At 48.2% G+C, this 69,275-nt stretch overlaps 2 protein-coding genes across 2 annotated transcripts; one reads left to right on the top strand and one right to left on the bottom strand.

The window, feature by feature from the left end:
- Window positions 1-10,034: 10,034 nt before the first annotated feature.
- Window positions 10,035-17,595, top strand: LOC142005561 (glutamine amidotransferase-like class 1 domain-containing protein 3, mitochondrial). Its single transcript, XM_074982875.1, has 4 exons — window positions 10,035-10,208; window positions 13,150-13,321; window positions 15,298-15,502; window positions 17,024-17,595. The coding sequence occupies exons 1-4, from the start codon at window positions 10,101-10,103 to the stop codon at window positions 17,214-17,216; spliced, it is 678 nt and encodes a 225-aa protein (XP_074838976.1). The 5' UTR covers window positions 10,035-10,100; the 3' UTR covers window positions 17,217-17,595.
- A 5,940-nt stretch (window positions 17,596-23,535) lies between these two features.
- On the bottom strand, window positions 23,536-36,884 carry ACOD1 (aconitate decarboxylase 1). Its single transcript, XM_074977040.1, has 6 exons — window positions 36,873-36,884; window positions 32,990-33,151; window positions 31,273-31,275; window positions 30,698-30,787; window positions 27,685-27,890; window positions 23,536-24,505 (listed from the first exon to the last, which is right to left on the bottom strand). Exons 1-6 carry the CDS (start codon window positions 36,882-36,884, stop codon window positions 23,536-23,538), a joined length of 1,443 nt encoding a protein of 480 aa, XP_074833141.1.
- Window positions 36,885-69,275: the final 32,391 nt, after the last annotated feature.

The following is a 69,275-nucleotide window of genomic DNA, read 5'->3' as shown; positions in this document are numbered from 1 at the left end:
GCTTAGGTCCCACTTGCCTACCTGGCTTGGACCCAGTTGCATCCTCCATGCCACCAGGGTGGTGCTGGTGAGGGGCAGACGGACAGCGAGGGGCAGCATTTCAAAATAGCTCTTTTCTCCTGATCCATGCTGGGAAAGTGCATCATGGTTAAAGAGTACCGTAAAACATTGGGTATGAAGTCTGCACCTAGTACAGATAAGGAAGAGCAATTGAACTTAAAACCCTTAAGATTAAACACAACCAGGTAACGTGTCTTTACACAACTTAGCCTTGTCTACACCAGTTGCAGTTATGATAAGGATAATTAAGATATTTCTAACTGCATGATTCCCTTTGAAACAGCCCCCAAAGATGTTTATGGAGGGAGCTAGAGTAATATTGGGGAAAATGGGGACTCACAAAGGACTTCATATCAGCTTATGAATGTGAATTCTTATATATACACTTTTATGAAAAATACAGCAGGAACAAATTTGGGAAAACCAAAGGGCAGAATGGATTTCATAGAATCATAGGGCTGGAAGGGACCTCAGGAGGTCATCTAGTCAAGCTCCCTGCTTCAAGCAGGATCAACCCGATCTAAGTCATCCCAGCAAGGACTTTGTCAAGTTGGGACTTAAAAACCTCTAGGGATGGAAAATCCACCACCTCTCTAGGCAACACATTCTAGTGCTTCACCACCTTCCTGGTGAAGTAGTTTTTCCCTAATATCCAACCTATTCCTCTCATTCTGTAACTTCAGACCATTGCTCCCTGTTCTGCTATCTGTCGCCAGTGAGAACAATTTCTCTCCATCCTCTTTGGAGGACCCCTTCAGGAAGTTGAGGGCTGCTATTAAATCACCCCTCAGTCTTCTCTTCTGTAAACTAAATAAGCCCAAATCCCTCAGGCTCTCCTCATAGGTCACATGCTCCAGACCCTTAATCATTTTTGTTGCTTTCCATTGACTCTGCTCCAGCACATCCAGATTCTTTTTATACTGGGGGGCCCAAAACTGGATGCAATGTTCCACATGTGGCCTCACTAGTGCCGAATAGAGGGGAACAACCACTTCTCTAGATCTGCTCGAAATGCTCCTCCCAATGCACCCTAATATGCCGTTAGCCTTTTTGGCTACAAGGGCACACTGTTTACTCATATCCAGCCTTTCATTAACCAGAACCCCTAGGTCCCATTCCACTGTACTGCTGCTTAGCCAGTCAGTTCCCAGCCTATAACAATGCTTGGGAATCTTCTGTCCTAAGTGCAGGACTACACTTCTCCTTATTGAACCACATCAGATTTCTTTTGGCCCAATCCTCTAATTTATCCAGATCACTATGGATCCTATCTCTACCTGCCAACGTATCTGCCTCTCTCCCTAGCTGAAAGTTGTCTGCAAACTTGCTGAGGGTGCAATCCAGTCCCTCATCCAAGTCATTAATAAAGATGTTGAAAAACACCAGCCCCAGAACTGACCCTTGGGGCACTCCTCCTGAAACGGATCGCCATCCAGCTATTGAGCCATTGACTACTACCCGTTGGGCCTGACAGTCAAGTCAGCTTTCTATCCATCTTCTAGTCCATGGATCCAAACCATACTTCCTCAACTTATCAGCAAGCATGTTGTGGGACACAGTATCAAAAGCTATGTTGAAGTCAAGGTATATCACATTCACTGACTTCCCCATGTCCACAGAGACTTATACCTCATCACAGAAGTTAATCAGATTGGTCAGGCATGACGTGCCCTCGGTGAATCCATGTTGACTACTCTCGATCATTTTCTCCTCTTCCAAGTGCTCCAAAATGGATTCCTTGAGGATCCCCTCCATTATTTTCCCAGGGATTGAGGTAAGGCTGTCTGGTCTATAGTTCCCTGGATTGTTCTAATTCCTAGCTTTCATAGAGTACATTTATTTGTACTCATCAAAGTGCTTACAAATGAAAACTCCATTTTGCAGATGGGGACGCCGAGGCACAGAGCAGTGAAGTGACATGCTCCAGCTCGTACAATGGATCATTGGCAGGGCTAGAATTTTTTTAAAAACACAATAAAATTAGTGTCCTGATTGAGTCTCAGTTCATTGCTCTGTCTACTATTCGGTACTTCCCTAATGATCCTTAGGTGAGGTGTCAGACTGTGTAACGCTGCTAAAAATGCCTTTGCAAAAACATCTCTGCATGTTAGTTACATTCAGGCACACATTTCAGCATATAAATAGACAATATGCCATCCATTCAGAAAGTTACGTGTAGCTGAACCACATCTGGGCTACATCTACACTAGCCCCTTCCGGAAGGGGCATGATAATGAGCCACATTGGTAGATGCTAATGAGGCACTGCCATGAATATGCAGTGTCTCATTAGCATAATACCAGCCACACGCAGTTCAAAAGTGCCAGTTTCAACTTGTGTGCTGCCAGTGTAGACAGAGGCCTTTTGAAAGGACCTCCCAGACTTTGAAAGCCCCTTTTTCCTAAACCAAATAGGAAGAAGGGGCTTTCGAAGTCTGGGGGGTCCTTTCAAAAGGCCCCGTCTACATGGGCAGTGTACAATTTGAAAGCGACACTTTTGAACATCATGCAGCCAGCATTATGCTAATGAGGCACTGTATATTCATGGTCAACGGGCACAAAACAGACATCAAAACACTCCAGATCCACACACCAGTTAGTCAACATTTTAATGGAATGGGGCATTCAGTCAATGACCTCAAGGTATGTGTGTTACTGAAGAGACATTATCGCACCGTTTTAGAGAGAGAAGTGGACAAGCTGACTTTTATATTCAAATTCGGCATATTAACACATGGTTTAAATCGTGATGGGAACTTTCTGAGTCACTGTAGGGGCTCGTCTGCATACTTGGCTCAGTCTAATTCTTGATCTTCCCCCCCACCCCTCCACTCTCTGATTTGCTCACCTTGATTATCTTTTTCTGATTTGTCCTCCTTGCTTACTGTTTTTGGTTCTCTGTGTCTTAAATATTGAGTCTGTTCTGGTCTGGCTATGGTCTGAAGAAGTGGGTCTGTTCCACGAAAGCTCACCTAATAAACTATTTTGCTAGTCTTTAAAGTGCTACTTGACTGCTTTTTGTTTTTATATTCATGGTAGTGCCTCATTAGCATCTGCCAATGTGGCTTGTTACCATGCCCTTCCACAACTAAGGGGCTAGTGTAGACACGACTGTCATGATTCATCTGATGCGCGGTTTGACAGCTCCTCTCATTTGACACTGCAACAGTGGCCTATGCAGAAATTGTTCAACAGGTGTTAATTCAAAGCTCAGTTGGACTCAGCTACTCTAGCCATATACCAACAGATCTGATTCCATGAACCATGCCGATTACAGCTCATTTTCACTAATAATATTGAAGTACTGTAGAAGAAATAAGGTGCAGCTTACATTTGCTGCTTCCTCTTATTATTCCCAAGTAAATGATTTAATGGAGGGCTGAGACCTCAAGTAGCCAGCTAAAAGAGATGAGCTTGTGACAGACTCTCACTGGGGAAAAAATTTCAAAACTAGAAGAATGGTTCTAAAATATATGTGAGGTTGTAATTATAGGGAAACAATTGCCGTGGTTACATACCCAGCAAAATAGAGGACAAATAGATGCTGAATTGTGATGGCTGTGTAAGGAGAGGAACGAAACAGTTTAATCTTGCCATGGAAATTATAGCAGTTTCAAAGTACATATCTTTCTCTCCAAATGCAAACGAATGGACATCATACCAAATGGACTAAAGGTGAAAAATCCTTTGCAATCTACATACTGCACAGACTACAGTGGGAGAGTATGCCATACACTCTCGCAGAAACTGAGGAACCACCTAATCAGCATCCTGTACAACAAACAGGAGAACATCAAAAAAGAGCTCTCAAATCTGGAGTCTTTCATAAAAAAACAACCTTCAACACAAACTTCCACACCGCTGAACTTTACTAAAATAAGATAGGAGATTTACATTAGACACTTCACTACTCTACAGAGAAAAAAGGACTGCAAGCTGTCTAAACTCCTGCCTGCTACACAGAGCCACAGCAGTGGTACCACTAACTCAGCCAGCAATATCATCAGTTTGTCCAGCTACACGCTCAGCTGAGCAGAAGAGTCCGCTCTTTCTCGGGGACTCTCTTTTTGCCCCACCACCCGCACAAACATACTACAGTTCTGCGGTGATCTGGAAGCCTACTTTCGCCGTCTCAGACTTAAAGAATACTTTCAACACAACACTGACCAGCACACCATTACACAGACACCCTCCCAGCAGCACAAGAAGAATAACTCCACCTGGACTCCTCCTGAGGGTAGAAATAACAGTCTGGACCTATACAGAGAATGCTTCTGCCGACGCGCACAGGCAGAAATTGTGGCGAAACAGCATCGTTTGCCTCACAACCTCAGTCGTGTGGAACGCAGTGCCATCCACAGCCTCAGAAACAACTCTGACATTATAATCAAAGAGGCAGACAAAGGAGGAGCTACTGTCATCATGAACAGGTCTGACTACCAGAAGGAGGCTTCCAGACAACTCTCCAATACCAGATTTTACAGGCTACTTTCCTCAGATCCCACCGAGGAATACACTAAGAAACTACACCATCTGCTCAGGACACTCCCTACACAAGCACAAGAACAGATTTATACCAACACACCTCTAGAGCCCCGTCCGGGGCTATTCTACCTGCTACCCAAGATCCACAAACCTGGAAATCCTGGACGCCCCATCATCTCGGGCATTGGCACTTTCACTGAAGGACTGTCTGGTTATGTGGACTCTCTCCTCAGACCCTATGCCACGAGCACTCCCAGCTATCTCCGAGACACCACTGACTTCCTGAGAAAACTGCAATACATTGATGACCTACCAGAAAACATTATCCTAGCCACCATGGATGTAGAGGCTCTCTATACCAACATCCCACATAAAGATGGAATAAATGCTGTCTGGAACAGTATCCCTGATGCTGCTACAGCACATCTGATGGCTGAGCTCTGTAACTTTATCCTCACACACAACTATTTGAGATTTGGTGACAATATATACCTTCAAATCAACGGTACAGCTATGGGTACCCGCATGGCCCCTCAATATGCCAATATTTTCATGGCTGACTTGGAACAGCGCTTCCTTAGCTCTCGTCCACGAACACCCCGTCTCTGCTTACGCTACATTGATGACATCTTCATCATCTGGACCCATGGGAAGGAGACTCTGGAGGAACTCCACCTGGACTTCAACAACTTTCACCCCAACATCAACCTCAGCCTGGAACAGTCTGCACAGGAGATCCACTTCCTGGACACCACGGTGCTAATACACGATGGCCACATCAATACCATCCTGTACCGTAAGCCCACTGACTGCTACGCCTACCTTCATGCCTCCAGCTTCCATCCCAGACACACCACACGGTCCATTGTCTACAGCCAAGCACTAAGATATAACCGCATTTGCTCCAACCCCTCCGACAGAGACAAACACCTACAGGATCTTTACCAAGCATTCTTGAAACTGCAATACCCACCTGAGGAAGTGAAAAAACAGATCAGCAGAGCCAGACGTGTGCCACGAAGCCTCTTACTACAGGACAAGCCCAAGAGAGAAACCAACAGAACACCACTAGCCATCACCTACAGTCCTCAGCTAAAACCTCTACAGCGCATCATCAGGGATTTACAACCCATCCTGGACAATGATCCCCCACTTTCACAGGCCTTGGGAGGCAGACCAGTCCTTGCCCACAGACAACCTGCCAAGCTGAAGCAAATCCTAACCAGCAACTATACACCGCACCACAGTCACTCTAACTCAGGGACCCCTCCATGCAACAAAACTCGTTGCCAGCTCTGCCCACATATCTACACCAGCAACACCATTACAGGACCTAACCAGATCAGCCACACCATCGTGGGTTCATTCAGCTGCACATCAACCAATATAATTTATGCCATCATGTGCCAGCAATGCCCTTCTGCTATATACATCGGACAAACTGGAGAGTCTCTACATAAAAGAATAAATGCACACAAATCAGATATCAGAAATGGCAATATACAAAAACCCGTAGGAGAGCACTTCAATCTCCCGGGCCACACAGTAGCAGACTTAAAAGTAGCTATCCTACAGCAAAACAATGTCAGGACCAGACTCCAAAGAGAAATTGCTGAGCTACAATTCATCTGCAAATTCGACACCCTCAGCTCAGGCTTAAACAAAGACTGTGAATGGCTGGCTAAATACAAAAGCAGCTTCCCCTTCCTTGGTGTTCACACCTCCAGATCAACTGCTGGTAGTAAGCCTCACCCTTCCTGACTGAGCTAACCTTGTTATCTCCAGCCTTGCTCTGGCTTATTTATACCTGGCCCTGCAGATTTCCATAACCAGCATCTGATGAAGTGAGTCTGTGCTCACGAAAGCTCTTGCTCAAAACCTTTTTGTTAGTCTATAAGGTGCCACAGGACCCTTCGTTGCTATAACAGTGTACTGTGATGCAGAAGTATAAGTGAAGTTGTTGTTCCAGAAGAAATCCTTAGGACAATGATCAAGGAGATATAACATCTGGTAACTCTGGGTGGTTTGTCAAGAGTAGTTGAAATCATCAAGGTTAATCCAGGCATACCCCACTGGTGTTTGCAAAGTCCACTCTACAGACAACTTTTGCCTTAATGAGGACACAGTTTGCAAGTTTCTTCTAGTGTACCTAAGTGCTATGCCCCAATAGTGTTCAACATCTAGAAAGATGTCTCATAGTGCAAGTTAAGGCATTGCTTCAGGAGGACAGGGTTACCTTTACCTTGGAGCCATGTCTCAAAAATAGCCTCTAATTTGACCTGTAACTCTACCACAGGCCCCAAGATGCACTGCAATTTTCAAAACAATACAAATAATGATACAGATTATATAGCACCTAGGAAAACTAGTTAAAATTATTAGAAGTTCTCAGCCTTACCCCACTGTATTGAAAAAAGATTGTACAAGGAGTGCAGAATAAAGAAAGATGGAAGTATTTCTCCTATAGAGCCAAATAAATAGGTATTCCAGAGCTATCCAAGGCTAACAGCCAGTGACATTTCATATTAGCTCAAACTGAACTTAATTTAGGAATCCATTTTTTAGTAGTGGTGCCACAAAAAGTATTTCTAATTAGCATCTAGAAAGCACCTGAGTATGTAACTATTGTAGTAATGTAATTACTGTTCATGCTAATTGTCAAGAAATCCTGTCAGAGAAGCCCCTGGCAGGGTTTCGAGATGCCCCCAGCCTCTGGTGTACTGCAAGGTCTCCTTGGTGACAGGTCATGTTTGATACATCAACAAAGCACAAAGTTTTACCTCAGAAATTTCTTCAGAAAGTGATTTTAACTTAAAATCAATACATAGCCATCCATTTAATCTGAACGGGTAACTTTTGGCGGTAAAAGACTTCTGGAAAAATCCAAAATCTCCGGACGTCTCAGGGGTAGTTCTCTGTCAGGTCCGCACCCGGCCCCCAGACTTATGAATAATTCATGAGCTGGGTGTATAAAAGAAGGCTGCTCACCACAGAGAGGGCCCTTCGGGAAGCCCTTGTCTCATGACTCGGACCTTTTGGTAGCCCCTCAGGGTGAAGCAGCTGAAAAATCACTTTGCACCATCCTGAGGGAGAGTGTGCCACCGGACAGACAAGCTGCACTGAGGGGACCTGGATCGCCGCACCAGGCGTCGCCTGCAGCTCGCAGCTATAACATTGCAGCAAAGCACAACAGTGATGGCGGTATACTGCATCACTTGACACCGCTCCCCGGCAGGGGCCAACCGGGCCAGGGCCGGCCCTCACTCCAAAGAGACGTCTTTACCAGACTGGACAACTCATCAACTAAGCAGCTGTGAGCTAAGGCTACAAAAGAAAGGCTGCTCCAGCTGCGGTATGCTTCCAATATTGATTCTCTTTCTCTTTAGTCCTATTTACAGTTACTGATATTATTGTTAATTATTACTGTTGTTATTGTTAAGTATTAGGTATAGTTATTATTAGAAGTTTATTGTTTAGTGTCTCTTAAAGACCTTTTATTGCTGTTAACTTAGTACAATTATATATACTTACAAATTCGTTATAAGTTACTATAGGTGTCAGGGATTCTTTCTCTATTCTGACTCATAACACTAAGTAGGAAAATCACGTGGTAAGAATTATGTGTAGAATGGAAATTTCATTTGTCTCTAATGTCAGATACCAGCACTTTGGAAGCTCATGGTTAGGGACCGTAAACCACCCTACATCCTGCCTTAATTCTAGGTTTGTAACCAGGAAGAGAATTTTAGAGGCAGATTTTTAAAGGACTTATTTATAAAGCTCACTCCTTCACATGCAAAACCATTCTTTTGCGTATATCAGATAAGTGTCTGATTTATGTCTGAAAGAGTCCTTGCGCATATAGGCCCTAACCTCTTAAAGTTTTCTGTATTTGTAGTCCTACTGAAATCAGTATAAGCATAAATCTGTGCAGAATTAGGGCCATAATATGAACATGGATTATGTGTGCATGAAAACTGGAAGCCCCTTGAAAAACTGTCTAATAATGCATATTTACTGAGCATCAACCACTGTTGGATGCTCATAATTTGTCTCAGAGAACCAGTTTGTGTAATATGACAGAGACTGTGCAGCCCCCCACAATGCTGGCTGCATCTACGCTACAAGATACAATCGAATTTAAAGGATTTAGCTCGATATTAAAACATCACTGTTTTCACTGTAAATACCATTAGCTCAAATTAGTGAGCCCTAATACAGATAACAAAATGTCAATATTACTGGATGGGTATAGCACCAATTTTGAATTTAAAATTTTGATCAAAGGCTAGTGTGGAAGCACCACGTCCTTAATTAGAATTTATTAGCCTCCAGAAGTGTCCCATATGTATCTCTCAAAGCTACGCCATGACCCTCCATATATGGCTGCTTCCTTCTCCACTGCTCTCCATCCAGGTGCACAGGAAGAAGGTCACAGGAAGCCCACAATTTTGTGATTGAGTTAGAATTTGAATTTGAATTCTGCAGTGCCCAGCCCTGCAAATATAAAGGTTCAGAAGCATGGCTGATGGAACCAGACGGAAGCGCACAGGGCTGATAGCACAGCTGCCTGCCGCGATGCCAACATCTGCTGAATTCTGTTACTGGGTGCTCTTAATTCTGGGACAGTGCTTTGCATTTTGGGATTCTAACATAAAACACCCCCAAGCAACCAGGGCTAAGGCATTGTGGGATAGATACCCACAATGCACTGCTCACGCTGTCGAACTTTCATAGGGCAACGGGGATGCGGAAACGATGTACAGAAAAAAATGATGGGTTGAATTTCAAGAAGGCTTGTGGACACTTCAATTCGAATTCATAAGTACAAGGTTAAAATTGAATTTATCTTGAAGCGTAGAAGTGGCCTGTTATGGAACACCTGTTGCACTGCATGAAATGTAGCGGATGTATTCTCTAGATGGTTCTTACTGTGTTCCACGGAACACTGTTGTGCTGTGAACAACTCGCAGGTGGGTCGCAAGCCTTTGCCACCCTTTTTGCTATTTTACACCGGTGGTATTATCTTTTCTGTATGCAAACCCGCTACAAGGTTACTTCTTCATTGCCATGATTCCTGATTAAAGTACTTCTTTTTGGTTTTGCTGCATATGTTGCTGGTGGGTTTGGGTGTTTGGTTTTGGTCGGACAGTTTTTGGAACAAAAGTTTCATAGGTTTTCCTCATAACACCGTTATTGTTGGGTGTTCTGTGGTTGCAAAAAAATTAAGAACCAGTGCGTGGGGGAGCTTTGTGGCTACTTCTCTGCGCGGCCCTTGGCACAGCGGGGCCCTGCTCCTTGCGTGGCGGCGCTGGATGTATCAGGAATACAAGCGAGGGAAACAGAAGCGGGTGAAACGCTTTGCAGGCCTAGTCCCGGCCTATGCCGACATTATGGTTACCCGGTCCCGCGGACTTGACTCCAAATCAACAAATCACGCCCCCGCGCAATGGCTCAGCGCAAGGGCAGCTGGGCGGGAGTTAGAGGTTAAGTCCTTCACTTCCGGCGCCCGCAGTGACTTGCAGCAGGCGCGGAACAGCGCAGCAGGAGCTCGGTATGGGGAAGCGGGTGGCCCTGGTGCTGGCCGGCTGCGGGGTGTTTGATGGCAGCGAGGTGCATGAGGCCTCGGCCGCCCTGGTGCATCTCAGCAGGGGCGGAGCAAAGGTGAGAGCGGAGCCGCGCTAGCGGGGGGAGGTCGGGCTGCAGGCAGCTGCCGCCTCTTTGCGGGGCTTGATTCCCGCCCCCAGCACACGCGGGGGCCCTGGGGGAGCTGCTGCTGCTGCTGCTGCAGAGCGGGTGGGATCCTTCATGTCTTAGTCCGAAGTGAGCGCTGGCTGGGACCTTCCGCACAGGGCCCCAGCCCGGCAGGCTGCAGACGCCGAGCTGCGGTAAGCACGTGACTGCGGTGAAAGGGGGCTCCCCTCCCCCAGCCTGTTAGCCCCCTGCCTCTCCTCATGCCCGACTCCCCAGCCCAACGGGGAAAGAGCGTGAAAAGCAGCGGTGGGCCCGGGTTAAAAGCTCTGATGATCCAAATACCTACTAAGTTTCCCCGTCAAAACAAAAAGCAGCCAAGTAGCACTTTAAAGACTAGCAAAATAGTTTATTAGGCGAGCTGTCGTGGGACAGACCCACTTCTTCAGAAGAAGTGGGTCTGTCCCACGACAGCTCGCCTAATAAACTATTTTGCTAGTCTTTAAAGTGCTACTTGACTGCTTTTTGTTTTGATAGTGTATAGACCAGCACGGCTTCCTCTCTGTTACTAAGTTTCCCCGCCTCTTCAACTTTGGATCTAGCTCCAGATCTCAGTTTTGCTGCTAGCCTGTATCTTGGGATAAATTAGATTTAATGCGAGATGTTAGTGCCATGGCACAAAATTTGGGTCCAGGTCCATTCTCTCTGTTCAAATAACTCAATTTTAGTTGGGCATAATGGTCAATGAAGTGCTGGGCCAGCAACAGCAGGCCAGTACTATCTGTGATCTGGAGAGCAATTTGAGCCTTATTAATGGACTAAGAGCTAGGTATTTGCCAGGGTGGTGCAAAATGCAATAAATGCAACCTGTGAAAGGTGTAAATGGAAGTCTGAAATGCTCTGTAGCAGATATGGAAAAAATCAACAGTGCCACTTTCTTGAGACTTCATTATTTTCATGCTGACTTCTGAAGGCTTGTTAAACAAATAATGGTGTTCTTTTAAAAAAAATTGTTCTTCCTCTCTAATATTTCAACTAAAAGGTAGGTTGCCAGGTGATAATGCAGTTCCATTGTCAGGGAGTTATGACTGATAGTGAGGTAGCAAGCACGTTTTCAGAAATAGAGAAAAAAAGAAAAACAACAAAATGCTCTTTCCAGAAACATTTTTAAAGTTTGCCCTGTCATGACTTTACATTGCCCTATTTAAGGGCTTAACCAAAAGCTTCTGATGTCAACTGGAGCCTTTCCATGGACTTCAGTGGGTGTTGGATCATGCATCTTGTGGATTGAATGTATCAATTAGCTTCTTAAGTACATAAATCCCTTGGTGAATCTGGGCCTAAAATACAGATTTAGGCATCTAAGTCCCAGTTTCAGGCACTAGTGTGATCCACTAGTGTGATCCCTTCTTGGCTGTTGTCTAGCCTCATCATAAAACACAAGTACTCCTGTAGTGCCTTCAAGACTAACAAATAACTAAGTTATTTATTAGGTAATTAGCTTTCATGGGCAAGACCTTGGTTTTTGTGAAGCTACAGACTAACCTCATCAGCTATATTTTCACTGAAAGGTTCCCTGCATGACATGATTTCTGTTTCTGGGCATGTGCACTGTGGCCTCCTGCCAAAACTCCAGTGCAGTCCATGAACGGGGAAGAGGTTGGATGAACACTAGATCATCTGTTTGCCTGCAAAGTCTGATCTGGTATATGTGCTCAGAGGTGCCTACCAGATCTGATCCCATTCAAAATGTGGGGGAAGGAGGAAGTGGCAGTGCTGCTTACCTTATAACTTTAGACTTTTAGATCACTCAGCTAGTATATGCAAGTCCCAGGTTCAGTTCCTTCTTTCCTGTTAGGGAGAAAAGTCAAACAAGGGTCTCCCACCTCTCAGGAAATTGCCTTCACCCCAAGCCAGGTGGTAGTTAAGGGGGAGAGGGGAAAGGTTTCCCTCAGTCTCTCCAGTTGAAACTCAGAGGGGTGGGTGTGTTAGTCTGTGACTTACTTGACTTAAATGCCAAGAAGTCCTTTGGCACCTTATAGACTATCATATTTTGGCAAACTATCTGTTAGTCTATAAGGTGCCACAGGACTTGCTGGTTTTTTTTGAAGACACAAACACGGCTACCTCTCTGTTACTGTTAAATTGTACTCCAGGTGGAGCACAGGTCATTTACAAGTCTCCTCCTCTTTGCTCTGTCTTGGGAAATAACTTCTAGCTGACCCCAGGAGTACTCTGTAGTAGTCTGTAGCTTCACAAAAAAACAAGCACGCCTGTAGCATTTTACAGACTAACACTTTTATTTATTAGGTAATGAGCTTTCACGGGTAAGACCCACTTCATCAGATTGAAGCTGTTTCACTTCAGATAAATGATGAAAATCATTGGAATATGAGGGCTGAATTCTGGCTCCCCCATCTTTAGAGGTGGTTGCTCTCACCAATAGGTTATAGAGGAAGTCTCTCTGACCTGATGACTGCTTTAGCTACTGGGTTAAAAGTTATTAATTGGGATGCATGACCACTTCTCCTCCCAGTCCTTGTGCCATTTGGTGTGGAGTGAGGCAGGCATCTAGCCACCTGTCTCTGGAAGTGGGTTCCCTACTGTGAATCACAGAGAGAGACAGCTTCCTGCAACCCAAAGTTGGGTGCCTAACTCTATGAAAGGTTTGAATACATCCCTGTCCCCTATATCTCACCCACTGATTGATTGATTGTTTTAGGTGTGTCCTCACCCAGCATGCTTGCTTTTGTTGTCTGATTCTTAGAAACATCTCACAAACTAACATTCTTGAGCAATTTGTGCCTAGTTTCTGATGATGTTGAATTGATGTGATCCCTGTAGTTTTCCAGCTGTTTTCTTTGTCTTAATTGTTTGTATATACCACCTATTTTGTTCTTCATCTGTATTTTAGGTAAAGATATTTGCACCCAATATAGAGCAGATGCATGTAATTGATCATTACAGAGGAAGTCCAGTGGAAGAGAAGAGAAATGTGTTAGTTGAAAGTGCTAGGCTAGCAAGAGGCAACATTCAAGATCTGGCTGAACTGGAAGTTGGTGAATTTGATGCAGTCATTTTCCCAGGTGAGTTTTGTTTTAAAAGCAGACAGAAAATGCCCCACTCTCATAAAGTGTAATAACAAGTAATTATTTTAACTTCCTGTAACTATTTTTTTAATAAATCCCTTTAAATAAAGGATTTTTCTGGACTGGTCAAAATTGAGAATATTTCTTATAAACATGGATTTTGTATAGGCGCTCAAAATGCTTTGAAATAACAATTACGTGATGTAGCTCTCTTTGTTAGGTGAGTATTGTTATCCCAATGTGTAGGTGTCAGGATGCTGGGTTTAATGTTTGCATGTGCATCACATGGTTCCTTCCTTCTCCTTAAAAGGCTTGTAAACTACACTTCCCTACCTATGGATAAGAATGGAGCACAGAGCAATGACAGAATTTGTCATTATACAACATTTGTTATGCTTTAGTGACGTTAAAATGATTGCCAGTTGAATGCCATTCCCTCTCTGACATTTTGTGCAGCTCACTGCGTTTTGCTGCTGACACTGGAGCTCTGAGCACTTCATTCATATCTTAAGCTGCTTTGCAAATGTAGATAACTATTTCCATTTTACAAGTGGGGACACCAAGCAACATTGAGCGAGTTGCGTAACCTCTAAGTCCCACTACAAAATCATGTATAAAACTTAAAATACAAACACCTCAACTGGCCATTAGCAGCATTCATTTTTAAATCACAATAGCGTTGTCTGCAGTACAGCCAGGAGAGGGAGCACAAGTATAATACAGTATTAATAAATCCACTTCCCAGGGCTGTGACGAGCTGGTAACATCATGGCTGCAGGTGCACAAGCCAGTTAACAAATTCTGGGTGAAGTTAATGTTCCATTGGAAACCTGCTATGGGTGCTTGGCGGGGAGAGACTATCAAAGGGAAACAAACAATGTATAAACTTACAATTGAAATAATATTCAACTCAGCAAGCAATGGGAATAGGCTGAAAGGAAGAAATTTAAAATACTGTTAAAATTTTAAAATAACATAGTTCTCCCAGCACTATCGTGATTTACTATAGGAATGCCAGTGGGGCTGTGTTCTTTCCACAAGGAGTCAAATATAATTGGGTGATTACAATTGCTAATAACTTTTATTTTGATAATATATACCAGTCTAAATCCAGCAAAAGAAATTGCAGTAAAACTTTAATCTTTCGACCAAAACATGAGGCTTAAATGCAGGGTTGCTTATAATAACACAGCTCCAAAGATGCGGTGCCTCTTTTTCAATAGCAAATTGCTTTATAATTCATAAGAGATACAGCCCAAAGCTCTTAGTACTGCATTGTTTTTTAACAGTAAGTCATGCTGGATTACCTCAATAAAAACTAAAGGTCAGAGAGAGACACATTTTTATACGGGTTTATGTTTTGAACTAAAACTTCCAGAAGAAATTATTGTAGCAGATAAAACACATTGGCTTCATCAGTCTCCATTTTCTTCTGCTAGACATGTCAGATGGCTCATACTACTTGTACCAAAGAAAACCAGCAGGGATTGGGACAGAGTATTCCTACCCATGAAACAGCCTAGCCACAACAAAAATGATTCCCCACCACCCCTGTGAACAACACTAATATTGTCCAATTCTCAGTTCAATGTGTCTCCATTCTTGGTTTTTAGTTACCCCTTGTGTGTTGGTAGGTGTACGTCAAGTGATAACCCGGACTTATCCCAGGAAGTATCAAGCGGACCTGAAGATTAAATTTTTCTCTAACCTCCTGAGCTTTCTTGCCGGGACATGTGTGAATGCTTGCATTCCTGCTGTCTGTGCAATCCAGAATTACCATTGTTGATGTGAATCCATCACTTTTGGCATGCTGAATGGTTACAGGCCACTAATTTCATAAAATGTAGATAGTTTTTAAATCATAGTCTTTGCTTTGGCTAAATAAAGAGGGTACAGCATCTTTCTGGTGTTGTAGCAGCTAGCTCATTGCTCTTCAGACTGTCTTAAATGTGATCTTATGCCTTCTTTTCAAGGTGGATTTGGTGTAGCAAAGAATCTATGTTCCTGGGCAGTGGATGGAAAAAACTGTACTGTCAATGAGCTTGTGAAGTCCACTCTTCAGGCTTTCCATAGTGCTAAGAAACCCATTGGCTTGTGCTGTATATCCCCAGTGCTGGCAGCTAAAGTCTTCCCAGGTTGTGAAGTCACAGTTGGCCATGATAAAAATACAGATGGAAGGTAAGAAAGGGTTAAAGATGCTTATTTTACGTGCACAAAATACCACAGGCCTGTGATGCCAGCATTCCCCAGAGAATACATTAATTGCATTCTTTGTCATGTTTTACACTGTCCGTTTTGTAGAAGTGCACTTCTGGAGTAGGAGGGCAGAATGTGTGAGACTAGTTGGCTTGTTACACATAGCAAGTCATCACTCACCAAGATATACAATAGCCAAGCCCATTACAGGTCTGCTAACATCATCCCCAGTGGTATTAGACAAAACTTAAAAAAAAATAAAAAAATAAAAATGTAGTCTTCAGAGCACAATCGGATTACCAGAGGTGCCTATGGTAAGGAAGCAACTTCCCCTTTGGAGTGGCGTTCCAGATTCGTCCAGTTTTTGTTGTCCATCTGTTAGACGGCCATTGTTGAATTAGATGGACCGTTGGTATGATTTGGTAAGGCGGGGTCTGTGTTTTCAGGGTGCTGGCAGATATCCAAATAACAGCAATAATAATCATATTCCTAGGCCGATGTCATGCCTTTGCCATTCTCCTTGCTCTCATTGTTTTAATGGAATTGCCCTTTCTGGTGGGAGGGATTAGAGGGTATGGGTAGCAGCAGAGAAGGTAACCTAGCAGGAGTTAGTTCTTTTTAGATGCTGTTAACTACTGATGGGATATCTGAATGAAACTCTGTAGAGCCAGTCAAGTGGTGACTGGCAAACCAGCTGTTTCGCCTCTGCCCACCCCTTCCCCAGGCTATCCTTAGAACAAAATTACTTCTTTGCAGATGATGTGGAAGGTCCTCTAGAAGGACCAAGAAGAGGAGCTAAAGTTGTTGGGAATCTAGTCTTTCCTCCTGGCCCCTCAGGAGTTCAGCTTTGAGCACCAAATGTCGTTATGCTTGACATCTCTTGGTACATTTATCTAAACATTGCTAGTTTTTCTGGTTATGCAGATCATGAGTTTGTATTATATATGGCAAAATGTCTTGATTTGGCAAGATCCCAGATGAGTGGTAAATAGGGGTGGGGTGGGGAGGAAATACTTGGCTGAGATCTCTGTAGATATGAAATCTCGTTGTCCAAGAACCCTTCTTCTAATCACTAGAGCGAAGATTTTTGTAATAAAAGTCATGGAGAGGTCACAGACATTAAAGAAACATTCACAGAAGCCATGACTTGTCCAAGACTTACTAAAAATATCTGTTTACAAGATAGTATGTGCACTGCAGGGGTGCCTCTGTGTCTCTGGAGAACCACAACAGCCAGGAACTGTGGGTGTTTGCCTCTAGCAGCCCCCTGAGTTCCAGCAGGCAGGGGTATCTCACAGGTCATTCTCCCCACCTGCCCAGGTGGTAGGGGATCCTACGACTGCACCGCTGCAGCCTGAAGTCACTGAGATCACTGGAAGTCTCATGTTCCTTGACCTCCACAATCTTCACTGGTAGAAGTGGTTCAAATATTTCTGGAACTCTTTCACTGAAGTAGGTTGCCAAATCATATGGCTACTGTGCTTTTTCTTCTCATCTTAACAGGTTTCCTGACGCTGAAACAGCATCTGCTATCGCAGAGCTTGGATGCAAGCACATCTGTAAAGATGTAACCGAATCACATGTGGATGCCACCAACAAAATCGTCACTACTTGTGCTTTCATGTGCAAAGCTCCTTTGCATGAAATCTTTGATGGAATAGGAACAATGGTGGCAGAAGTCCTGAAACTCAGCTGAGCAAACTGACTTTTGCTATCCCCTGCAGTGAGATGACTATCAGTAAATATAAAGCATTTGCCTGTACTTAACTGTATTAATAAAAGAGTTAGCAAGCATCCATCCTTGAAGTGCTAAATGACAATGTCAGCTCTAGAACTTCTATCACTGTTTTTTCTCCCTGTATTTGAAATACAAGCAGCATCTCTTGAGCTTTATTCTGAGCCTAGATGGTTATAGACTGGGGTAGAAATCCTCCTTGCCTAAATGGGTGTCTAATGCCCAAGTACAATAAAATGTGACAGGAGAAAAGGAGAGTGTATTACTCATCTGGTTGAAAGTGTGATTATTTAAATCAGGCAAAAGAACTAAATCATGACACCAAAAAACAAGGAAATAATCTGGACTTTGTGTTTTTATGACTAAACAAGCTCAACACTAATCTTCAGTACATTTGTAACAGATGAAAACCTCTATGTATCTTTCATAACAGAGAGACTAGCAGTTCTCAAACTGGATCAGGACCCTAGAGGTGCTCACAATCCCATTTTAAAGCCAGTGTTAGCAACCCCTTTAGACTTGCTGGGGTCTGTGCCTCACCACCCAGGGCCAGAGCCCAAATCCTATCCTGTAGGGCTAAGTCTAAGCCCTGCTGCTTGGAGCTGAAGCCAGAGGACTTCAGGGGCTGGGTGTCAGGACTTAAGTTACAGGTCACCTACCTGAGAGTGAAGGCTTTGGTTTTTGCCTCCCCAGCCTGGCAAGATGGGGCTCACATTAGGGGGCATTCCACCCAGGATGGTAGGCTCAGGTCTCAATCCCTCTGGCTGGGATTGTGTAGTAATTTTTGTTGTCAGACGGCAGTCAGCATGCAATGAAGCTTGAGAACCCATGACTCATACAAGCCAGTTTCGTGGGCTGATGGAGCACTTGCAGTTTAATACAATTTATTTGGTTGAAAATTACGTTTTATAGATAACTGGACTTTGCTGTTTTTAAATGAAATAATGAAGGATTGAGTTAGAGGGAATACATTTGGTTACAGATCTTTGCACAGACAAATTGCAATGACAGGAGAATTAAACATGGATTCTAAAAATTCAAAACCATCTGTTTTCATCTAAAATGTGGGGGTAGAAGTCAACATTTTTTATAGGCACAGTCCTTTCAAGAGATATTAACTTCAGTAGGTGTGCATCTACACTTGCATTCCTCTTTTGAAAGAGGCATGCAAACAAGGCAAATCAAAAATGCAAATGAGGTATAAATTTGTATATTTGGCACCATTTGCATATTAATTTCAAAAGAGCTTCTTTCGAAAGAAGAAAGCCAGTGTAGACACTGCTCTTTTGAAAGTAAAACCCATCTTCAAAAGAATCCTTCTTCCCATTAAATAAAGGGAAGAAGGATTATTACGAAGACGGGTTTATTTTCGAAAGAGCAGCATCTACACTGGGTTTCTTCTTTTGAAATTAGAATATGCAAATGAGGTACCAACTATGCAAATATACACCTAATTTGCATGTCAATATGCCTCATTTGCATCCCTCTTTCAAAAAACGGATGCAAATGTAGACACACCCTAGAAGTTTACAGGGTGTGGTTTGATGGAACCAATCTACAAAGGTGCTTCAATGTCTTAGGCTCATATTTAGGCTTCGCTGCAATCTATGAAATGGCTGTCAAACCTGCCAGTGCCTAAACTCCTTCAGCTCCTAAGTTTTTAGGTGAAAGTTCCTTTAGCACCCAAGTTTTAGTGTCTGAGTAAGCACCCTGACGAACTGGGTGTTTGGACACCTATCTTTAGCTTAAGCCTCAGAGCAGCCAACTAACTGGGGAAAGATAGACAGAGGTGCCTATCTCATGGGCAGGGCTCAGCCAGTGAGTGAGTGGAGAGGCCACCTACCAGATAAGCATCTTTCACAATCTGTGTAAAAGGGATGGTGGTGCCCATCAGATACCTTTTTGTAGGACTTATCTGGGGTGTGGGATACAAAGGTCCCATTTCTCCTTGTGCCCGACAGGAAGAAAGTATTTGAACAAGAATCTCCTGTCTCCCAGGACAGTGCTCTAATCACTGAGCTGTTCTGATGTGGGTCTCCCTCAGTCTTACCTTAAAGCTGTTCTGTTGTGGATAAATAATGAAAGGGTGATTAAATGAGGGCTACTGGACTAGGGGTAGTCTACCTCCCAGGCTGGTGCTCTAGACAGCCTGGCTGTGTCTACACTAGCTCCCTACTTCGAAGGGAGCATGGTAAGTAGTGTGTCGGGAGATTATTAATGAAGTGCTGCAGTGCATATGCAGCAAGTCATTAAGCTAATTCTCCCCTGCGGCAACTTCGAAGTGCCAGCTCATGCATAGCCATAGCTAACCCGCCGCTACTTTGAAGTACCGGGAGGTTAGCCACAGCTACAAGCGAGCTGGCACTTGGAAGTTGGGAGGGTAGAATTAGCTTAATGAAGTGCTGCATCTGCACCGCAGCACTTCACTAATCATCTCCGAACACCTTACTTACCATGCTGCCTTTGAAGTAGGGAGCCAGTGTGGACAAGACCCTGTCTCTGTCCTAATGACTCTTTCAAGGAGAAACAGAATAACTGCACAGCCTAGAGGTAGGGGTACCCATCTGGACCATGGCAGAGTCTAAGTCTAATTTCCCTGCTTAATTATTTATCCCCATGCGAACAGCTTCAAAGAGAGATTGAGGGAGCCCTGTGACAGATACTGCAAACACAGGAATGGTTTTTGGGGGCTGAGAGGTGTATTGTATTACTGTGGGCCAGGCGTTGTATGAGTGTTGTGCCCTCTGGGAAGAGGGTTACTGCAGCTCCCCCAGGAACAGAGTGAGCGGTGTACATGTGCATTGGAGAGGGGGATTAAGGTGAATCACTCACATAGACGCCCTAGAAGGTTGTACCCCCCAGTAAAGGTTCAGATATTTGTTCAAACTGAGTTCCTGCAGACTAGAAAATGGAAGATCAGACCTTTGCCTTAAAACAGCTGCGCTTCAGTAGACTAAGTACCTTTTTTCTGATCTAGCAAAGCAACAGGATCTTCCGTCCAAGGGCCCCAACCTATACAGAAGAGGGGGAGGCCTTTGGACTCCCAAGCCCCCTAAGTTAGATGGGAAAGATCTAATGAGCTTTTATTATGTGTATAGAAACTTCTGTTGTTTAATAACCTTCTCTGCTAATACTTTTCTCTCAAGAACAACGGTGCTTGTGTGGAAGGAGCAGTATGGTCACTTAGTCTGGCTGGTCCTACTCTGTTTGTAGCCCTCAGAGAGAAAGCAATACTCAGGCACTGGTTCTTAAGGAAAGTGGCTTCCTGGGTACATCGTGGTGTGTTTGGGAAGCAGTGCAGCCTTAAAACTATGACCAGGCTGGAGAGGTGGCAGCTGGAAACCTTATGTGGGTGTCTTCCAAAGATAGAGGGGGGTCAGCTGTACAGTTCCCCTGAAGCTGTAATAATAGCCTGACATCACCCCACACATCAGGTGCTTAGTGCACTCTACTGGTCAGTGGGATACCCCTGTTCCAATCTTTTTTCCACGGTAGAGAGAGGGCAATTGAACCAGACTCTCCCACATCTCAGGTAAGTGGTCTAACCAATGAGTTACCACTTGGGGAGATGCTTTACTGGTGGACGCAGCAGTGGTATCAGCAAGTATCTCTCTCCTTCCTTCAAGAAACTGCTAGGGCACCAAAGCCACCCTGTCCCAGGAGAGAGATTCCTGTTTGTGGCTGACTAAGCAGAAACAGGTACTTGCTTCTGAGAGAGAGGAGAGGTTTAGGTCATATCTCACCATTTCACATTAGCTGGCATAGGGAGCTTGTGGACTAGCATGTCAGCTTCTTAAGACTTGCCTTCTAAAGTTGCTTTCTCCCTCAATCCATTGCACAGGGAGCTTAGGTGCCTACCTTAGGCTTTGTGGATCACAATGCCGTTCCCATGATTTTTTTTTCCTAAGGGCCTAAAAGGTGCCACGACACTCAGTGTGGCAATGCAGAAGTCCAGTGGATCTAGGCCAATTAAACTAGTTACGTGTGCTCTAACAGTCAGTGGTTTACTGCCCTGCAGAAGTCACTCACTTAGCTGAACCAACTGCAGGTACAGAAGCTGGTCATCTTGAGTGTTCTAATGTGGTAGCTATGCCGAAAGGCCTTTGTTTACCATAACAAAATGTGCTTAACCACCTACTTTAAGTAATCCCAAAAGGTATGCCTTTGGAAGACATGGAATAGCGCTATTTCAAAATAAGCCATAATGGGCTCTAATGGCTCTTATTTGAAATAGCGCTGTGTGTCTGGAAATGCTATTTTGAAATAGAGTGTTATTTGAAGTATATTTTTGTGTGAAGTTGTGTTATTTCAAAATACCATATTTTGAAACAGCTGTTTCCAACTATTTTATTTCAAAATAGGGAGACAGTGTAGCCCAAGCTTTACACTGCAGCTGGAAGAATGGGACTTGATGGATATTAGGGTGAAGGCAGCCTCAGAGTAACAGTGCTGGTGCCACACAACTGTGAAACATGAGTGAAAATTTTGGTTTTGGCAAAAACCAGATTGCTAAGGTGTGTGCCTGTGCGTTTAAAGCAGCCAAACTCAGACATTTAATGGATATCATTGTTTACCATGAGCAGGATTAGAAAGAGAGCAATATTGTCAACCTTGCTTATACAAGACTATATTTGATGGGGAAGTTGGGGTGTTTCTTGGAGAATCAGGGTATCACGGGTTTTTCTTTTGGCATAGATAGAATATTTATACAGTTTAGCTACCTGACCTTCTAGCAACTGCTTCCCTACCAGAACCAGTGACTGCCCTATCCCTGCCAAATCCCAGTCTGTACTACCAAACCCTCTAATACAGACAGTCCCCAACTTAAACAGGTTCTGTTCTGAACACTTGGTTGTAACTTGATTTGGTCGTAATCTGGAGATACCTTTATACTGTAATCCCTTGAGGTACCTTGAATTTCGTGCAAGTCGGGGAGAGCTTGAGGGATGGATTGGGGCCCTGGGAGGGGGCAGGGGGGATAATTAAGCCTGGGATGGGTTAGGGCAGCAGGGTTGTGGGAGGGTGCAGTTGAGCTGGGGCTTGCAGGGGGTTGGACATGGGCAGCAGGTGGTTGGGGTGGAGGTTGAGCCCATCCAGGGGGTTGGAGCCAGGGCTGCAAAGGTGGTGGGTAGCGGGGTTGGAGCTGGAGGGGGTTGGGAGCTTATGGTGCAGGTTGAAGCCATAGCCCACATGCCGGGGAGTGTGAGCTAGGGCTGTGGGGGATTAGGGGGTTAAACAAGGTGAACTGGGGCTGGGGGGTTAGCTGGAGGGGTAGAGCCTCACGTGCCCGCGGCGGCTGACAGCCAGAGCCCTGCAAGCATGCTGGCAGCTGGGAGCCCAGCTCGTGCCTGGGGGAGGTTAAGCCGTGTGGAAGGGGGGATTGAACAGGGGTGTACCAGGGCTGGGGTGGGTTGAACTGGCAGGGGAGAGACAGCCCCTGCGCATGCTGGTGGTGGCTGACAGCTGGAGCCGCAAGCACAGGTGGGGGGTGAGCTGAGGCTGTGGGCCGGAGGGGTTCAGCTGGGCGGGAGGGGTAGAACGGGGGTGCACCAGGGCGGGGTAGTTGAGTGGAGAGTGGTTGGAGCCCCACCAGGGGCTGGGAGTCAGAGCCTCAGGCATGGGTTGAAGTCAGAGCCCCATGCACAGGAGGGTGAGCAGGGGCCATGGGGGAGTTGAACTAGGTGGGGGAGAGGCTGAACAGGGGCGCACTGGGGTGGGGTGCTTGAGCAGGGGGTGGGTCAGAGCCCTAAGCGTGCTGATCAATCTGGGGCCACACGGAGGGTTGGGGGCTTGGGTCCAGGTCCATGGGGGTTGGGAACGGATGAGGAGGGTGGGGCAAAGGGTTGGAGCTGGGTCTGGGGGGGTTGGAGGGGAGCCTCAGGTGTGAGGCTGGAGCCCCCTGCTGGGGGAGGTGAGCTGGAGGTTGGTTGTCAGTACGAATGGCCATAAGTTGGGGACCGCCTGTAGAAGCAGGGCACCTAGGGTGAGGCTTTTGTTTCTGGCACCAGTCCGCAGAGAACTTGGTAGCAGAAATCACCCATTAAGAGTGGTATTTTTGTGGGGCCTTCAGGTACCTCTTCTTGTAATGTTATAAGGATAATCAAGGGGGACATTGCCAACACAGGACCTTCCTTCCAGCACAGCACGGCTATAGCAGAACGTAATCGTTACACTGACAGCAGCACAGTAGTGGTGCTGCTTACATTCCAGGAAAGCAATATGATTGAGTTTTCTTTGTTCTGGTGCATTCTAAGTGCATACGAGTAACTATGAGGATAAGTCAACAAATGTCCATTTTTTCAAGATAAGCATCATTTTGAAAGTACCTTTTTGGCTTTGTCCCTTTAAGAAATGCACTTAACACAGAACAGTCATCTACTTTCTCTAAATTATCCACAGTCTCCACAATGCCTTCTGCGGCTTCCACTGAGAGCACACTGGACGCATTGGAATGAAACTTTTTCTTCAAATCTTCTGTACTTAGGGGCCTCCTCCAGTGTCCGTAGAATGTATCACAGTGTTCGCTAAGCGTGTTGCCTTCCTGCAGAGTAATGGTCACCTCACAATAAAGGTTCTCAAAGCTAGGCTTGTTGTCAGAAGGGTGTTCCAGCTTTGTTTTCCTGAGCAGCTCCTTCAACATCGGCCTACAAATGTTCTGATCGCTAAATGACTGAACTGAGATGCTGCCATCCAGCAAAGCAGTGCATGCGGTGAACTGGAAGGAATGCCGGGCTTCATGTTCCGAGTTAGGGAAAGGTCTGTTCACATATCTAACATCTGGGACTTTGACAATGACTTCCTCAATTCTGCTAATGGGGACGGAGCCTTCACCATCAACAAGGCGCTTCCTCAGTGAACAGACAGCATCTGCCACCCAGTGCATTCCAAGATGAGCAGGAAAGCGCTTGAAGGCCACATCTTGTTGATCCAGCAGCCAGGAATAAGACTGCAAAGTTGGCAGGATCCGGGGAGTATAGTCTGTATAAAAGGCACCCAGCCCTGACTCTATGTCCAAGATTTGTTTGTTGCCCTGAAGACCCAGTGATGCTAAGAAAGCTGCTTCCAGGCCATGCCTAGCTGCATTGCCAATGTGGAGGGGTTTGGTTTGTGTTGCTGCATTCGCCATTGGGGCACCTGCATAAGAAGCAGCAACAGCTAAAGCCTCTTTACATTTAAACTGATCAAGTGCTAACAGTTTGGCAGCAGCTGCCGCACTCCCCATGGTACCAACCACAGCTGGCGGGTGAAACCTGAGAAAACAGAAACAGCTGTTTGGTACTAGATTTCAGAGAAGAGAAATATGAATTCCAGGGAAGAACTCCCTGTAAGCACCTCATCCCACCCTTACTGACTTTAGTGGGAGTTGGATCAGACCAAAAATTAGCGTATATTTAAAATCCCAAGGCCCTATCTGGTAATCCTAACTCCAGCAAAGCTCCCATATTGCCTATATGTTGAAACACATTGCTATATATTAATGCAAAGGAAAAGCTGATCTGAACCTCTGAACACAGTGGCAGGAGTGCAGTTCTGCTTGGAGTGGGGAGGGGAAGAGTACTGGGGCTGAGTCTACACTATCAAATTCTTTCAAAAGATTTTTCAAAAGTAGGGGGCTCTTTCGAAAGATCCCGAAGAGGATCTACACACAAAAAGGCTACGTCTACATGTGCACGCTACAATAACGTCTACACGTCCTCCAGGGCTGGCAACGTCGACGTTCAACTTCAACGTTGGGCAGCACCACATCGAAATAGGCACTGCGAGGGAACGTCTACACGCCAAAGTAGCACACATCGAAATAAGGGTGCCAGGAACAGCTGCAGACAGGGTCACAGGGCAGACTCAATAGTAAGCCTCTCCCTTAAAGGGCCCCCTCCCAGATACAGTTGCACTAAACAACACAAGATCCACAGAGCCGACAACTGATTGCAGACCCTGTGCCTGCAGCATGGATCCTCAGCTGCTGCAGCAGCAGCCAGAAGCCCTGGGCTAAGGGCTGCTGCACACGATGACCATAGAGCCCCGCAGGGGCTGGAGAGAGAGCGTCTCTCAGCCCCTCAGCTGATGGCCGCCATGGCGGACCCCACTATTTCGATGTTGCAGGACGCGGATCGTCTACACGTGCCCTACTTCGATGTTCAACTTTGAAGTAGGGTGCTATTCCCATCCCCTCATGGGGTTAGCGGCTTCGATGTCTCGCCGCCTAACGGCGATGTTAACATCGAAATAGCGCCCAACACGTGTAGCCGTGACGGGCGCTATTTTGAAGTTAGTGCCACTACTTCGAAGTAGCGTGCACGTGTAGACACGGCTAAAGCGTTCTTTCAAAAGTAAATCAAAAGAATGTGGTGCTCCTTTTGAAATCGCTCTTCCACTCCTGTTTCAAGATGAGCGCCCCCTTTCGAATGCTTCTTTTGAAAGAAAACGTGTACATGCTCTGCAGGCCTTTTTTTCCAAAAGAGCAGTCCTCATGGGGCCTGATTTTTCAATCCCTGGCCTGTTCTTTTGAAAGAGGGGAGGCTGTGTGGACACTCTTTCAAACGAGCAGATCACTCTTTTGATCTGTTTTTTTGTGTGTGGACAATGTCTTCCAAAAGAACTTCTTTTGGAAGAAATCTTTGGGAAGGGCTTCGTTTGAAAAATCTCTGTAGTACAGATACAGCCAAAGAGTTTTGGGCAGGTTGAAAGGCTTTGGAGTAGATTCACAAAGGTATTAAGATGTCTTGCTGCTTCTTTAGGCATCTCACCAATATTTAGGACCACCGATGTTCTCAAAAAACCTCTGCTCAGTTGCCAGCTTCCCTGGCAGGCATGTGAATTTCCACTGGCAGTGGCAGGCATGTGAATACCCAACTAAGGCCTGATGGCACCAACAGCTAATTGGCTACTTTGAGCCCTATCACAAGTTGAAGGACCCGGAGCAGAATCCTCAAATCAGATCTGTCCCACATCCAATCTTGCCAGTGGGGTCCAAGACTATTATCACTCTCAGAACATGCCTGCAAGCTTGGGTCTCGCACAGAAAAGTGTGTGGCTACATCTGTATCCAAAATACCAAGAGCCTTGTACATACAGCCAACACTCAAGTACGTCTGTGAATGTGGCGCTTTATAAATACTTTATTACCTATCACCAACTCTGCTCACTACATATAGGGGCATCTGCACTAGGAACTAACTTCAAAGTTAGGCACTACTTAGAAGTAGCCAGCAGAGAATCTACACACATTTTTCCTTACTTTGAAGTTAACTTCCAAGTAGGGAGCCCCACTTCAAAGTCCTTACTCCATTCCCGGGAATGGAGTAATACCCTACTTGGAAGTTTAACTGCAAAGTAAGGTGTGTGTAGACGCTCTACTTTGAAGTTGCTTTCATAAGCAATTTTGAAGTTATTTTTGTGGTGCAGACATAGCCCAAGTGTGTTTCTACACTACAAAAATAACTTTGAAGTTGCTTATTTCAAAGTACAACTTCGAAGTAAGCAACTTCAAAGGTCAGGGTCTACACACACCCTACTTCAAAGTTTAACTTTGGGGTTGGGCACTACTCCATTTCCAGGAATGGAGTAAGGACTTCAAAGTTGGGCTCCCTCCTTTGACGTTAACTTCGAAGTGAGGGAAAATGTGTGCAGACTCTCTGCTGGCTACTTCGAAGTAGTGCCTAACGTTGACGTTAACTTTGAAGTTAGTTGTTAGTGTAGATGCACCCTATGTGTAGTGAGCAGCACAGCAGCAACTGTAGGGTTGAGGTAGCAACAAAAAAGTATACATCCTGATGGAGGGGAATTTTTTGTTCCTGAGCTGCTTTGAGGCCATCTCCAGTCTAGAGCCTGTTTATTCTGGAACTGTACTGAGCCCAAGGTTTGGCCTAGGGAGAGATTAATTCCCATTTCTGGGAGCAAGCAATAATCTTCTGTTTGCATACTAAGACCTGATCAGTTTCATTTCTATGTCTGATTAAAAAACTGCCAGGCTGAGATTTTTCTCGCTAGCATCTTTTCATTATTTTGAATCAATGTAAAGGCTAATGGAATCTTTTCAGATGTCCCACTGACTACACATCAAACAGTGCCACCACATTAAAAAGTAAATACCATCTATTGTTCATCTAAAAGGTAAAAATTACAATGGAGTGCTCGTTTTGTTTTTAAAGATTGCATGGCGCCACACTGCAAATGAGATTAGTTGTGCAGCTATCACCACTTTGAATTTTGAAGTACAGTAGGAAGATGATACTGACTAGTTGCCTCCAGCTATGAAAGAAATTAATTTATTCAGCCTTTGTAGCAAGTCTCGCAAAACACAGTTCGAGAGTTTCCTCAGAGAGTAATTGGAGATGGGAAATGAGCATTGCTTTCACTGCTTAATCTTAATTATATCAAAAAATGAACAAAGCACCTTTGTGCAACCCAAATACTACCCTTCTCTTACCTTTTTGGAATATTGCTGGCTTCATTGGAAAAGCGCATCAATCTGCCTTGTACTTCAACCCCCACATTGAAAGCTAAGAGCAGATCAAGGCCAGAGAGTCTTTGCTTTCGAGGCAGCATTTCTGACACAGCAATCAGAGAAGGCAGCACAGCTCCAGATGGGTGGGTGGCTGGATGCCAGGTGTCATCGAAATCCATTGCGTGAACCTTTTGGGAAAGAGTAATGCCTTGATTTGTAACCAGAGATTTACCATTTACCTTGGCAAGATCAGCTAATCCCATTCCTAATGAAAAGATTTTAACCGATACCAATAAACACTGAAGAATTTAATTTTCTTCCAGGACAATCTTTATTTTTAGTTATGCTTTCTTTGTATTGAGTTATGCAGAAACATGATAATGGAAAAAATAAGACTATCATAATACAGGTTGAACCTCTCTAATCCAGAACTCTCTGGTCCAGAAAACTCCATTATCGAGCATGATTTTAGTTAGCCAGATGACCACTTTTCATGGGTGTGGCCAAGTTTCCCGTAGTCCCATAAAGTTTTACATGGGTCTTCGTGTTCTGTGCTGTTGTTTAGCTGTAATTTACACCTAAAAGTCTTCTAAGAACCCAGTAAGCAGGAGAAGTATCAGTAATGTGACAATATTGACCTCCTATGGTCCGGGAAATTCTCTCTTTTGTCACCAGTTTGGTCAAAAGGGTGCTGGAAGAGAGAGGTTCAACCCTTTATAAGTATTAGTATGTTAGTGTTATCCTGTATCTGCAAAAACAAGAGGTCCTATGGCACCTTGTAGACTAACAGATTTTTTGGATCATAAGCCTCCGTGGGCAAAAACTCACTTTATCATGCATGACATGCATCTGACAAAGTGAGTTTTTGCCCACAAAAGCTTACAGCCCTTTATACACTTTGCAGAGGGGGCTTGAGTTGGATCTCAATTTCACCAGCTTTATAACTCTAAAGGCTTCGTCCTATGGTTTTGGTTGTCCTCAGCATATCCTATAGAGTTCAGTTAAATTGGTCTGGCTGAGGGTCACCTTGTGGGTGGTAAGGGGTTGTGATCTCTGCAGGACACATTCCCCAACTCCTTCAGCCGTAATGAGCTCCTGCTGTCACATTCCTTACATAAGCAACAGGACTGTGTTAGCTAGTACTGGGAGAAGGCTGCTACCCCAGAGTTAGGGATAGGCCACTGGCCTCCTGGGGTTGTGTGCTGCAGCTGTGTGGCATTTTGGGAAAGGGGATGGGTCTAGTACAGTCTGGCCTGGTTCCTCAACCCCACCCCCTACCATCCTGGCCACTCGCAGGTGTTCCCCAGGTATAGTTTGTGCTGTTGCTGCTGATTTAGCAGGACCAGGAGTCCTGTACTTTAGAAAGTTTGTGTTCAGTTAGAATATGGGCATGCTGCCAAAGTTTCCCCTCAGAAACTTAAGCCACACAGGGAAAGGTTGTTTTTAACAGTTTATATCTCAGCAAAATCAGGTGGAATTTAATGGGATAAAAGAGACTTTTCTCACTTCCAGGCGATTACCTTGCCACATTCCAAAAGCCTGCTGCAAACAAAGAACATTGTAGCTCAGCTAAAGAAAAGTGACAAGAATCTTATATATGTCAGGTAATCTAAATACATGGGTCACTTCCAATGCCCCCTCTCATTATGATGACACAGCCTGTCAGGTCCTTGTTGTTTTATGTACCATACAAACAGAAATGCACATTGTTCCTGCTCTGAGGAGTGTTCGGTCAGCTACAAAAATATCCTGTCTCTATGGGGGCTGAAGATTTTGCCTTATGCTGTCGCTAAAACAGTTTTCCTTTGATGTGTAGTGGGATCTTGGGTTTGACCTATGACCTTGATGAATATAGGATTTGGACATTCTGAATTTATTAACTGTTGTAATTAAAGACCTTCACCATGAAGGGTGTTATGTCTTTTCAAAAATATTTGTCCTCATTTGAAATGAGAGGCCTGATTTAACCAAGACCTCACTGCTGCACTGGGCATTCCTAATATACCAGTTCCCCAGTTTGTTACCTTGACTAGTTTTGCATAATTCAGAATAGGTCATTGACTTCAGATTGGGTCTGAATTTAAGCTAAATTTCTAAGGCACCAATTATCATGTTATTGATAAAACAGAGTACACACAAAATATAGACTACGTCTACACTAGCCAAAAACTTTGAAATGGCCATGCAAATGGCCATTTCGAAGTTTACTAATGAAGCGCTGAAATACGTATTCAGCGCCTCATTAGCATGCGGGCGGCTGCGGCACTGACTACTTTGAAGTCCCCTTATTCCTATGAACAGATGGGAATAAGGGGACTTCGAAGTAGGCGGGGTCCTTTTGAAAAGCAGCCCCGTCTAGATGAGCTGTGCGGCAGCGAGCAGCATCAATTTTTGAAGTGCCGCGGCCGCCCGCATACTAATGAAGCGCTGAATATGTATTTCAGCGCTTCATTAGTAAACTTCGAAATGGCCAGTTGCATGGCCATTTCGAAGTTTTTGGCTAGTGTAGACATGGCCATGAAGTTTTTCTCAACACATGTAACTGAAGATTATGATATTTTTGTATATATCTGATTGCTATTGCTATGATACTCTATATATGTGTGTTTAGATATAAAAAAGCGGGGGGGGAGGGAGATGTCTTTTCTGTATTATTGCCTGCTATGTGTGAAATGTGGGTGTCACGGAAATCAGTGGAAGCTAGAGTTTTTTTTGCATGTAACTAAAGTACCTCGTATAATTGGGCCCTCGAACTACCACAATACATGTCATAAGATGCAAGATGAAATATCCTATTTCATCCTTAAAATTGGTGCCTGGAATAAAGATGAGGTACATTGGTAGGACACTTTAGGACAGCTTTTATAGTGGCTGTAAATCTGGCATCAGCTGCAAGAAGGAAGTAAATTAAAAACGTAGTGAATATAAATGCAAGGTATCATGGCACATAGCATCTAAGAGCAGATATAGATTAGCGGGAGAAGATGTTACTTACAGCTACTCCATTCACAAAAGCTGCATACAGAGGAGGAAGTCTGAAATCGGAGCGACCCCACACCGTGCTGGATGAATCTGAATTGTAGACCTGGGTTTAATTTGGATATAATTTAATGCAAAATCCTGAACTCAAGCACAAGACAATACATTGTGCCTCCATCTCACTGTTTTCATCAATTACAAGGCAATTATTTTTACCAGCTGTTGAGAGTAAATCAATGGGATAATCAGATTAACCAAAGGGTGCAGAAATGTAGGGCCAGATTCTGATCACACTAATGCTAAGGTACATGCAGAGTGATTTCCTTGAAGAAAAAGAGTTAGTCTTAGTAATCGAGTTAATCTGCATCCACGCTGCTGTCCCTGACATCAGCATTTAGGACTGAATTTGCACCCTCCCATGGAAGAGGAATGCCCCAGCAATGTCCCCTGATAGGAACTCCACTGTTGTGTTCTGTCAGGTGCGGTGAGAAAGTTTGCTGTCCTGCAAACTAAACCACGGGACCCACCCCTCTACTGTGTAGATCTCACGAGGATCACCAGGAGGCCAGGGACATCAATATACCTCCATACCTGCTCTAGTAATTTTTATCTCCTCCTCCAAGATCCACTGGCTATAGCTCCCAAAGCCTTCCCCCTTCCTCTTTAAAGAGATTCCCCATTGCAAAAAGGTCTCTGGAAAAAATGAGAGGCTCGGGCTTCTCCTTGCCATCTCCACTGGATGCTGGGGGGAATGATGTATGGTTCTCCTGCTTCTGGACATACCCCCCTTCGCCCATCAAGTCCTTGTCACTCCCCCTACATGGATCCCTGACAGGCCTTCATGGGATTCAAGGAAAGGACCAAGTGCCAGAGAAGCAGCTAAGCCCCAGTCAGCTTGGGAGGGTCCTCTCCACACGCAGATGTCAGAAACACAGTCCCAACCACCCACGGCCTTCTAAAATGAAACAGTAGGCCTGGATGTATGCCAGGAATGATACTACTGAAGTGCAAAATGTTTCCCTTGTGTAACTGAAAGGAGACTGGAGGGAAACTGGAGCCAATGTTTCTATACAGTAGTATAGCATGCACAGTAGTCCCTCGAGTTACGTGAGGGTTGTGTTCCCACGCACCCTCGCATAACTTGAATTTCGTGTAAGTCTCGGGGCGGCTTTCTTCCCCAGCGGAACGCATGCTCTGCAGCCGAGGAAGCAGCAGGAGCACCTGGAGCTCCTTTTGAAAGGTAAGTCCCGGGGTTAGGGGTGCAGCTGGGGAGGGTTAAGTCTGGCGGTGGGTTGGAGCCATGGGAGGGAGGCAGTGGGGTTAAGCCTGGGGTGGGTTATGGCTGCAGGGAGGCAGGGGTGGAGTTGAGCCAAAGCCACACACGGGGTGCATGAGCTGTGCGTGTGGGGGGGTTTGAACTGGGGCTGTGAGGTTGAACAGGGGCCATGGGTGCTTTGAACTGGGACCAGGGGCAAGGTTGAACGGAGGCTCCATGGGGCTGGGGGGGACGGTTTGAACTGGGGCTGGGGGGAGCAGGATTTTGAGTTGCGCTTTCGCGTTAAGGCGAGTTAAGCACAACTTGAAATCGCACATTTCAAGGGCTTACTGTACTAGAAATGACCTTAATGTTGAGTATTTAATATCCCTGTATACTGCACATTATAACTTTTTAGAACAGTCTTAATATTGTTTCTTTTACTGATATCTTTCCTAGCATGGAGTACCCATGGAAAAAAAAATACTGGGTGCTTAGCACCCACTGGCAGCCAGCTTCCCCCCATGTTTCGCAACACTTCCTGCCTGCCAGCTGCACCACCGATCAACTCCACCCCCTACCTTCCAGCACCTCCCATGTGCTCCAAAGCAGCCTTTCCAACACTTGCAGAAGGAGCTGCAGAGAGGGAAGGAGCAGAGGTGGGGTATATGTGGGAGAGGGACAGTATTGGGCAGGAAAAGTAGGGCTGGGGGCAGGATGTGGGCCTGAGCGGGGCCTGAGCAGTTGCCAGTGAAAAGTAGAAGCCAGCAGCTGTGTTTCCTAGAGTCTCAGATATGAGAGAAAGGATCTGGCAGGTTATCTAGTCTGTGTTCTGCTTGCTATGCAGGGATTTTTCATATAGCATATTTTCCAGAGCTTTTTCCAGCCTAAGTACGTGACTTAAGCAATGGAGCTTTCCTCTCTCCAAAGGAACTATTCCATCACCTAATAAAGCTCACCACGAGTAACTTTTCCTTAATATCTTAATTTTATTTTCCCTCAATTTTCTTTTAGCTATAGCTTTTCTACAATGTGAAGTTCAAAGTAACTTACTTTACTGTATTGTTTAACTTTATGGAAAACTGCCGTGGTGGTGCCAAGCAGCCCCACTCCCAGAGTATCCAGGATCATCCGTTTGCTTCTTTGAATGACTAGGTCTGTCAGGTGGCTTGCATTCAAGCCATGGATAACACTGGCAAAATTTTCAGTGACAGTCTGGGGAAAAAATAGAGGTCTTAATTTAGAAGAAAACATTAAAAATGTCCAACCTTTTATTTCTACTAACTTGTATTTCTTTTATTATTTCAAGTCTAAAATCTGGCAATTTTAACTTTCTGGCTTTACTCACCATTAATTTACACTGCTTTCATGACTGCGTAGATGACCGACTTCTACAGAGTACATAAAATCAACCAAAGGTATTATCTAGCTCAGCTTTGATTCACTTCCCCTCTTTTCCACTGGGCATACAGACATATGTTTATTTCTCTTTCTCCATCTCCTTTCAACACCCACTCTGGCTTCCTTCTTTCTCTCACTGTCACATTTCATACTATGTTTGCAGTATTGCTGTAATCATATTTGTCCCATGATGAAGAGAGACAAGGTGCTGGAGGTAATATCTTTTATTATACCATCTTCTGATGGTGAAAGTTTTGCAGAGCTCTATGGAGCTTCAAAGCTCATCTCTTCCACCAACTAAAGCTGATCAAATAAAAAGATATTATTTTTCCACACGTCCCCTTTATATCCTTTAATTAAGTCTCTTTACTGGGTGGTGGATTGTATTGTGGAGACACTATGGAGGAGAAATAGAAATATAATCCTTGAGGTGACAAGTCCCTTGCTATCATTCTCAGTGGACCATAGTGGTTATGAAAACCAGTTGTGATTGCATAAGTCACTGCGATCAAATATGTATCTGTCAAGCTAGGACACAGTTGCATGCCTATCTTTAGGTGGAAGAAGAAATTTCCAGCAGTTGTTAGTCTTTATGCATCTAATAACAGAGAGTCCAGCCAGTGTACCAATTTGCCATCTTCAAGGCAGACTTTTCAGCCAAGAGTGAAATGTTCTCCCCCTGCCCACTTCCCACAGTGGGTTTGATTCTCCCCTGTGCCCAAGACAACCTCAGGTACAAGACTATGTGGAGGCAGATCTGATGTCAGCTCCCTAATTTTGCTTTGTCCAACCCTGGCATGATTTAAGATGGTAGAGGGAGTAACTTTAACAGAGCATCAGGTGCAACATCACCTCACTCCAGCATATCCCCTCCCGACACCTTCTTCCCCTTCGACTACCTCCCTGCCTGCCCTCACCCAACATTCCCTCTCCCTGCCCACAACATATCTCCTCCTCCTTTTATGCCAGACAATGCAGCTTTGGTGGAGGTAGTGTCATTGGTGGGTGGTAGAGCCTGTGTAGGAGACAGCACACCCTCCTCTGCCTGTCTTACATTAGCTGGAGTGTCTCCCTGCACCTGGAGAACTCCCCTCGGGGTCTCTCTGGGCAGTCTGAGTTAATTTTGCACTGCATAAGCAGACTGGAGCTTTCACCCATCAACTCTATCTTGTCCAGGGTTAGTTTGTCTTAATTTGGGTGTTAATCTGATTCTAGCACTGGGAAAGGTGGGAGTTGTTTGCGTTTCCTTCAGTGTCCCAAACAAAGATGGGTTTCATCCAGCTATTGCTGGGACTGAAAACAGTGACATCTCATAATCACATTACCTTGGGTTGGGGATCTGACAGAACCTTGCATAGTGCACTAAAATTTGGCATGAGGATGCAGCTGACCATTCTGAGTCACTGGACCAAAATCATCTCATCTCTGTCATAGTACTTGAGAAAGAATTCACATGAGGGCCCTGTCTACACTAGCCCTCCCCTTTCGAAAGGCAGATGCTAATGAGACACTTTGGGATATGCTAATGAGATGCTGCAATGAATATGCAGTGCCTCATTAGCATAATGGAGGCCACAGCACTTTGAAAGTGCCACTTTTAATCACACGTGGCTTGTCTACATGGTGTCCTTTTCAAAAGGACCTCACACACTTTGAAATCCCCTTATTCCTATTTAGTTATAGGAATGAGGGGATTATGAAGTGTGAGGGGTCCTTTCAAAAAGGACCCTGTGTAGACGAGCCACACATGATCGAAAGCGGAACTTTCGAAGTGGCGCGGTCACCATTATGCTAATGAGGTGCTGCATATTCATTGCGGCACCTCATTAGTATATCCAGAAGTGTCTCACTAGCATCTGCCTTTCGAAAGGTGGGGGCTAATGTAGACATAGTCTAGGATGCATACTTTTCACAGAAGCTGTTAAATAGTGCATTTTACGGGCGAGAAAGATGCTGTCCAGGATTCCTCCTGTACCCAGCTGCCTTGACGTATGCTGGCTGGCTGGAAGCTAGTGCACATATAGCTGCCTGAATTCGAATTTACAATCCTGGCAGCAGTATAGAATACCCTAAGTTACATGGCTCTTGTAATGCTGAGAAGAGCAACACATTAATACATCTAGATATAAATAAGGCCATTGACAACTGTGCCAAGATGAGACCATAACATCAGCCATTGCTTTAGCTCATATCTGGAGTGTTATTTTTTTCAACAATTTAATTACTTTTAAACATTTCTGGAAAAATTAACTATCTCGTTCCCCTCTTTACAATAAGGCATTTAAAAGTAATGATTGAAATGTTAAGCAGATTTTATTTGTTTCTACTAAAGACAGTATAGAAAGTATCAAACTTCTATTAAGGTTCCAAAACTGACATCTCAAGGTTTGGGATTGGAAATATCTTGCTGTTTGTTCTAAATTTACAAATAAACTTAAAATATGGCCTTATTTGGTACTTGTTATATATTTTTCTTTATATAACAAGTACGAGCACTGTTCCTATTAGTTAATTTCTAGGTTATTACCTGCAATATGCCCATGAGTTTTTAGGTTCCCAACTAGCCTCTGGAATGGAATCAGGGATGCAGCTTCCCCCCCCCACCGCCATCAAAATCTAAAATGGCAACCCAACCTTCTCCAAGAGTTCCTGTCACTAAAGATAGTTTAGAAAGTGAAGGTGAAACACGATGCTTCAAAAATTAGTTCAGATTTGGGCTCTTTGGAATCAATTTAGAGCACGTGGATCAAATCATACACTTGAGCAGAATTCCCAAAATACTGAAACAGAGCAAAATCCCCCACTGCCACAGCCCCCTCATTATTCCTCTTTCCCACTCACTTTTCTCAAAAGAACCAACTCTTTGGCCATGTCTACACTAGCCCCAAACTTCGAAATGGCCACGCAAATGGCCATTTCGAAGTTTACTAATGAAGCGCTGAAATGCATATTCCGAGCTTCATTAGCATGCGGGCGGCCACGGCGCTTCGAAATTGACGTGCCTCGCCGCCGTGCGTCTTGTCCCGACAGGGCTCCTTTTCGAAAGGACCCCACCTACTTCGAAGTCCCCTTATTCCCATCAACTCATGGGAATAAGGGGATTTCGAAGTAGGCGGGGTCCTTTCGAAAAGGAGCTCCGTCGGGACGAGATGCGTGGCGGCGAGGCGCGTCAATTTCGAAGCACCGTGGCTGCCCGCATGCTAATGAAGCGCTGAATATGCATTTCAGCGCTTCATTAGTAAACTTCAAAATGGCCATTTGTGTGGCCATTTCAAAGTTTGGGGCTAGTGTAGACGTAGCCTTTGAAGAACAGGATTATTCAATCTGACTAATCTATTGATGGAACAAAGAAGGAACACACTTTTGTGTCTCAAATCGGTATGATTTTCTCCCCCTTTTCTTTGTTAAAGAACATAAGAAACCTAAAGCAGATGAACTACAGGCCCTACAGGAGTCTACTGAAGAATCAACAGCAAAAGATGCAAAAGGTTAAAATGAGCAGATGGACTCAAAATACATGAAAAGAAAGCAGTACCTTTGTCCACATGTTGCAATAGAAGACAACTAGTCCCTGGGGTGAAGCTATGAAAGGAACATCAATGGGGAAGCTGGCAGGGAGCCTTCTCTCTATATAAGCAGCTCTTGGCTTCTCTATTTGTAATCTTGACCCTCCCACCTTCTTTGCTGCCCAGAAATTTCCTTCTTTCATCAGTTCCAGTCTTTTTTTTGACTAATTTCCTCTAAACTGCTGAGATTCTTGATCAACAGCATTGTATAAGGCAAGTTCCCACATCATGTGAAAGGTGGCGAGCGTGTGGCAATTTATGACTGGAGCCAATGGAACGTGTCAGTCATTCTGATTTCACTTCCACTAGCATAAATCATAAATAATTTGACTTTGTTTTAGCATTTGTTCTGGCTAGTAATTCTACTGGCCTTCTCTGAAATGCTTCCAGTTCCATATGCAGAAGCCAGGTAGGGAGACAGAACTTCAGTCTCAATGCATAGTTCAGACAATGGTGTAGAGAGGAGGGGCTTAGATTCACTAGGAACTGGAGACACTTTTGGGAAAGGGGGAGCATGTACAGGAAGGCCTACCTCATCTAACTGGACCATCCTCATTTTCAAAAGCTGATTAGAGTTATTCAGCCAAATAGTAACACAGAAATTCTGTCAGCTATTCATGATGGCAGAGGTCCACAAATGTTCCCTCATCAATATAATCCTTATCTTTTCTTCCTCTGTCAAGTCCCATTACAATATGAAAATTTCAATTAAATAATAAGTTCATCATCTTTAATGTGTGTCATTCTTTTCTTGTTTTTCCTTGTGACATTTTTAATTCCTATCTTCTTATCCCCATTTTGTTTTTTTCCACCTGACAGAATCTGATCTAAATAGAACTCTAGCTTCCATTATGGCCCCTCAATGCCCCTGTGCTAGCCCACAGAGTGGTGACCAATAAAAGGAACATAAAAGCCCTATAATCATCCGAGGGAGAACTTTTCCCATTCAGTTACTGTGCAACAGTATGCCATGGTCAGGGAATTCTCCATATTGAACACAGATGAGTAGCTCATGGATGGCCCTGAGTAGGAGAAGACCTTAATGCAGAGCAACTCCTGACTTTTCTCATTAACGTTATGGCACTGGTGAACAATTTTCCCAGTAGTCTCCCTCTTATCATTCACGGAATTTGTTGCTCACCCTACACTGGGATTGGGACCCTGAGGGTCCTGCAGGACCTGCTGCCATAATGGCAGGATAAAAATTTCAACAAGAACTGTGGGATTGGGCATTGCAGGGCAGGATAGAAGCACTATGAGAAAAATAGTCCTCCTGCACTCCAAACAACATGAATGCCCCAGCCAGCAGCTGCTTACCTCCAGTTGCCTTACTTGAAAAGCAGTGCTGCCTTTAGTGCCAGCAACAGCACAGAAATAAGGGTGGTAAGGAGCACTAGTAAGTCTGCTGTGAAAAGTGGTATTTTTTTTTTAAAAGGGTAAAAGACCAAAGTTTCTTTGTGCTCCCCATGAACCTCTTGCTGCCCTGGAGGGACACATCTTTTGCTTGCTTACCAGAGAACAAAGCCCAAAACTGGTATGTAACAAGTGTCAACCACCATAAATCCCCTTCCCCTTGAGCTGTATCTTCTGAGTTTTGTCTCCAGGAGGCACAGCACAGAATCCAAGCCCACGGATATATATTTAGCTTAAGTAGACTCTCACACGATTTTACAAAGGAAGGCTATGTCTACGCAGCCCTATTTCAAAAGAAGATCTTATTTTGCAATAACACAACCACATGCAAAATGTGCTTTGAAACAGAACCCAACTATTTTGAAATAGCATTTTTGGGTCCATAGTACTGTTTCAAAACAGGCCCATGATAGCCTATTTTGAAATAGGTATTATTCTTCAGGGAATGAGATTTACCACAATCACATTAATGCACCTGTTATTTCTAATTTATTTCACAATAGCGCATGCAACATTTAGACAATGCCAACATTATTTTGAAACAACTGCTGTTATTTTTGAGGTATCTTGGCTGTTTAGACATAGCCGAAGAGAACTCTCATAATCTGCAGTCTCTAAGGTAATATTAGTGGATAATACTTTCAAGCACTTGCAACTGCAGGTGAAATTTTCCCCTGTGCTGAGGCTCGTGACAAGAATATACATCACTTAAGGTCTCAAGATAGGGTGTAAATGGGACTTCAGTGAAGAGTAATCCTTGTGTTTTCCCTCTGGCATGGGGTGAACTTCTTCATTGGTCTCCACTGTCCACAATGTTTTCCAATATAATTTACCTTCCTTCTGCACTATCACTTGTAGGACACATTGTTCAGCACTTTGAGATAATGACTTCAATGGAGTTCTACCAGTAAACGATTTTCGCCATTTAAGGTTTAAAAGTCCATTTCACAGAAGTGGAACTGTGCTATATAAAAGAAAACACTTTGAGGACTGACAAACGCTTACCACTTTGACAAAAGGAATCCTCTCCTTTGACCTAAAGCAAACCCATTCTGCAGTTTTGGCAGAAAATTACTAGCAAGCGAACATACTGGAAAGGCAAAAATGAACTAGTTTAATTTCATCTGCAACAGCACAGACAGCCACATACATGAGTCACGTACTAATTATAGACTGAGGCTTTGGTTTGCCAATGTCCAGTAGTTGCTTGTCTCTGGCTAACACATCGTATTTTTCTTAAGCTACTTGCTCCGCATCGCCCTCCCGTCCTGCAGCTCCAGCAGGGCGTCCGCCCAATGGGTGTCCCCCGAACGTGGAAGCGGACCGTCAGGTATGTACCCCCCCGGTGCACACTCCCGGGGTTAAGGGGCGGGGACAAGAGACATGACCAGGGTCCTCCACACGCCCAGATGCCCATGGCCCCAAGGACAGCAGTGGCATGTCCCTCAGAAGAGTGCATCAGCCCCTGCCCCCCAGCAGGACAGCGACATGCCCCATCCCTGGGGATGGGGGGAGCGGAACCTAGGGTCCCCCAGGGGGGACACACCCATCAACATCAGCAGCATATCCGGGGCACGGGGATGGGGAACCAGCAGCAGAGGGGTGGGGGGACAAGGGCCACGGGTCAGGGCCCACACTAACGGCTGTCTCCACTCTTGTTCCCCCCTGTGTTCCGCAGCTGCACCATCGGAGGGCCCGGAGAGCACCAGAGAGGTGTCTGTGCTCCCGGAGAGCCCACCGAGGCCATCCCAGCAGGCCAGCCCCTCAGTGGAGCACAGACCAGCCCCAGGACGAGGCCAACAGAGGAGGAGCCACCCGCGGACGGCCACGGACCCCCAGCTGCTCGCGACCCTCCGCCATCAGCTGGAGGTATCAGAGCGGCGCCTGCGGGTGGAGGAGCGGCGGCTAGAGTTCCAGGAGCGAGCGCTGGCCTGGCGCCAGGAGGCTTGGGGGGCCTTCATGCGCACATTCCAACAGATTGCACAGCACCTGGCCCCCCCGCCGCTCTGCCCACCGCTTCACCCGCCGCTCCACCTGCCGTCCCTCCACCGTCTGCCACCCTGGGGCCTGCCGCCGAGGGGGACCATGGGCCTGCAGACACCGGCCGGCCCTATTTGCCGGTTCTCCCGGCCCCCAGCCAGCCTCGACCAGGGCTCCAGCCAAAACGTGGGTCGCGCCCCCCAACACCGGGCGCTGGACAATAGGGTGCGGGGCCGAGGACGTTGCGCCCCCCTTTGTACATATTCCCCCCATGTTTGTAAATAGTTTTTGTTCTACCCCTGTTTTGTACCTGCCCCCCCATGTACATAGTTCCCCCCTTCTTCTTCTGTTTTCATATTAATAATACAAGGTTGCAGGGTTTTGTTTAAAAAAAATTCCATTTTATTGCACAGCAGTGTGGCGGTGGTGTGCTCTTGGGTTCTCTGTGGTGTGGGTGTGGGGCAGGTAGCGCTGTGGAGGATGGGGGGCGTGCAGTGGGTGGCTCACCCACAGCTGGCCTTGCCAGCGTTCACCCCGCAGCCTGGTCAAAATGGGCCCGCAGCGCCTCCCGGACCCGGATCCCCTCAGGGTCGACCTGGCGACTGGGGGCAGCGGGTGGCTGGACGTCGGCCCTGCCAGCCTCCACAGCCCAGCCCTGGAAGAAGGCCTCTCCCTTGCTCTCCACCAGGTTGTGGAGTGCGCTGCACGCACCCACAACCTGGGGGATGTTGGTGAGGCCTGCATCCAGGCGGGTGAGGAGACACCTCCAGCGCCCTTTGAGGCGGCCGAAAGTCCGCTCGACCACCTGGAGCGCATGGTTCAAGCGCGTGTTGAACTTCTCCTGGCTGGCTGTGACGTGGCCCCTGTAGGGGTGCATGAGCCAGGGGGCCAGAGGGGGTACGCCACGTTTGCGATGACGCAGAGGGGCAGGGTGGTGTCCTCCACAGGGATCTCCCGCTGGGGGAAGTAGGTCCCCGCCTCCAGCCAGCAGCACAGGTCCAAATTTCTGAACACCCGGGCATCGTGGGTGCTGCCAGGCCAGGCAACATAAATGTCCAAGAGGCAGCCCCGGCTGTCCACCAAGGCCTGCAGGACCATGGAATGGTATCCCTTCCTACTGAGGAAGTGTCTTCCACTGTGCTCTGGGGCACGGATGGGGATATGGATCCCATCCAGAGCCCCAAAGCAATTTGGGAAGCCCAGGCTGGCAAACCCTGCGATGGTGGCATCTGGGTCCCCAAGCCGCACGAGCCTGTGGAGGAGCAGGGCATTGATTGTGTGGACGACCTGCAGGGGAAGGACTTGAGAGAGCACCGGTGAGGGGCATGCAGGGTGTGTCCGGCCCTCCCCACAGGGCTCTCCCCGTCCCCACAGGGTTCCCCCCCTACCCCTGGGTCCTCTTACCTCCATGAGGACAGCTCTGATGGTGGCCTTGCCCACGCCGAACTGCTGCCCTATGGATCGGTAGCTGTCTGGAGTGGCCAGCTTCCAGACAGCGATGCCGACCCGTTTCTCTACGGTGAGGGCACGTCGCATGGGGGTGTCCTGGTGCCGTAAGGCAGGGGTAAGCCACTGGCAGAGCTCCAGGAATGTCTGTCGGCTCATCCGGAAGTTCCGGAGTCAGCGGTCATTGTCCCACTCGCCGAGCACCAGCCGCTCCCACCAGTCCATGCTCGTGAGGTATCTCCACAGCCAGCAGCGTGTGCAGCGGGGGGGGGCGCTGGGAGGGCATCAAGGTCTGGGGCTGCTTCCTCATCCCCCGAGGACAGCTCATCTTCCTCAAATAAAAGATGGTCAGCTGCCTCCTGCATAGCACTGAGCAGGGCAGCCATGGGTCCTGTAGGGGCGGGTGTGGGGGCCTCTGGCTGCTGCTGCTGCTGCTCGGGGTCCATGCTGCTTCCACGGGGCGTGCGGGCTTGAGGCTCTGCAGACCGCGTGCTGTGCAGGCTGAGTGTATTTGGAAGGGGCCCTTTAAGGGAGCGGCTTGCTGTTGCCCCGGAAGTGCTAGTCCACCCTGTGACCCTGTCTGCAGCTGTTTCTGGCACCCTTATTTCGATTTGGGCCGCTTTGGTGTGTAGACGCTCCCCTGCAGCGCCTACTTCGATGTAGGGCTGCCCAACGTCAACACTGAACGTCGACGGCACCAGCCCTGGAGGATGTGTAGATGCTGTTCATCGAAATAGCTTATTTCGATTTCTCTACATTGAAATAAGCTATTTCGATGCAGCGTCCCAGTGTAGATGTAGCTATGCTCTGTCACCAAATGCTGCAAATCTAATGCCTTTCCTAGGACATTTTAGACATTGTCACTGATAACTCTGTAGCATTTCATTTTAGAAAGGGGAAGTTTGCAAAATGAAGACATTAATTAAATAGAAGCTAGAAGGCATAGTGCCCAAAGTGAAATCCCTGAAAGCTACATTGAAACTTTGTGAGGGTGCCGTAATAGAAGCAAATCTTAAACGTACACCCCAAATTAAAAAAAAAAAATGCCACCATTGCTCAACAAGTGAGAGAAGTTGTGAGAGGCACAAAGGTATTGCTTATAAAGTAGACATTAAAACCTAGAGAGGAAAACAGAAAGAAACATAAACTCTGGCAAATGAAGTGTAAAAATGTAATTATGAAGGCCAAAGAGTACAAAACTAATAACATTTTTTTAAAAAGTATATCAGAAACAGGAAGCTTAATAAACACCAAGAGAGGACACTGGATGATCAAGATGCTAAAGGAACACTCAAGGATGATAAGACCATTGCAGAGAAACTACATGAACTCTTTGCATCAGTTTTCATAGCTGATGATATGACGGAGAGTCACAAATCTGAGACCTCCTTTTTCGATGGTAAATATGAGGAACTCTCCCAGTTTGCAATGTCATTATAAGAGGTTTTGGAACAAACTGAAAAATTAAACAGTAATGAGTTACCAGGACCAGATGACAACCACCCAAAAGCTCTGAAGAAACTCAAATATGAAATTGAAGAACTAGTAACTGTAATCTTTCATCTATATCATTTAAACCATCTTTTATGTCAAAAGATAGCAACTGTGATGCCAATTTGTTAAAAAGGAATCCAGAGGAGAGCCCAGTAATTACAGACCAGTAAGCCTGATTTCACTGCTGAGCAAATTGGTTGAAACTGTAGTAAAGAACAATATTGTCAAACATATAAACTGACACAATTTGTTGGGGAAGAGTCAACACGGTTTTTGTGGAGAGAAATTGTGCCTCACCAATCTGTTAGAATTCTTTGCAGATGTCAACAAGCAGGTGGACCAGGAGGATTTACTGGATACAGTGTATCCAGATTTCATAAATGGCTTGTGACAAGGTCCCTCACCAAAAGCTTCTAAGCAAAGTAAGCTGCCAAGAGATAAGAGGGAAGGTCTCTCAGGGATTGGTAACTCGTTAAAAGTTAGGAAACGAAGGGTAGGACCAAATGGTCAGTTATCAGAATGGAGGGAATGGATCACTTGATGGTTACCTGTTCTGTTCATTCCCTCTGGCCACTCTTGGAAGACAGGATTCTGTACTAGATGAACCTTTGATTTGACCTAGTATGGCCAGTTATGACCTGCATTAGTTGTATTAGTCTACAGTAAACAAACATACAACTAGAAATTACTGGATTCTTTAAATCCCTATCACAAACAGGCCTCCCATTTTCAAGTTAGCACCTAGGTGAAGCCACTGAACTTGGCTACTCAAGTAGATAACCACAGAATGGAACAGAAAAAGAGGCACCCATATGGACTATGCCACATGTTTAATAATGCGTGCAACATTTAACTTTTGCAATAATGTAAAATACTGAAGGGAAATTTCCTCTATTGTGCCTCTGTTATTCTCTCAGTTGCAAAAATGAAGACAGCTGAACCAAAATATGTAAATTACTTGCAACATCCCAGTTTCCCATTTCTAACTTCTTCAAAACAAATACCAGAATCACCATGCTCCATGCCAGTAAGTGTTTATCCAAATCAGTGCAATAAACCCAGGATAGGTTCTCCTCATTCCCTTTTAGAAACAGCACATATGTATAAAGTGGCAGCCTTTAAAAAAGCATTTACATTTGCAATTAGCACTATGAGATAGCCAGCGCTAGTTATAGATGGAAACTACTTGTAGCTATAGTTTGGTCCTGCTTAGAGCAGGGGGCTGGACTCGATGGCTTTTTTAGGTCTCTTCCACCTCTATTGTTCTATGATTCTATGATAATATTCTGTGCAGAATATCTTGCTCAAATGGCACTGAGCAATACTCTCAGCAGATTAAAGACTGGGTAGCATAAACTGGATACATGGTTTTCACCTAAGAAAAGAGGAGGGTTTGAGGGGAGCCAAAGAGTGTTCTACTGGACCACTGACAAAATTAATTTAATGGTGCTTATAGAACACTGTGACTTGCCTCGACAGAACAGTGACTGGCAACAAAAGGTGAGCCAACATTTCCCACCCAACCCTGTGAAATTCTTACCCAGTTACACTGTTGCACTTATGCATGATAAATAACTCCCCCCATTTCAGATAAGCTGCTAATAATTAATATTAGGCCTAACTATTTGAATCAAGCCCCAACTCTCTGTTAATCTTAACAAATATACAGTATTTTGACAAGTACCAATAGGTGCATACTTGAAGTCTGTCTTTTCATGACACATGCTTAGGTCCTGGCATACTGAGGAGAACAAAATTTGTTGAACATAAACAGGCTCAGCAGAAGTAGCTTCATGTACAATCTACAGTTTGAGAGCATAAAAGTGTTCCAGGCACTGTACATGATGGTCTGTCCAGGAACGTTCATGTGATTTGCAAAAGTAAATTTGTTGTATTCTGCAGCTGTATAAGATAAGAGGCAATCTACATTTTTAAGGTACTAACATAAGAGTCCTATGTATTATCTGTCTTTGGATGAGTATTAAAGCTCCCAAACAACATTACTTAATTTTCAGACTGCTTTGCAATAACGCTGACAGTGTGTGAAATCAGTCTACCCACATGACATGTCTTGGTGGTTATTATGAATAGATTAAGCATGAGTGTTGCAAAACATAAAGCACAATAAGAAAAGTCTTGGTATGACTAAGTTCTAATTTTTTGAAGGGAAAACATTCAGCATTAGACAAAAATTTGCATGATGAAGAAATACTTGCTAAAATCAGAAGAAATATTTCATCTGTGGCAATATAACAGAGCCTGTTTAAGCAAACCTCCATTATTGGCTCTCTGTATTAACTGAACATCCAGCACACACACAGGATCATTCCAAAGCATTAAAATACAGTCCTCTTTTTTATTTACTGCCCACATGAAATGTTGTTCCTACCAAACAGTATCGCTTTCTTAAAATGCAGAAATTATAAACTTAAGAAACTCAAGGAATATTGCAGGCTTTGAAGGTTAAAATGATCCTCTCTTCTTTTTTAAAATGTGGTACTCTCTACTAGAAGAAAAAGTTTGGAGATGCCGTACACGAGGAAGAGGCAATGGTTTTAGTGGTTGTCTGGCAGGAGTCGGCTAGTTTAAAAGTGACTAGTTAGCTATGTCTACACTGGGACGCCACATCGAAATAGCTTATGTAGCGAAATCGAAATAAACTATTTCGATGGATAGCGTCTACACGTCCTCCAGGGCTGGTGCCGTCGACGTTCAGCGTCAACGTTGGGCAGCACTACATTGAAGTAGGGGCTGCAGGGGAGCGTCTACACACCAAAGCGGCACACATTGAAATAAGGGTGCCAGGAACAGCTGCAGACAGGGTCACAGGGCGGACTAGTGCTTCTGGGGCAACAGCAAGCTGCTCCCTTAAAGGGCCCCTCCCAGACACACTCAGCCTGCACAGCAAGCGGTCTGCAGAGCCACAAGCACACACACCCCATGTAAGCAGCATGGACCTCCAGTGGCAGCGGCAGCAGCAGCAGCAGCAGCAGCAGCAGCAGCCAGAGGCCCACACACGTGCCACCGGAGGAGCAGTGGTTGCCCTGCTCAGTGCCATGCAGGAGGCAGCTGACCATCTTTTATTTGAGGAAGATGAGCTGTCCTCGGGGGATGAGGAAGCAGCCCCAGACCTTGCTGCCCTCCCAGCCCCGCCCCCTCGCCACACACGCCGCTGGCTGTGGAGATACCCCATGAGCACGGACTGGTGGGAGCGGCTGGTGCTCGGCGAGTGGGACAATGACCGCTGACTCCGGAACTTCCGAATGAGCCGGCAGACATTCCTGGAGCTCTGCCAGTGGCTCACCCCTGCCTTATGGCACCAGGACACCCCCATGCGACGTGCCCTCATCGTAGAGAAACAGGTCGGCATCGCTTTCTGGAAGCTGGCCACACCAGACAGCTACCAATCCGTAGGGCAGCAGTTTGGCATGGGCAAGGCCACTGTCAGGGCTGTCCTCATGGAGGTAAGAGGACCCACGGGGAGGAGGGGGAGCCCGGTGGGGAGCCTGGTGGAGAGCCTGGGGGGAGGGAGCCTGGGGGGGGAAGCCCTGGGGGGAGGGGAGGAGCCCGGGGGGGAGGGCCAGACACACCCTGCACACCCCTCACCGGTGCTCTCTCATGTCCTTCCATTGCAGGTCATCCGCGCAATCAATGCCCTGCTCCTCCACAGGCTCGTGCAGCTTGGGGACCCAGATGCTGCCATTGTGGGGTTTGCCAACCTGGGCTTCCCAAATTGTTTTGGGGCTCTGGATGGGACCCATATCCCCATCTGTGCCCCAGAGCACAGCAGAGGACGCTTCCTCAGTAGGAAGGGATACCATTCCGTTGTCCTCCAGGCCTTGGTGGACAGCCGGGGCCGCCTCTTGGACATTTATGTTGGTTGGCCTGGCAGCATCTACGATGACCGGGTGTTCAGAAATTCGGGCCTGTGCCGCCGGCTGCAGGCGGGGACCTACATCCCCCAGCGGGAGATCCCTGTGGGGGACACCACCGTGCCCCTCTGCATCATTGCAGATGCAGCGTACCCCCTCCGGCCCCCTGGCTCATGCACCCCTACACGGGCCATGTCACAGCCAGCCAGGAGCAGTTCAACACGCGATTGAACCATGCGCGCCAGGTGGTTGAGTGGACTTTCGGCCGCCTCAAAGGGTGCTGGAGGTGTCTCCTGACTCACCTGGATGCAGGCCTCACCAACGTCCCCCAGGTTGTGGGCGCGTGCAGCGCACTCCACAACCTGGTGGAGAGCAAGGGAGAGGCCTTCTTCCAGGGCTGGGCTGTGGAGGCTGGCAGGGCCAACGTCTAGCCACCCGCTGCCCCCAGTCACCAGGTCGACCCTAAGGGGATCCAGGTCCGGGAGGTCCTGCGGGCCCATTTTGACCAGGCTGCGGGGCGAATGCTGACAGGGCCAGCTGCGGGTGAGCCACCCACTGCACCCCTGCATCGTCCACAACACTCCCTGCCCCCACGCCCACACCACAGAGAACCCAAGAGCACACCCCCCCACCCCACTGCTGTGCAATAAAATGGAATTTTTTTAAACAAAACCCTGCAACCTTGTATTATTAATATGAAAACAGAAGAAGAAGGGGGGAACTATGTACATGGGGGGGCAGGTACAAAACGGGGGTAGAACAAAAACTATTTACAAAGATGGGGGGAATGAGTCCAAAGGAGGGGGTTTTGGGGGGCAACGTCCTCAGCCATGCACCCCTATTGTCCTGCGCCTGGTGTTGGGGGGCGCGACCCATGTCTTAGCCGGAGGCCTGGTCGAGGCTGTGTGGGGGCTGGGAGAACCGGCAGCTAGGACCGGGTGGTGTCTGGAGGCCCATGGTCCCCCTTGGTGGCAGGCCCCAGGACGGCCGATGGTGAAGGGACGGCAGGCGGAGCGGCGGGTGGAGTGGTGGGCGGAGCGGCAGGGGGGCCAAGTGCCGCGCGATGGCATCGAACGTGCGCATGAAGGCCCCCCAAGCCTCCTGGCACCAGGTCAGCGCTCGCTCCTGGAGGTGGAGCTGCCACTCCTCCACCTGCAGGCGCCGCTCAGACACCTCCAGCTGACACCGGAGGATGACGTGCAGCTTGGGGTCCGTGGACGCCCGCAGATGGCTCCGCCGCTGTCAGGCTCGTCCTGGGGCTGGTCCGTGCTCTGCCGAGGGGCTGGCCTGGTGGGATGGCCCCGGTGGGCTCTCTGGGACCACAGACGGCACGCCAGTGCTCTCTGGGCCCTCCAATGGTGCAGCTGCAGAACAGAGGGGGGAAGAAGAGTGGAGACAGCCATCAGTCTGGGCCCTGACCCGTGGCCCTTGTCCCCCCACCCCTCTGCTGCTGGTTGCCCATCCCCGTCCCCTGGAGATGCTGCTGCTGCTGCTGATGGGTGTCCAACCCCCCACCCCCGGGGACCCTAGGTTCCGCTCCCCCCATCCCCAGGGATGGGGCATGGCGCTGTCCTGCTGGGGGGCAGGGGCTGATGGACTCTTCTGAGGGACATGCCACTGTTGTCCTCGGGGACATGGTCATCTGGGTGTGTGGAGGGCCCTGGTCATGTCTGTTGTCCCCCCCTCTTAACCCCGGGGGTGTGCACCAGGGGGGTACATACCTGACACTCTGCTCCCGCAGTCGGGGGACACCCATTGGGCGGACGCCCTGCTGGAGCTGCGGGAGGGGAGGGCGATCTGGAGCACCCCGTCGCTGGAGGCCCTCTCCTCCTCCTCTGGTGTTCCAGGGGTGGGCTCCTGGGGGGGGGCCCGCGGTGCAGGGCTGGCCTCTGGGGTGGACTCCGTGTGCAGGGCCTGCTGGGGCTCGTCAGCCGATGTGTCAAGGGTGGCCGGGGGGGGGAGGAGGTGTACTGGGGGCCCAGGATTTCCCTGAGCTCCCTGTAAAAGGGGCAAGCGGCGGGGGCGGCCCCAGACTGGCTGGCCGCATCCTGGGCCCGGGCGTAAACCTGCTGTGGCTCCTTAACCTTACTCCTGACGTGGTCAGGAGTGCGGGCAGGGTGACCCCGGGCAGCCAGGCCCTCGGCCAGCCGAGCGAACGCATCCGCGTTTCGCCTCTTGCTCCCCATTACCTGGAGCACCTCCTCCTCGCCCCAGAGCCCCAGAAGGTCCCGGATCTCGGTCTCCGTCCAGGAGAGGCCCCGCTGCCTCTTCCCCCTCTGGCTGGCAGGCTGGGAGCCCTGGGTCCCCTTGGGGGGGGTGCCCTGTGGGTGCTTGGGGGGCTGGCTGGATGCGATGGGGTGCAGGGTGGTGGCATGGGGCTGCGGAGGGACGTACAGGCTGGGCACGTGGCAGTGCTGCTGCCTGCCTGAGCTCTCAGCTTCCTGCACAGGAAATAAGGGGGCAGGGAGCTTTAAGGGGCTTCTGCACGCGGCGACCATAGAGCTCAGGGGCTGGAGAGAGTGTCTCTCAACCCCTCAGCTGATGGCCACAATGGAGGACCCCACTATTTTGATGTTGCGGGATGCGGAACGTCTACACGTGCCCTACTTCGACATTCAACATCGAAGTAGGGCGCTATTCCCATCTCCTGATGAGGATAGTGACTTTGACGTCTCGCCACCTTACGTCGATTTCAACTTCGAAATAGCGCTCGGCGCGTGTAGACGTGGCAGGCGCTATTTTGAAGTTGGCACGGCTACTTCGAAATAGCCGGCTAGTGTAGACACGGCTTGTATCTTAAAATAACACATAGAAAGCTCTTCCCTCATTTTCCTGATTCTCAGAGGTTTTCATTATCCAAGCTTGTCCCACCTAGATCAGATAAATAGAGGTCTACTATAATATCAAACACTTAGGCTACGTCTACACTAGCACATTATGTCGAAGTAGCCTATTTCGAAGTAAGAACATCGAAATGGGCTAGTTCGACGATTATCGTCTACATGTCCTCCAGGGCTGGCAACGTCGACGTTCAACGTTGAAGTAGCAACGGGGAATGTTGAAAGGAGCCGCCCTGGAAGGAAATGCAGAGCGTCCACACACACAAGCACCCTCTTGCGAAATAAGGGGCCAGCAAAGACTGCGGACTGGGTCACAGAGCACACTAGCCCTTCCGGGGCAGCTGCAAACCACTCCTTTAAAGGGCCCCTCCCAGACACACCCAGTCTGCCCAGCACAAGGTCTGCAGAGCAGTAGCCACTCTCTCGCAGACCAAGTCACAGCAGATATGGACACCCAGCAGCAGCTGCAGCAGCAGCAGTAGGAAGCGGAGGCCCTCCAGGTAGTCATCCAGGGGGCAAGCACCCTGCTAGGTGCTGCCCGGGAGGCCACCCAGTGGCTCCTGCCAGAGAAGCCCACCCCGGAGGCAGACAGGGATGCCCCTGACCACCGGGCTCCCCTCTTCCTCCCTCACCAGCTGCTCCCCCGCCTCTGGAGCTACCCCACCTGCTCTGAGTGGTGGGAGCAGCTCGTCATGCGGGACTGGGATGACGATATGTGGCTCCGGAACTTCCGCATGCACCAGCAGACCTTTCTTGAGCTCTGCCAGTAGCTCACCCCAGCACTGAGGCACCACGACACCTGGATGCGGAGCACCCTCCCCATCGAGAGGAAGGCCGCAATAGCCGTCTGGAAGCTGGACACTCCAGACAGCTATCGCTCCGTGGGACACCAGTTTGAAGTGGGAAAGGCCATGGTCGGGGTCGTCGTCATGGAGGTAAGGAGGCCCAGGCACACACCTACTGGGGGCCGGGGGGGGGCCGGGTGTGGGCTTGGGGAGGGAGGGAGGGACCAGGTGTGGGGCTGGAAAGGGAGGGGTACTGAGGAGGGACAGGCTGGGCAAGTGGGGTACCTGGGAAGGTGCCTGGGGGAAGGGCCCTGGGGCACCCTGCACAGCCTCATGGGCACCTGTGTTCCATCCCAACAGGTGGTCCATGCGCTTAATGCCATGTTGCTCCAGAGGGTCGTCCGACTCGGGGACCTGGACACAGATGTCGCCGGATTCGCCTCCATGGGGTTCTCGAACTGCTTCGGGGCCCTGGATGGGACCCACATCCCCATCCGCGTCCCGGACCACAGCGAAGGAAGATACATCAACTGCAGGGGCTACCACTCCGTGGTCCTGCAGGCCACGGTGGACAGTTGGTGCCGCTTCCAGGACGTGTACGTGGGCTGGCCTGGCTGCACACACGATGCCTGTGTTTTTAGGAACTCGGGCCTGTGCTGCCAGCTGGAGGTGGGGACCTACATCCCCCAGAGGGAGATCCCTGTGCGGGACACCACCGTGTCCCTCTGCCTTGTGGCGGACGCGGCCTACCCTCTCCAGCCCTGGCTCATGCGCCCGTACACCGGCAACCTCAATGCCAGCCAGGAGCAGTTCAATGCCCGCCTGAACCACACCCGCTAGGTGGTGGAGAGAACATTTGGCCGTCTGAAGGGTCCCCTGAGCACCTCCCTGGCCTTCCCTAGAAGACCCGCCCCCACACAGCCTGCAATGCCCGCACACCGCCCCCAACACCCGCACGCCACCCCGCCAACAAGCACACGCCTCCAGCTTTTTGGAAAATAAAACCTTTTTTCTTTAACCGGATAACTTGTTTGATTCTACAAAGAAACTGCAACTAATCTACAAAACGGGGGACAACTATATACATGGGCCAACAGCCGAGCCATCCACTGGGCCCCCATCAGTCTGGGGTGGGGGTAGAGGGGCGCGAGCCCCGGCGGGTACTGCTCGCAACCCCCCCTCCCCGTGTCCGCGGTCCCCGGCGTGGCCAGCTGGGGGCTGGGAGGACCGGAAGGTATGGCCAGGATGCCTCCACTGGCCAGTCTTCAGCCCCAGTGGGCTCTGTGGAGCTTGCCGGTGGTGAGGTGGGTGGGGCGGCAGGTGGGGCAGCAGGCGGTGAGGCGGGTGGAGTGGCAGGTGGGGCAGCAGGTGGTGAGGTGGGTGGGGCAGGAGGGAGGGCGGCCCGGGGGCCAGCAGGGGGCGGGAGCCGAGCGACAGCCTCCCAGATCGACCTGGCTATGTCCCTGAAAACCCCCATAAAGTCCTCCCATGCCGCCCACCGCCGGGTGGACTCCTCCTGCTCAAAACGGAGTCTTTCCTCCGCCACCTCCATCTGCTGCCAGAGAGCTGCCAGGAGCTGAGGGTCCACCGGGGCCATCTCCAGAGTCCAGCAGTGGTGGGACCGTCCCGCTGGCCTTAGGGGTGTCTCCAGGCGCTGGCGCTGGCTGGCCTCTGGCGGGCTGTCGGGAACAACAGAGGGTATCTGGCTGCCTGGGGCATCAGATCCTGCAGCTAGAGAGAGGGAAAGAGGGAGGGGAAGGCTGTTAGTGCAGTGCCCTGGCCCGTGGCCCGTTCTCCCTGCCCACTCTTGGGTGCTGAGTCTCTGTTCCCATCGGTGGGTTTGATGTCCCTGTTGGCTGTTGCCATGGCATTGTCCCCCCGCTCCCGGGGTCAAGACTGAGTTCTGTCCATGGGTACGGGTGCTGACAGGTGCTGATGGCCATGCCACCGTCCTGGGACTGTACTGTGGCTAGGCATTCGCGGGTTGCAGTCCGCTGGGTGTGTGTGAGGCTCCTGGTCGTGGCTGGTGCCCCCGCCCCGTGGCCCATGGGTGTGTGCTCTGTGGGGTACATACCTGAACGTCCATTGCCGCAGTCGGGTGAAGCCTGGTGGGCAGATGTCCGGCTGGTGCTCCAGGAGGGGAGGTCGATGAGGAGCTCCCCCCTGCTGCTGGACCCCTCCTCCACTGTCCTGAGGGGGGGCTCCTCGGGTGGGCCCTGGGGTGCGGGGCTGGCCTCCGGGCCGGACTCCAGCTCTGAGGCCTGCTGGGGCTCGTCTGCCATAGAGTCAAGGGTGGCTGGGGGGAGAGGAGGTGTCCCGGGGGCCCAGGATGGCCCTCAGCTCCCTGTAATAGGGGCAAGTGGTGGGGGCAGCCCCAGACCGGCTGGCCGAGTCCTGGGCCTGGGCGTACCCCTGCCGCAGCTCCTTCACCTTACTCCGGATGTGATCCGGAGTGCAGGCAGGGTGACCCCGGGTGGCCGGGCCCTCGGCCAGTCGGGTGAATGCTTCTGCGTTCCACCGCTTGCTCCCCATCACATGGAGCACCTCCTCCTCGCCCCAGAGCCCCAGCAGGTCTCGGAGCTCGGGCTCCGACCAGGAGGGGCCCCCCTGCCTGGCTGCTGGGGGTGCCTGGGTCCCCTCAGGAGGGGAGCCCTGCGGGTGCTCGGGGGGCTGGCTTGAGGCCATAGGTGAAGGCAGTGGGGACTGGGGCCTCTGAGAAGCGTGCAGGGCTAGCACGTGCCTGTGCTGCTGCCTGCATGCTCTCAGCTTCCTGCCACAGGAAATCTGGGTCCGTGCTGCCTTTAAGGCTGCTGCGTGCGGGGACCATAGAGCCCCGCAGGGGCTGGACAGAGTGTCTCTCAACCCCTCAGCTGATGGCCGCCATGGAGGACCCTGCAATTTCGAAGTAGTGGGACGCGGATCGTCTACACACACCGTACTTCGACGTTGAATGTCGAAGTAGGGTGTTATTCCCATCAAAGGATGGGAATTGTGACTTCGACGTCTCACCGCCTAACGTCGATTTCAATGTCGAAATAGCACCTGGAGCGTGTAGACACAACGGGTGCTATTTCGACGTTGTGCTGGCTACTTCGAAGTAGCCGCTAGTGTAGACACACCCTTAATGTTTTAGTTACTAAACTTTTCTAGAAGGCACATTTAAACAAACCAATGATTCATTTTAAAAAATAATTTGAAATATTCACATGGATGGATCTCAGACAGCTTCTCCCTAAAGCCACTCATCTTTCACAGTGGGTATTCACAGGTCTCAGGACAGGTTGATAGCCTTCCTCTACTTTTTCTCTCTCACCTATTTCATAAAATAAAGGGGTTGACTCTTTAACTTCAAAAGAAATAGCTACTTGCATAAACGTTGTATGATCTAGCCATATTTCACTATATATAATACAGGTTTAACCTCTCTAGTCCACCACACTCTGAATTGGCAACATTTGTGATCCGACATGATTTTAGTTAGCTGGATGTCCACTTCCATGGATGTGTCCAGGTTCCCATAGTTCCATAAAGCTCATTTACAGCCATTAGTCCTAGCACTCAGTGGTTTTTGTTATTATTTAGTTCTAATTTCCCCTTCAATATCTTCTAAGAGCCCGCTAAGCAGTGGAAGACTTGGTAATGCTGCTAGACAATACTGATCTCCTGCGGTTTGGCAAATTCTCTGGTTTGGCACCGGTCAGGTCCCAAAGGCACCAGACTAGAGAGGTTCAACCTGTATTATATTTACTTATTTCCCTCCCTCTGCAATGCCTCTAAGACCAGCCTCTAGGTATATCAACTTATTTGGAACCAGCAGTGCAGAAAGTAGAAAGCTAGCTATGGAGACTATCCTATTTTTAAGTCACTACATCACTAAGGTCTTCTAAATGCCAAACTGTGAAACCCTGATTCATTTCGGGAAACTGATTCAAACAAGTCATCCCACTTTTCATGAGTAATTTCTCACTGATCAGAGTTACATAATTGGGACCTTAATGGTTCTATATGTATAAATAAAAGAAATGTATTCTGCTTATCTATCATTTTAAACAGTTTGATTTCTTTTTAAAAACGAAATCAAATACTTCCATTTTAAAATTTTAAGTTTTGCCTTCTTTAAAAACAAAATATCACTTGCTTAGCTTTGCTAATCATTACACCTATGTCTAGACTGCAGAGCTTGTCAACAAAATGGCCATTTTGTCGACAAAACCCAGGGAGTGTCCAGATTGCACAGTGCATGCTGTAGATCGTAAGTGCATTCTGTCAACAGAAGAGAGCACATTTGTCAACAGCCGTACCCCACTAGCAATGAGGAAGAACAGCCCTATCAAGAGAGATCTGTCAACAAAACGTGGGTCTGGATGTTCCAGGGGGATCTGCTGTTGACAGAAAAGGCCTCTGAGACGCCCTGTCCACAGAAATCAGTGCTTTATGGTTCCTGCCCCTGGCCCTTCTTAATGTCACAGGGAGCCTGGGGAACTCGATGCAGGAAGCTGAGAGCATGGGAGCAGCAGAGCTACAGGCTGCAGTCCCCCATGCCCTCAAAGCCGCATGTTTACTCAAGAGCACAAAATGGCAAAGCAGCAAGAAGCCTGAGACCCCCCTCTCGGCTCTCACAGGAGTAGCTTCAGGGCTCCCAGGAAGAGCAGACAACAGAGGACCAACCCACACAGGAGACAGACTCCGAGAACAGCAGCCTCATCATTGCCCTGGACCCAGTCCCAGGCAGCCAGGCCACCTCCCAGGCCTCATCCAAGCTTGGCGAGGGTCCCTCCAGTGTGTACCTGGTGTATCACACACCCTAGGGCTTGGGAGGTAGGCGCAGACAGGGCGTGCTGTGAGCACTGCTCGGCCAGCTTGGGTGAGACCTCACACTGCCGTCCCAGCACATGGGACCACATACAGCGGTAGTGTAGTCAACCCAGACCCAGCAGACAGCCCCAGGGCATGGGCAGTATCCTGATGCCAGGCTCATGGGAGAGGCTCATTCCATGGCTGGAAGGCTAGCCACAAGGTCACTGGCCTGAACCCAGGCACACCGAGGAGTGTGGTACCTGGCACATGGGCATGCCCACAGGTCAGAGGCAATACCCACTCCTGTGGGCCATGCTGCAAGCTGCAGGTGTGTGAGAGGTCCCTAGGGAGGGCCAGGCTTCTCCCAGCTCACCCGCCACCATGAGGGGACCCCTCTGTGGCCAGACACCCCACTTGGTCCTTGAAAAAGCCTTACACAGTAATATTTATTGACAATTACCAAGCTAGCAGAATACAAACCAAACACACAGTGTCATGCTCACTAATTCTGAAAAACAAAAAGCAGTCAAGTAGCACTTTAAAGACTAGCAAAATAGTTTATTAGGTGAGCTTTCGTGGGACAGACCCAGTCTGAAGAAGCGGGTCTGTCCCACGAAAGCTCACCTAATAAACTATTTTGCTAGTCTTTAAAGTGCTACTTGACTGCTTTTTGTTTTGGTAGTGTATAGACTAGCATGGCTTACTCTCTGTTACTATTCACTAATTCTGATAAACGCAAGCAGATTTCCCCTGCTGGCCAGACAATGTCAGTCTCTCTGGATGCTGGTTGCTGCACCTCACAGTCATGCAGAGGAGTCCTGGAAGCTCTGGTCTGAGGCTGTGTCTTGGAGGTGAGTTTTAATTCCCAGTCTTTTTCCTTCTTCTTCTTCCTTCACACTGTTTTTCTTCTTGGATCCCATTTTAGGTAGTATCAGAGAGGTAGCCGAGTTAGTCTGTATCTTCCAGAACAACAAGAAGTCCTGTGGAACCTTATAGACTAACAGATATTTTGGAGCATAAGCTTTCATGGGCAAAGACCTGTTTCTTCAGTTGCATCTGAGGAAGCGGGTCTTTGCCCACGAAAGCTTATGCGCCAAAATATCTGTTAGTCTATAAGGTGCCACAGGAATTCTTGTCTGTTTGGTTATACCTTGACCAATTATGATAGTATAATTTTACTAATTGTACCTGACTGCAACAGATTTACCTAGCCAATCATACCCCACCACATTAGTTGATATTCACCCAACAAAATAAATTATACAGCAGACAGAAAGAATTAGAAACCAGACATAGATCAGACAAAAAGTAAGGAAAGTGACGCCAGTTATCGTAGAATAGGGATTCCACAACCTCAGCTATTGATAAGTAGTTTCTGGCTAGACAAAATGTTGTTAACTAAGTTTTCTTTATCCATCTTGAGATCTGTTTCTTTAACTGGAGATAGTGGGTGCCATTTGGACAGATCTCCTTTTTAACAGCCTGGTGTGGCACAAATGTAATGAAATTTAGATGGAATTATGTGACCCCCCAGCTTTACAGTTCATAGTTGCTGCTCTTCATCTTGGCTGCAGAGGAGGACTTTCAGTACGGTTGTGGAAAAACTATATTGTAATACTACAACACCACTGCATTAATTACTGTGGTGGCTGATGTCCATATTACCCTCTTTCTGTTGCAGGCGCTGGGAAGGTGAAGTGGCCCATTAAATGGTCCCTTGAAATGTGCCTAGTACTTAGCTACACAATCTGTTCTACCTTGGATTTAGTTGTGACACTCCAGGGGAAAGTCTATACTTAAAACATGGCATGGGGACAGCTGCACTGCTATAGTGCTTAAGACTTTCCAAGCCAGTGTTGGGCAAAATATGACCAGTGGGACGGATCCAATCCACCAATCTTCTAGATTCACTCTGCCACTGTCCTGCAGTCCAGAGCCCCTGCACACCACTCAAAGTGGCCGCTTGCGGGGTCCATGAGCATCTCTGTGCGCAGTGCACCTCTGAGGTGGGGAGCGGGGGTGCTTCATAATGTCCCTGCCCCAAACACAATCTTGCAGTTCCCATTGGCCAGAAACCAGCCAATGTGAGCTACATGGCCTATACTTGCAGCGCAGGCAGTGGACAAAGTCCCTAACCCCTCTGCTCCAAGAGTCATGGAGGGATCTTCATCTTAAGGCAAAGGATGTAGAGAGGAGCCAGCAGCACGATTAATGATGTTAAAGGTGTTTGTTTTCTGAGTAAAGAAAAGCATAATTAAAAATAAAATTAATAGGAACATTATAATATTTTCCCTTTTACCTAGCTGAAGGACTCCCTTTTTTTACCCTTTCCAAATAAAACACACAACAATATTAACAAGGGGCAAATACGTACCACATGTATCGCTGGTGAAACACACTGATATAACTTCAGTCAGAATTTGGAGGGCATGCTGATAGCCAGCCCAGTGAAACGCTCAGGAATTTTTCTACAGGACCCATGATTTCTGGAATGTTAGTCCTCTCACACATTTCATAAAATGGCTTCTCTGAGGTATAGCACTTCACCATTTTGAAACTTAGGGACAGACACAACACTGCCACCTACAGTCCCCGAAAGGCCATTTGTGTCTCCCTGCGTGGCCAGGTTCATCTCCCTCAGATTGGCCAGAAAGTGAGAGACTGCACCCAGACTGAGATAACAGATCTGGCTCCCCGCATGAGGCAAAAGCCGGCGGAAGAGCTAGACACCTGGCTCATTTGTTTATGGGATTCAGGGGCACGTGATAGCACTCTGAGTGCAGCAGAACTGAGACAGATGGGGGCCTGACAACTAACCCCCTCATAAACCAGCATATTGGTGGTATACTACCGGGTGGGAACAATCACACCCTAATGGAATGTGCTTTGATGGGGATAATGGCATTGTACCCAGACCACACTGCCTGGCCTGAGGAGAGCAGCTCCTGGAGAACTATTGATGAAGCTGGAAAAAAGCTTTGAGAGGAAGCTATGAAAATTGGCATGTATGCAGCCAACTTCAATGGCCCGGATACTTTTCCGTTCTCCCAGGGTATGCAGCATCGTATCATAGCCACTGCCCCTTCACAGTATAAGTGTCCCTTACTGGCAATTTTGAATCCTGCTGTTAACTCCCCTGTGGGAGATGTAGTACCGCTGCTGAAATCCCTCACTGAAATGAGGGATGACCTCGCCTGAGTGCGCTCTCGCCCCATTGAACATGAAAACCCCCCTCAAGCAGGTGGCAAAGTAAAGTGGAGCCCTAAAGACATGTTCTTGGCTCTGCTAGCCACCGGGGTCCCCAGAGCAGAAATTGACCGGAAGCCCACTGATTATCTGTGGGACCGGGTCCACCAACTAGGGTTGGAAAAAAAAGGACCGCCCCCCGCCCCCCCCCCCGCGCAAAACGTGCTTCTGCTCCCTTGGGGGATGAAAACACCTCTACTGGATCCTGACCAACACCACCCATGCCAGGTCTTCCTCCCCTGCCCCCTCAACAGTGGCAGGCTCCCCAGTCCCAGCCTCAGGGGCGTCAGGCCTAGGGACTCGGCCGGATTCCTCAGGTTCGGGTCATAAGAGAGGACGCACAAGGAGACCCGAGGCCACATGTTCCCCTGACCATATATCGTGCAGGGCAACCCCCGCACAAAGTGACTGCTCTGGTGGACACCGGGGCAGAAGTAACTATAATACGTGTGACCCCTAACCCAAGCAGGGGACAGCCTGTTACCATTCAGGCCCTGGGAGGTCCTGATATCCCCACTGTTAAAACTACCCTAAGATCAGGGATTAGAAATCTGGCCTCCTCTGTTTGTTCTGTTGTAATTGCTAACACAGGGGGGAACACATACTGGGAAGGGACGTACTCTGGGGTTTGCAACTTTCCCTGCCAGGAGGACACTTTGCATTTGAGATCTGGGCATTGGCTGTTGGGAATGCTCAGTGGGAACCAGTGGTTGTACCTCTGCCTCCCATCCAGTACACACCAAGCAGTACAGGGTACCCCGGGGCACAGCTGAAATCACTTCTACCATTAAAAATTTGGAAGGAACAGGTGTGATTCGCCCTGCTGTGTCACCCTTTAATAGTCCCATCTGGCCTGTTAAGGAAGCAGCTGGCGGCTGGCACATGACCATTGATTACCAGAATCTGAACCAGGTAGCACCCCCACTCACGGATGCGGTTCTGGATGTGGTCACCCTACTGAAACAAGCTGCTCAGTTAGGGGGAAGCTGGAAGGTGTAACAGATCTTGCCAATACTTTCTTTTCCATGCCCCTAGCTCCTGAGTCACAAGATCAATTTGCTTTTAACCTGGGATGGCTGGCAGTACACCTTTAGTCAGCTGCCAGAGGGGTATCTGCATTCTCCCACCCTGTGTCACGGACTAATTGCCCGTGATTTGGATCAAATCCATTCCTCTCTGTCCCCCCGTGTATAGTTTTTGCAGTACATTGATGACATTTTAACTCAGGGCCACATGAAAGAGGAGATGGCAGAAGCCTTAAATGCCATCCAGGGCCACCTTAAAGAATGAGGGTGAGCAGTTAACCCAGACAAGATGCAAGGCCCCAGTGTAAGTGTCAAATTTCTGGGTATTGTCTGGGCAGGGATACAGTGTGTAAGGCCAGAAGCAGCAAAAAGTAATATCTTAAGCACAGCCCGCACCTCCTCCAAGGAGGAGACACAATGCTTTACTGGTCTGCTGGGGTATTGGTAAGGCTTTTTCCCACACTTGCAAGTAATTCTAAAACCCCTGTACCAGGTCAGCTGGAAAAAGGCTGTCTTTAATGGAGCAGGAAGAGGCTTTTCAGCAATAGAAGGCAGCAGTAGCAACTGCCCTAGCCCTGGGACCATGTAGAATTGCAGGTCTCCACCCAGGGAAACCAAGCTGCCTGGAGCCTGTGGCAAATGCAGCATGGGCATCAGGTGCCTTTGGGATTCTGGAGTAAAACCCTGACAGGGGCCAGTGCTAACTATACTCCCTTTCAGACATAGGTGCTGGCTTGTTACATGTGTAACCCTTCTGTTAACGCCAGATGCCTGCCAGAAGGGCCGGGTTCAACTCTTGTGGGGTTTTCCTATCAAGGATACAATCAACCGGCTCGAGCCCCCACCTAGTGGCCTGGGACAATTTCACCCCCGTGCTGGGTGCCTGTAAGGCGGTTCTCTCCCCACTCGTAAGCACAGAGTCTGAGATAGAAATGGCTTGTTTAATGACCGTAACCTACCCCAAGGTTACAGCGACAGATGCAGTATATCTCAGCACAGAAGAGACAAAACCCCTTTTACCCAGATACCATCCCCATACGCAGTAGAACCCAGTCTCTTGCTGGGGCTCTTGGCCCTTTTCCACACACACACAGTTACAGGGTATACCCTCTGCAGTGCAGTCCCAAACTCAAAGCCCACAGATACATCACCAGGGCAACACTAGCTGTCCACTTGTCTGTAGCCTCCCCTTGCTGTCACCAGCCGTCTGCCAGTCGCCGTCGTCGCCGCTCCTACCGGCCGCCCACCGGTCGCCGTCGTCTACCGCCGCCGCTCCTACCGGCCGCCCGCTGGTGTCTACCGTCGCCGCCGCTCCTACCGGCCGCCTGCCGGTCGCCGTCGTCTACCGCCGCCGCTCCTACCGGCCGCCCGCCAGTCGCCGTCGTCTACCGCCGCCGCCGCTCCTACCGGCCGCCCGCCGGTCGCCATCGTCTACCGCCGCCGCTCCTACCGGCCGCCCGCTGGTGTCTACCGCTGCCGCCGCTCCTACCGGCCGCCCGCCAGTCGCCGTCGTCTACCGCCGGTCCTAACCCCACTGCTTGGGATTGCCCTAAGGCAGAATCCAGTGATTTCAGCTCTTGGTATCTTTAGTGTGGGGTTTCACAAACACCCTAGTATCCAGCTCTGTCTTTTAACAGGTGGGGAGGGTTAGTCAAGCCAGGCTTATAGCTATATGGCCAAGGCATAGGCAGGGCCAAGGCATTCAGCAAGCTGGCTCAACCCATACCCTCCCCTTGCTCTCTCACAATGCTTTAAACCAGGGAGCCCTGTGTAATCAATGTCTTACACAGCTAAGGCAACTGCCCTGTCCCCCACAACAACCCAGAGCATTGGTGAGATCTCACAACTCCCACCTTAAGTGTCAGCTTAAATTGTGATTTTACAACCACGTTTACAATAGACCAAATCTCATGGCTTACTTGCTACCCATTAGGCTTTGCCTGAAAAGGTATCACACATGCACACCTTTTGCATTCTTATGCAGATGACCTTTGGGAGACTCATTCCTCCCAGCCTTCAGCAGCACTGCATTCCTTCTGCCACATTCCCTACACATGGCATTGCTAGATACGGAACACGTCACTCAAAACCAGCAGGTGTTGCTGTGCCCCGAGCTCCCTATCATGAGCTGGGTGCAAGGTACAGCACCCCCTCGGTAGGGGTGAGCCATGCCCAGCACGCTGTTAAAATGGAGATAGTACATTCAGGAGACAGCTAAGCCTAGGCCCTCGGGGGTTTCTCATTTGCATGATCTGGCAGCACAGCTCCCAGAGGGCAATAAGACAAACCAACCCAGCCAGCCAGCAGTAGCCACCTCCACTGTGAGGGACAGCAGTATGGGGCCCCCCATAGGGTACTCTGACCCCGACCAGAAACAGTTTGCCTGGTTCACTGATGGATTCATGGGGGGTGCCCGGAAGTGGCGAGCTGCCACTATACAGCAGACTCGCAACATACAGATAATAAAAGAAGGCACAGGGGGATCCAGTCAGCTAGCTGAGCTAGTCGTCATACATCTTGCATGCAAACGAGCAATAGAGCAGGGGTGGCCAACGGTCTGGCCGTTTGGTCAGGCCACTGGGCTCAGAATAATTGGCAAATTCATGGACGCCCAGTTTGGGGTGCCACTATCTGGCAGGAATTGTGGGACCTCCGCCATCACATTGATATCCTTGTGTCCCACGTAGACGCCCACACTCGAAAGCCAGGAGAGGAAGCAAAGCTAAATGCAGCCGTGGATGCTTTAGTAGCCGTGCGTTCACTAACAGCTGCCCCTGAGCCAACTGAACTATCCCTCCTGGACACCGGGGCTCATCAGCAGTCAGGACATGCAGGGGTGGACCACACCCACCAGTGGGCAAGCAGGCATGGTATTCCCGGTACTAAAGATCAGGCTCGTACTACAGTCGAACAATGCAGTATTTGTCAGCAGGTAAAACAACGGCAGCTGCCTGAGCTGCCCCCAGGTCACATTCCTCAAGGAGACACACCAGGCCACACCTGGCAGGTGGACTACATTGGCCCGCTACTTGACTCTGGGGGTTGCTGTATATTCTGGTTGCTGTAGATACCTATAGCGGCCTCACCTGGATACACCCATGCTGCTGTACCACAGAGCAGAGCACTATTGTGGGGTTGCACCGACGGCTGCAACTACACGACCCACCATTACAAATCCACTCTGACAGGGGCTCCCACTTCTCCAGAGCCACCGTGCAGGATTGGGCCCACGAAGCTGGCATAAAATGGGTGTTTCATATCCCATACCACCCACAAGCAGCAGGGCAAGTGGAGCGCACTAATGGCCTTCTCAAGGAGCAAATCAGACAGCTCATCCCCACGCACACCCTCCGGGAGTGGAAGTTGGTATTGGAACAAGCCTGCTGTAACTTGAACTCACAATTAATAGCAGGTGGTACCTGTCATGAGCATTTCAAGGGACAAGGTGGCCCTAGTGCCCTGTCCCCTGCTGGAGATGCTTCCAAGGAACTAGAAGGGGTCAGCCAGTGGGTTTGGATATTACCCCGACCTGGAGACTGCTCTTTTGGTAGCTGCAAAAACCACTGCCCAAGGTCCAGGGGCTACTTGGTGGGTGCTCCCTGCTACTGATGTTACTTTACAATGTCTTCCTCAGATACATTTGCGCAAGTGAGAATAGGCTGCCAGCATGCAGTTATTATGGTGGATGATCCTGTTTTCCAGTCTACTGTCAGCCTACCCCTGGGGATGCTGGAAATCAATGATCCAAGTGGAAAAGTCAGCCCAGACCTGGCTGAATGGGTCGTGCCCCTTGTCTGCGCAAGTGGAATTTGTATCTGAATTCCTGATCCTCCAGTCCTGGAACGCCAGTATCCAGTTGGGACCCTGGACCAAGCAAGAGAACATCACCACTGACTATGGTGCCCATTGGTGTATTCACCTCAACACCACAGGATGGCCTGGATGTGCTATTTGGGGACAAACTCATCAAGGCATCCATGTCCCAGATGTTTCCCACAATGAGACTTTCCACTACCAGGTTGTTGTGAAACCAGGGACAAACTGGACATTGGTGGCAGAAGATAGTAATTTATAACTGAGATCCTGAAGAATGAGGTAGCCAACCAAGGTGGCTTCTACATCCATAAGGCCTCCGACGGACTGAGGGCAACATTTGCGCTAATACTTATTGGGGTAAAGGGCAGAAATGATTGTGACCCATGCAGGTACCCACACCCAGTTACTACCTGGGAGACAGTTTGCAGTGAAACCTCCTATTAGGACAGCACTGACATTCCCCAGCCTGAGGGACGAAGGCTGGGATATAGATCGGGGAAGCCTCACCTTTTGGGTATCTATTGGCTAGACCACTGTACACCTCTTGCCCTCTGTTTTAAGGGCTAGAACTCCTGAGACCTTTATTGCTTTCCCTAGCACCTTCTTTGAATGGTAATCTACATTTATGTGACGGGGAAAACCAACATCACACATTTGCACCCACGGTGTAAACGCTGGGCCCTCCCCTTTTTCTCTGCCTGTCTGGATGCACCCCAAGGTAATAGACAGAAACGGGATGCTGGGACTGTTTTAGGCTCCCTGGGGACTGCAGGTGCTGCCTTCAATGCCATGGACCTGGAAGTGGTGTGCAGTAAGTTGGCCATGATGGGACAACTCAGTAGCCAGGCCATAAAGGGCCAGGGCCAGGCTAATACTGCTTATCAGGAAGCCTGAGTTTGCACCCTTGAAATAGCGAGCAAACCCCTTGTCCAAATGTCACAGATTTTGGAGGTTTTAGTATAGGAAGCAGTTAATCTAACAAATGAAACAGCCTCTGCTATTAGCTGCACTACTATGCAAACATTTGCTATCACTCAGTATGAGCACCAGTCATTCTGGATACGGTCAGGCAACCCTGAGGCGATTTCTACAGCTTATAAAAAATGGTGCCCAGAGTGCAAACCCCACTTTGCTAAAATCATTCCCTTGGGCATCCTGCGGCCTTTTAGAGGGTATATACACCTCAGATCCATTCCTCGTAATGAAGCCACTGTCCCTGGTGTTTGAGTACACCCCAATCCCTCTTATCCTTGGACACTGGGTTTGGATGCCTGGAAGCCCAGGTCACTGGATTACCCAAGAAGGACAGTTATTAGATCACCGAGGCTATGAGCAGTGGGCCCAAAATGAATGGATGTGTCCTTCTAAACATCAGATTCTAGATCCCTGCAGACTAGAAATTGACACTGTGGGGGTATGTGTCCCGGATGGCATATTCAATCAAACCACTGTGGCACTCACTAACCACGTGGGGTGCCTTTGTGTAGTGTCTACCATCACTGTTGACTGGAGTGACCAAACCCCCAGTTTGCCCCCCATCAGTGAGTGCAGATGTAACGCCTCTGCCCTGGAAGCCGGAGGCCACATTTATGTGAGGCCAGTATATCAGCAATCTGAGGTCCTGGCCAAAATGTTCCCCCCAAACTGGACTCTGTCCCTAGGACCAAAGTGGCAAACTGTGTGGGATCAGATTCAAACCCTTAATAAAATGATCCCGCATTATGAGGGAGCCTTTGCAAATGAAAAAGCATCCAGCCTCCACATAATACACCAGAAGGGAAAACTCCTTAAACTCACAGCTGAAATAGAGTCAGTGTCAGGACGCAACTGGTATGATATATTCCTGGGATACAGCCCCTCCTGGACCGGCATATTTAATTTTGTTCTGCATCCTATTATTATTGTATTATTAGGCTTTGTAACAGTTTGTATTACAATCACTATACTAACATGCTATGTACGTTATTTAGCCCACCGCACAGTGCGACTGGCTCAACAGGTAGACAGCCAGGTCCTTTTGGGACAACTGGAACCCTGATCAAAAACATAATGCGGTGAGGTGCGTTGCCATACCACCCGGGGTGGAACATAGTGGTTAATTGCAGAAGAACTTTGTACATGCCAGTATAGGGATGGTGAGGCATGCCTTCTCCCTCTCCTCTCATGTCTAATGAGTCAGGAACAAGCCTGAGAGAAAAACTACCAAACAAGATAAGTGGTGGCATTGTAGCAGAACAATCTGTAGATAGCAATAAGAGGAAGGGCACAAACATGCAACAATCTTGTATGCTGAGATGTGGTAAACACGTAAGTAAGGTTAAAGAACAAGAAGTAACAGAACCAATAACAGATCAATAACTGACAGCTAAGGAAATACTGTAAATGTTAATGAGTGACCTAATGGAACTGTATGACGAGGCAGAAAAACCGTATATAAACTGCACAAGAAACCGTGGCAAATCAGACCTCACTGATGGGCCACAGTACCAGCGCCTCGGACCAGTGACCATAACTCCTGCTCGTCCACAGCTGAACCGGGGTACCCAGCTTGCAGAAGGGACATAAGTGCTGCTTTCTATCATACTTTGCTTTTTAGTCAAGGATTTATTGCTAGAGTTGGTCAGAGCAATAAATTGCTTGTGGTTAACAGCTACCTTGTCAGCATGTTTTGTACTCAAGAGAACCCAGTGTCAAACCTGAACTAACTTTTGATTGCAACACCTCTTGCTCAGAGAACTGCAAGCTAAACAATCTCCAGCACAGATGGTACCACGGTCTGTCGACAGAAGTTAGTTGGAAAAGATCTTCCGGCAAAACTTCTGTCAACAGATCACGTCCATACACAAAAGCAGATCAAAAGAGCAATCTGCTCTGTCAACAGAGAGTAGTCAGACTGCCTGCTCTTCTAGAATAGCCTATTTCGAAACAAGGCCGTTGTGTATACATACCCTAAGACCATATGAAAAGTATCACAAGCCTCATTCACACTACAGCACTCTTTTGTAAGATGATCTTCCAGAAGCTCTTCTTTCAAAAGAGCACATCCGCACACAAAACAGTGGATTGAAGATCAATCTACTCTTTCGATAGAAAGCATCCACACAGCTCCTGCTCTTTTGAAGGAATGGTACAGGGATGGAAAAATCCACCACCATGAGGACTGCTCTTTTGAAAACAGGGCCCTCAGAGCATCTACACATGCTTTTTTTCTAAAGAAGCTTTTAAAAGGAGGCGCTCTTCAGCCGTGCCTACACTAGCAAGTGCTTCTGAAAATAATTTTGAAAGGGTGGCTAATTTCAAAAGATCCTGTGGAGCATCTACACACACAATGCTCACTTTCAAAATTATTTCCAGAAGAACACAGCACACCTTTCGAAATTGTTTTGCCATTCAAATAAATTTTGAAAGAGGCCGTATGTAGACGTTCCGTGGGCCACTCTTTCAAAAGAGCGGGTCCCCATGGCGCCAGCCAGTGGGAGCATAGGGACATCCTTGCCAGCACCAGTGGGGCTCTATGGTCTCCAGCTCTGGCTGTGTTTAAAGCTACAAGGACCCAGAAAGCCCATGCAGGAAGCTGAGAGTGTGCTGGCAAATGAGCTCCCAGCCACACGCCTTGCAGCTGCTTCTACAGGTCAGCAAGGCACCCCACTGGCCTCATGACGAGTTCCCAGGAGCTCTGTGTCCCTGAGAGGCTTCCCTCTGACCCACCAGAGGGATCCCAGGTGGACGGGGTAGAAAAAGAGGGTCCTATCCTGGAGTGAGGCCGAGGTGAAAGATCTGTTCAGCTTCTGGGGGGACAAAGAGGCGCTCCTGCACACAAGTGGCCAGTTCAGGAACACTGTGGCTTTCACCTGGTTCTCCACGGGGTTCAGCAACTGCGCCCCCACCCCCCAATGAATGGCAGAGCAAGTCCGCTCAAAAGTAAAAGAACTGTAGCAGGCCTATTGCCGGGCCAGAGACTCAGCTAGCTGCTCAGGGGATAGGGGCCACCACCTGCCCCCCACTATAAGGACCTTGGCCACCTCTTCGGCTCCAAGGAGGCACCTGCTCTGGAGTCCCTGATGGACACAGCTGGGCCTGAGACAGAGACAGAGACGGCGTGCCAGGAGCAGCCGGGGTCCTGAGCCAGGACCCAGGAGGAGGAACATAAGAACATAAGAATGGCCATACTGGGTCAGACCAAAGGTCCATCCACCCCAGTATCCCGTCTGACGACAGTGGCCAATGCCAGGTACCCCAGAGAAGGAGAACAGAAGACAATGATCAAGTGATTTATCTCCTGCCATCCATCTCCTGCCCTTGTACTGAAGGCTAGGGCACCATACTTTACCCCTGGCTAATAGCCATTTATGGACCTAACCTGCAAAAATTTATCAAGCTCTTTTTTAAACCCTAATAGAGTCCTGGCCTTCACAGCCTCCTCCGGCAAGGAGTTCCACAGGTTGACTGTGCGCTGTGTGAAGAAAAATTTCCTTTTATTAGTTTTGAACCTACTACCCATCAATTTCATTTGGTGTCCCCTAGTTCTTGTATTATGGGAAAAGGTAAATAATTTTTCTATATTCACTTTCTCCACACCGTTCATGATTTTATATACCTCTATCATATCGCCCCTCAATCGCCTCTTTTCCAGACTGAAAAGTCCCAGTCTCTCTAGCCTCTCCCCATATGGGACCCGTTCCAAACCCCTAATCATCTTAGTCGCCCTTTTCTGAACCTTTTCTAATGCCAATATATCTTTTTTGAGGTGAGGAGACCACATCTGCATGCAGTACTCAAGATGTGGGCATACCATAGTTTTATATAGGGGAAGTATGATATCTTTTGTCTTATTATCTATCCCTTTTTTAATAATTCCTAACATCCTATTTGCTTTACTAACTGCCGCTGCACACTGCGTGGATGTCTTCAGAGAACTATCCACTATAACTCCAAGATCCCTTTCCTGATCTGTCGTAGCTAAATTTGACCCCATCATGTTGTACATGTAATTTGGGTTATTTTTTCCAATGTGCGTTACCTTACACTTACCCACATTAAATTACATTTGCCATTTTGCTGCCCAATCACTCAGTTTTGCTGCCCAATCACTCAGAGGAGCTGGAGGCATCATTGGACAAGGAGTGCCCCCTTGTGACTGCTGTCCCCTCTGGCTTTTCCAGCCAAGCAACTTTGAGCTGGGCCTCCCCTGACGTCTTTGCTGGACCCCCAGGCAGGTAACTGGAGATTCGGACATCCCAGGCTGGGGGGTGCCCTCCCCTGTTTCAACTGGCAGTGAGCAAGCCCCAGGAGGGAGGCACCTGTCCAGATGCATCCTGGACGGCCATGTCCTCTGGCCCACAGAGTGGGCCATGTGCTGCATTCAGCACCTGCTCCCATTGACAGCACCACAACAAGCATGCCCAGAGAAGGAGATGGTGGGGTGGACTGCACCTGGCATGTGCCCCAAGCATGCGGCACCCCCCAACTGCCCAGGAGACCCAAAGGTGGTTGGGCCAGTGGATGGCGGGTTGGGGGCCGGCTTGGGGGTGTGTTGAGCAGGGCCTCCAGGGCCAGGTGTCAGGACTTCACAGCTCTGCCATATGAGGTCTGCGAAAGTCCCATCCCAGGAGATGGGAGCCCCACACTGGCCACCCAGGGGGCCAGGGAACCCCCATC

The sequence above is a fragment of the Carettochelys insculpta genome, chromosome 1 (genome assembly GCF_033958435.1).
Source record: "Carettochelys insculpta isolate YL-2023 chromosome 1, ASM3395843v1, whole genome shotgun sequence".
Lineage (NCBI taxonomy): Eukaryota > Metazoa > Chordata > Testudines > Carettochelyidae > Carettochelys > Carettochelys insculpta.
This window is presented reverse-complemented; position numbering and strand designations above follow the sequence as displayed.

Excerpts from the sequence above, each read along its gene's own strand:
- LOC142005561 (XM_074982875.1), top strand. The coding sequence starts at position 10,101 with ATGGGGAAGCGGGTGGCCCTGGTGCTGGCCGGCTGCGGGGTGTTTGAT. Across the intron at positions 10,209-13,149 it reads TCAGCAGGGGCGGAGCAAAG|GTAAAGATATTTGCACCCAA; the intron begins GTGAGAGCGGAG and ends TCTGTATTTTAG. Across the intron at positions 13,322-15,297 it reads TGATGCAGTCATTTTCCCAG|GTGGATTTGGTGTAGCAAAG; the intron begins GTGAGTTTTGTT and ends CTTCTTTTCAAG.
- ACOD1 (XM_074977040.1), bottom strand. Across the intron at positions 27,891-30,697 it reads CTTTTGTGAATGGAGTAGCT|GTTCACGCAATGGATTTCGA; the intron begins GTAAGTAACATC and ends CTTTCCCAAAAG. Across the intron at positions 24,506-27,684 it reads GCCAGCAATATTCCAAAAAG|GTTTCACCCGCCAGCTGTGG; the intron begins GTAAGAGAAGGG and ends CTGTTTTCTCAG.